Source organism: Nicotiana tomentosiformis, chromosome 7, assembly GCF_000390325.3.
Source record: "Nicotiana tomentosiformis chromosome 7, ASM39032v3, whole genome shotgun sequence".
NCBI lineage: Eukaryota > Viridiplantae > Streptophyta > Magnoliopsida > Solanales > Solanaceae > Nicotiana > Nicotiana tomentosiformis.
This window is the reverse complement of record NC_090818.1, coordinates 7,263,937-7,336,025: the sequence shown is the minus strand read 5'-3', so window position 1 is coordinate 7,336,025 and position 72,089 is coordinate 7,263,937. Positions and strand designations below refer to the sequence as shown.

At 38.7% G+C, this 72,089-nt stretch overlaps 4 protein-coding genes, 1 long non-coding RNA gene and 1 pseudogene across 5 annotated transcripts; 1 reads left to right on the top strand and 5 right to left on the bottom strand.

The window, feature by feature from the left end:
* The first annotated feature begins 26,410 nt into the window (after nucleotides 1-26,410).
* On the top strand, nucleotides 26,411-31,323 carry LOC104097359 (uncharacterized). The gene is made up of 7 exons (XM_009603917.4): nucleotides 26,411-26,830; nucleotides 28,192-28,339; nucleotides 28,840-29,031; nucleotides 29,510-29,638; nucleotides 30,092-30,261; nucleotides 30,537-30,667; nucleotides 30,966-31,323. Exons 1-7 carry the CDS (start codon nucleotides 26,599-26,601, stop codon nucleotides 31,059-31,061), a joined length of 1,098 nt encoding a protein of 365 aa, XP_009602212.1. The 5' UTR covers nucleotides 26,411-26,598; the 3' UTR covers nucleotides 31,062-31,323.
* Nucleotides 31,324-31,456: 133 nt separating this feature from the next.
* LOC108945351 (3-hydroxyisobutyryl-CoA hydrolase-like protein 5) lies at nucleotides 31,457-34,276 on the bottom strand (annotated as a pseudogene).
* A 46-nt stretch (nucleotides 34,277-34,322) lies between these two features.
* On the bottom strand, nucleotides 34,323-36,842 carry LOC117277023 (uncharacterized). The gene is made up of 4 exons (XR_011409477.1): nucleotides 36,702-36,842; nucleotides 36,163-36,570; nucleotides 35,666-36,067; nucleotides 34,323-35,262 (listed from the first exon to the last, which is right to left on the bottom strand). It is a non-coding gene; the product is annotated as an uncharacterized lncRNA (long non-coding RNA).
* An 8,421-nt stretch (nucleotides 36,843-45,263) lies between these two features.
* On the bottom strand, nucleotides 45,264-46,225 carry LOC138895215 (uncharacterized). Its single transcript, XM_070179881.1, has 2 exons — nucleotides 46,166-46,225; nucleotides 45,264-45,701 (listed from the first exon to the last, which is right to left on the bottom strand). The coding sequence occupies exons 1-2, from the start codon at nucleotides 46,223-46,225 to the stop codon at nucleotides 45,264-45,266; spliced, it is 498 nt and encodes a 165-aa protein (XP_070035982.1).
* A 3,002-nt stretch (nucleotides 46,226-49,227) lies between these two features.
* LOC104097360 (isovalerate--CoA ligase AAE2-like) lies at nucleotides 49,228-50,558 on the bottom strand. The gene has a single exon (XM_070181271.1). The coding sequence runs from the start codon at nucleotides 50,556-50,558 to the stop codon at nucleotides 49,851-49,853; it is 708 nt and encodes a 235-aa protein (XP_070037372.1). The 3' UTR covers nucleotides 49,228-49,850.
* LOC138891417 (isovalerate--CoA ligase AAE2-like) lies at nucleotides 49,647-52,469 on the bottom strand. Its single transcript, XM_070181270.1, has 3 exons — nucleotides 52,023-52,469; nucleotides 50,723-51,386; nucleotides 49,647-50,628 (listed from the first exon to the last, which is right to left on the bottom strand). Exons 1-3 carry the CDS (start codon nucleotides 52,389-52,391, stop codon nucleotides 50,606-50,608), a joined length of 1,056 nt encoding a protein of 351 aa, XP_070037371.1. The 5' UTR covers nucleotides 52,392-52,469; the 3' UTR covers nucleotides 49,647-50,605.
* Nucleotides 52,470-72,089: the final 19,620 nt, after the last annotated feature.

Here is a 72,089-nt window from a genome sequence, read left to right as displayed (position 1 = left end):
GAAGTTATGCGGTGCATTATGCGACCGCATAACAAGTCTGCAGTGCAATTTGCGATTGCATAATGGGTCTGCGGGCCACATAACTACTGCAGACCCAGGCATGCGACCCTCAGTTTTGGGCACCAATTTTTGTGGCTGATATACGGACCGCATATCAATTCTGCAATCACATATGCGACCGCAGAGTGTATTTCGGAGCTTTATTTTTGTGGTTTTATAAACTCGACCCCATTCTTATAAAATACTATTGGGGGTTATTTTGAAGGGTTTCATCTGATATTTTAGAGAGTGGTGAGAGCATCTTAGAGAGAGAAAGTGTCACGCCCCAAACCCGAAGAGGCGTGGCCGGCACCCGGTGCCATACTCGGCCCGAGCGTACCACTATGTAATTGTGAACTCTAGAGGGTAACCCTCAACTTAGGCCGATGAGGCCATATTCTGAATCATCTAAAAATAACGTCTACAACCAACAATACCAAACTAAACATTTACATAGGGCTAGTAAAGCCACAATACTGATATAAAAAATATACAGAACCCGTCTACAAGCCTCTAGGAATAACTGAATTGTATCATGGGCGGGATAGGGCCTCTACTTACCCATCAAACCTGTATATATAAAATAGACTCAAAGGTATCGACCTGGTAACTCCGAGGAAGTGGAGCTTACCAACCAAGCTGATGTTTGACTTTGTCTACTGGGAAGGTCTATCTAGCTGTCTATTAGTACCTGCAGGCATGAAATGCAGCGTCCCAGCAAAAGGGACATCAGTACAAAATAATGTACCGAGTATGTAAGGCAACAAGATAACTGAAATCAGAAACTGAACTGATAATATAATAACCGAATGTACCTGGGGAGTCAAATATAATTTGAAGATATGTCTACCTGCTGATACTGACTCATCTCTCTTAATATAGTAAGTAAAATAGTTGTCCGACCCTATAAGGCTCGGTATGTGTAACTGCTCTGCCGTAGTAGGCTCGCTCATAGGCGCTCGACCATACTAGGCTCTGTATCTCGGCCATTCTGGGCTCGCTCATAGGTGCTCGGCCATAGTAGGCTCGGTATATAACTTACCATCTGATCAGAGGTTGCCCAATAGGGGCATGCCCACCGATTATAGCTCGATGGTGGTGAAAATACTGTAATACTGTATATATATAGACCTTCTTCTCTCTTGACTGGAAGAAGATAATACTCAATTGAATATAAAGTCCCGATAAGAGAGAATACTGTAACTTATGAGACTAGGATAATATATATAAATTCGGGAGTATGAACTTCTCTTTATGCTTCGTTATCAAATACATGTAGTTACGGGATCATGCCAAAATGAAGAAAGGTTTAGCCTTAACATACCTTAACTCCGTTGAGTCCTTAGTACCTTCCAAGAAATTCTTCAAACAACTCAACTCCATCTACCACAACATAAGGAGATTCAAAATCAGTGCTGAGTAAAGGCTAAGTCCGTAACTTAAACTAGTAGCTCGTTTACGTAAATTTGGGCAGCATCTCCCCTGTAACTAGGCCCTCCTCCAATACCATATACCAAAAACAACAAGAACACAACAATAAAAACATGTAATTATCATTTTCCAACCTTATCTCCATCACAATATACCACAAAACATCCCATACACCCTAATCACTTCATACATAAAACGACAACCAAAGTAGTGTCAAACAACCTAAAATAATGTAACGACGAACGACCAGCCCACCATTCTGTCATTATGTGATGTTTCTCCATACCATTTGTCCTCCATAACCCCATTAAATAGTAGCAAAATAGTCAGCCCAAAGGCAACACGAAACAGCCCACAAAACAGTTCACTACAAGTCAAATAACTCGAACTCACGGCTTTCGATCACCGTCCCGTGATTCTAACTATTAGGAAACAAATTTATCAACCTTTCTTGATATTTAAAAGCATAAATACACAAATTAGGCATATTATTAACCATTCAATACATTCTAAAACTCAAACTACAAAGAAAAAGAGAGGCGATATAGCGATACTTACGTCATAGGGATTATTTTAATGTTATCGCTACTTGATTTCGTGTCGGGGATGATAATCTTGTTTGAAGCACTTGTAGAGAGCTTAAGGGTAAGGTTAGGGGTGTTATTTGGTCGTGATCTCTCGAAAAATGGAGAAATAGACGAGCTAAGGGATCTAATATCCCATTTGTTTAAAAAGTTAAAAAGGTGCTACTTGGCACTCTATGATTGGCCCTTCTTCAGACGCTTATATCTTTTTATCCGAATATCGTATGAACGAACGGTTAAGAGCGTTAGAAACTAAATTCTAAGACCTTCAATTTGGTATATAATATGTCCCAAAAATACCCCATATAGCACACGAAATATATTGCTCAAAAATATCCATTACAAGGCAAATCCTTAGTCGGTTTTTCCGTAACTTAAATCCGATTTTTTCCAAACTTTATATTTTGTATTCAAACATCATATATAGTCATGTCATGACTTTAAACTCATTTAAATCATTATTAAAAAGTTTCATATTCATCTTAACTTACTTAAGACTTCGGTAAACCTTTCTTATCCTTGTAGAAGGATTTCGTCCTTTTTGAGCTCACATTAGATAATCCTACGATGATAGTGACGTCTGAAGTATGGGGTATAACAACATGTCCACTTAGAAACATTTGTCCCCGAATGATAACTCTTAAAGGCTTGTAAAAACGGGACGTAACATCGTTAAATCACCTTATATACTTTCAAAGAGGATCTCATTTTCAAGCTTACATCAATTGACTTACGATGTACTTTCACGTACAAAAACATGAGGTGTAACAGAAAGTGAAGACTTAGTCAATTTTTCATCAATTCTTGTTCAAGGCTTGAAGATTTTACAAGGATCTTGCTAGGGCTTCAAAGAGGTAAGAATCTCTTCCCCCAATTCTTCAATTTCGATTTTTGGGGTAAAAGATGGGAGATTAAGAGTATGATTCTTGGGTGTAAGAGTATCATGTATACATATACATACCAACAAGGTTGTGGAAAGATTGTTGAGTTCAAATGGGTAATGATTGGGTAGAAAATGGTAGAAATCTTCATAGATTTTAATTAAAGATTTGAGGGTCGAGTTGATGTCGGAATTTGGTAAAATTTGCATGGTTGGACTCGTGGTTAGATAATTATTCATATTTTGTAACTTTTGTCGCGTTATGAGATGTGGGTCCCACGGGCGATTTTTGAGTTAAATTTTAGATTTTATTGGAAAAATTGGTATTTTCTTATGGAATTAATTACAATAATTGGTATTGACCGAATCGAATTAATTGTGGCTAGATACGAGGCTTTCAGAGACCAATTATCGTGGCAAGGGCATTGATGTGTGTCTATAATTCCATAGTTTCATACATTATTTGCCTTGCATTTTATATGCTTTAATGATAAACTATACTTTAATTGTACGTAACAGAGTCTATTTTATGTGTAGGTGAATTGGAGATGAAAGTAGAGCAAAAAGAATACTTAAAGTCTAAAGTGTGCTCGAAAACAACTGAAAAGAAGAAAGAAAGAAGTGAGCAGCCTACGAACGAGGACACTGGCGAAGCCAGGCCTAAAGTGGGCATTAGAGTAGGCGACGATAGGCCTTTAGCACGCGTTAGAGCAGGCCAAGCGAAGGGTAACGCGAGGTCCACCAGGTTTTGGAGCTGGCAACGCCAGGCCTAGGGCGAGCTCAAGCTGGCGGTAGACCTCGCGAGGCCAGGTCTAGGCATGCACATTCCGAGTTTTAAAGACTTATTTCGTCTCCTGGTTTGACTAGGACTTGGCCTACACGTTTAGGTCTTTTCCTACACATATAAATAGACCTAAAAACACCACTTTTGAGAACTTTTGCAACCGGAGGCAAGGATAGCTCGTGGAACAATCGTTGGGAGTTAGACTCATCGATTTCTACATACCTTTATCCTTACTTTGTAATTTAATTCTGCAAAATACTTTAGATATGGTGACTATGAGTATGAGTAGCTAAACTTCTAATTTAGGGTTTTGATGGAACCTATTGGAGGATGATTTTCATGTTATGTTAATATAGTTGTTGATTGAAGGGCCCTCAATCGACTGTGCCTATTTAGTGTGTATTACTCGGGAGAGAGTGCATATTTAGGTAGTTGTTGAACAACATCACTACTAACGTATATGAGGGATCAATACGAAGGGTTTAAAGGTGGGATTAGGGATAATGAAACCTTGGTGCGATCCGAGTGAGTCGTAATTAATGCCAGCTAGCGTAATTTGGGAGAATATGTCTACTAAATTGTGGTAATTACTCGGGAGAGAGTTACGACAGTCAGAGTGATCATGATCGATAGAGAAGACTTAGGCAAATTTATAGAAGACGCAGCGAAAAGGATTCCGACAATAGGGGAAATCATAACCTTAGATCATTCCAATTCTTGTCTACAAACCGTAGTAGTTAGTTATTAATTGTTGCACTTTCATTACGTAATATTTAGTTAGTAAACATCCAAATTGTCACTTAAATATTTCTGAAGATTGATTGCGTGAGTTCGTGCGAGTCTAATAGTTATGTTTGATAGGTTAATTCCCTACGGGATTCGACTCCGGACTTATTAGCCAGAATATATTTGCAACGACTGCTTAGTCCTCTTTATAAGGCATAGTTGGGCGTGATCAAATTTTGGCGCCATTGCCGGGGAGTTAACGGTGTATTAATTGCAGCTAAAAGAATTGCTAGAATTCTTAGTGTAGTCAATTTTCTTTATTTTTTAAACCAAATACATTGAAATTTTAACGTTTGTAGTCTTGGGTGTTACAGGTGCATGCCTAGGAACTCCTCGAGAACTGGTGAATTGCTCAAAGCATTATCAGATCATGAGTTCAAGGCATTGAATCGTGCAAACAAGAAGGACAGATAGTAACAGAACTCAATAGAATGAATCGAACTAGACATGGATGACGTAATAGAAAATTCAAATAACAAAAATAATGACCCGAACAATCAGGGTGTGGCGCCTCTTGCTCCAGAAGCAACCTCGTGTGCCAGAAGCAACCTCCAGCACCATTCCTGTAGAGATTGGCAAAATATCATAAGGACGAGCAATATAAAAAATTCATGGAGATGCTGAAACAAATACAGGTGAACATTCCACTAATTAATGCGTTGCGAGATGTGCCTGGGTATGCCAAAATGATGAAAGATTAAATATCTCAGAAATTCGAGTTCCAAGACCTGTCCACTATTACATTGACACAGATATGTAGTGCAGTCGTGACGAGACCCATAACTGAGAAGTTATCAGACCTAGGGAGTTTTACAATCCCATGCACGATAGGCAGCTATGCTTTTGCTAAACCATTGTGTGATTTAGGGGCAAGCATAAACTTGATGCCCTTAGCTATCTACAAAAGGCTAGGCATAGGAAGAGCTAGACCCACGTCCATGTTACTATAACTAGTCGACCGGACAGTGAAGAGGCCCTCTGGTATCCTTGATGATGTATTAGTCCAGGTTGGGAAGTTTGTGTTCCCAGCAGATTTTGTCATTCTAGACTGCCGGGTTGACGAGGAGATTCCCATAATTTTGGGAGGACCATTCTTGGCCACTGGGAGAGCTTTAATTGACTGTGAAACTGGAGAGCTCAAAATGAGACTAAATGATGAAGAGATAACATTCAACGTGCAGAAATCTATGCGGTGACCAAGTGAATTTGCTAACTACTCTATAAAAGAAGTCGTGGATGTAATTTTGGAGGAGGAAGACGAGACCTTGAACGCTAAAGACCCTCTAGCAGCCTGTCTCTTGAACTTAGATAAAGTAAATGGAGAGGACTTGGCAGAGTGGGTGCTGGCTCTTGAAGGCCAAGGGTTTTGGAAAAGAGAGCTCGAATTTGAGCCTTTGCACTTAGAAGAAAGAAAAATTCCTCCAGCTAAGCCATCGATAGAAGAGCCACCAAAGTTGGAATTGAAACCGCTACCACCTCACCTCAGGTATGCTTTCTTGGGACCTAACTCAACTTTACATGTTATTATCTCATATGGTTTGTTAGATGTGCATAAAGAACAGCTTTTGCAGGTATTGAGTGAGTGCAAAACTGTAATTGGTTGGACCATTACAGACATTAAAGGGATCAGCTCAACCTTCTGTATGCATAAGATTCTACTGGAAGATGGCCACAAACCTTCCAGAGAACATCAAAGAAGGCTGAACCCCAACATGAAGGAATTTGTGAAAAAGGAAGTGATAAAGTGGTTAGATGCGGGGATCATTTTCCCCATCTCCGACAGCAACTGGATCAGCCCAGTCCAATGTGTGCCTAAGAAAGGTGGGATGACTGTAGTGCAAAACGAGAACAATGAGTTGATATCAACAAGAACAGTCACGGGATGGCGAATTTGTATGCACTACAGAAGATTGAACAAGGCCACCCGAAAATACCACTTTCCCTTACCGTTCATTGATCAAATACTAGATAGATTGGCCGGCAAGTCCCACTTTTGCTTTATGGATGGATGTCAGAACGAGTAAGAAGGTCGATCGAATGCCATTTGCTAATTTTCTAACTCAGTTCTTAATATACGAGGAGGTTGCGGAGGAGCCAGAGTTTGACCACACCATCAATCAGCCCCTACGACAAACAGACATCTTTAGTCTCCGGCTGAAAGAAGAGACTGCCATGACATCTTTGACAGGTGCCGAGCGCAATTCTCGTGATGATAGTTTTATGGCCCATATCTATGGGATGATGGATTTGCAGCTGAGGATAGGGGGTCGGCCGGCCACATCTTAGGAGAGGACCTTATTGGAGCAGCGGTAACCGCTCAATGCTCATGCCCAACACCTAGTTGGGATATGTGATGGCTACAGACTCCATGATGATGAGGATATCAATACACCTGAGCAGTCTGAGGCAGAGCCGGAGCAGTCAGATGATGAGGACGATGATGATGATGAGGAGGAAAAACAGGATGAAGAGTGGAGAGCCTCAGAGGATGAGGGCGCAGTTTGATCAGGGCCCTACTCATTTTTCTTGTTTTGTAAATTTGTGCATGCACTGAGGACAATGCATGATCTAAATATGGGGTGGAGACTTATAGAAATTACTTGTAGTTGCTTGTTTTTGTTATTTTAGTAAGTGTCATTTTCGTTAGATAATTATTTTAGTTATTTGTTTTAGTGATTTGTTTTTGTTATTTGTTTAGTTAGAATATATATATATATATATATATATATATATATATATATATATATATATATATATATATATATATATATATATATATATGAGAAACTGGACACTTCCCGATGATGGATCTCCTAGACAGTTTTCTTGAGGGAAGTAAGTCTAGAGAAAAATACCAAAAAGTTTTTTTTGTGTGTAGATAATGTAGTAATTTCTCCTTGGTTTTTCTCTGGGCCGCGGTTCTTTTCCAAGGGCTTTTAGTTGAACCGGGTGTAGTTAGTTTTAATTTTTAGGAGTAGGAACCACGGGGCTATGCATTTAATTGCACCAATATCTCTTAGCTTTGTTATGCCTTGAGAATAGTTAGTACTATGGTTGTGGCGCTTAGGCTCGATTTTTGACTCTAGTATAAGTACCTTAAATCATAGATTCTTAATTTTGCTTAACTGCTTGGACTGGAGTGTCGCGATGAAACCAATCCTGAGTGAGTTATGTGCCATGTCTGTGTGAGTTTTTGTATGTATTCTGTGCATTACATTTGATGTCTAGGACTTGCCCCGTGTGTGCGCAAAGCGAAAAAGTAGTCTTGTTCAGTCTATGAAGTGATATAGGCATTTCTTTGTTAAGCCAGATATATATATAGTTTACACACCTAAAAGTTATGTATCGTAGTTAACACCTTTGAGCCTATAATCCTGTTTCTTTGGTAATCACATTACAAGCCATACCCATTTGTTTGAATCGACTATATATTTGAACTTTATCAACTCTCATGAGCACTTGAATTGTGATGAATTATGAAAAAGTTAAAGTGTGGGGGTGGTGGGTTGGCTTTTGAGTGGAACAATTGAAATAAGGAGAAAGGTGCACCGTTTGAAAAAACAAATGTCAATAAAGCCACTTGGATTAAGATAAAAGAAAAAAAATAGTTGTATTGTAAGAAAAATAATTATTGATGGTGGTGGCTAGTGATATACTGGTGCTTAAAGAAGTAGGGGCTAATATAAAGTGAAGTTAATGTGGAGTTTTGGTTTGACATAAGTATGGGCTTGAATGTTAAAGTGTATGTATTAAAGTACTTAAGGGAGGTGTAGTCACTTATATCCAAATGTATCCTACCCGACCCGCAGCCTACATTACAACCAATCAAAGTCCTACTTGATCTTAGACTGAATGAGCTCGATTAGTAGAGTATTACACTACCGGCAAGCCTATGGTGCATCATTTGTGGCATATGAATGTTTTTTCTGAGAGCGATTGAATTTTTCCTATCTTGAGTTCCTACGTTCTTAAAATTCATTTTGTGTGGAACTAAGCTCTTTGTTGGGTGAGGGCACGTGATTCATAAATGAAAGGTAATGCCGTTGACCTCCATGTTAGAGTAAGTAAGTGAATTGTGAATAAGTCATGGTATTTGTGATTCAAATCTTGAGGCGAGGATGTTACACCTTGGTGCTTAGACTATTTTAAATATTCTTGGTGTAATGAGTTAAGGGAATTGCTTAGTGAGGTTGTGTCTGTAAGTGTGGTTTGATTGTGCGAGGACGCACAATGTTTATGTCACGACCCAAAATCTAACTAGTCGTGATGGCACCTAACCCAACCCGCTAGGTAAGCCAACTTTCAATTATCCAATTCCAATAACAATTATTAAAATAATTTAAGTAAATAATTATCTTAACCTTATAATGCCCCAAGAACTGGTAGTACAAATCATGAGTTTCTAAGAATAGAGTGTACAAAGCGGAGATGAAATAAATACATAGTTTGTTTGAATAATACATAACAGAGCTTTTATAAATCTAAGGCTACCCTGAACAAGAGGCAGCTACAACAGGAACGCAGGTACATCTTCAGATCTCGCAACCATCGAGCACAGCAACAACGGCAACCAGTATCAGCACGCAATATGCAGCAGTGTAGTATCAGTACAACCGACCCCATGTACTGAGTAAGTAACAAACCTAGCCGTAGGTTGAAAGGAGTGACGAGCTTCTACCAAGGTCGGGTCTAAAACCACTAGTCCACAACAGTCCATAACAATATAAAGCAAATAGTACCAGAAGAAACACAGAGATAAAAATGCTCAGCCGAAACATGATTTCAAAAATAATAGTTCTTCCTTTCAAATGCATCAGTAAAAACGCAAATCGTTTGCCGAAGTTGCCAAAAATATGAATAATTTGAGAACAGGAACGAGGACATAATTTCTCCCCAAGTTTACATAATCCATAATTCGAGTGGTAAACTTCAATTTTCCTTTATGTTATAATGTTTATTTTTATGTATTGTATTTGTATTAACACTCATATATTCCACAGGGGATACCGGCCAGATATGAATTTTACAAGTTATGAACCAACGAACAGTTGGAATATGCCTAGTTTTGGTGTGTTGGATCATGGTGGTCCATCCGTAAGTCATCGGCAACATGATAATGTGCATCATGGGATATCAACAGATTATGATTTGTAAGTTAAGTAATAGAGTTTATATGTAATGTTTGGATGAATTTGAGAAACTCATTATTTTATTGGTTGTGCAGTGAAAACGAGCAACTTGAAGGTCATGTCCTTACTCAATTACCTGAAGGCGACATATTTAATCGGGATCTAGCAGATGCGCAGAGTCAGGAAGATGATAGTGATTATGACAATAACGCTGATGAGACTGGAGATGACACACCCTTCCCTGATGAGGGTGATGATGATGAGGACGAGAATGATGAACCTGATTTGACGAGGGAGCATTCTCCACCTCCCGTTAGACCAAGAGTGTACGAGTCCCATATGTCGTTTCATTCAAGGGAGATTCCCTACCTTGATCAATTGCCAAGTATGTCGAATGTGGATTCCCTGACAAGGGATCTTGACGAAATTCGGACAACAATATGGGACGAATCTAGAGTAACAGTGTTGTCAAAGAATATGCTTTTTGCTAACAAAGCGCGCCTAAGTAGCACGGTGTGAATGTACAGCATAAAAGAGTGTCGCGGGATCGTAGTTCATGAGTCATCTTCGGAAGTATACAAGGTTTTTTGTTGTAGATGTTTTCAAGGTTGTAATTGGATGCTGCGAGCGAGAAAGTTGAAAACAAATATATGGATTGTGGAGAAATACATTGGCACCCACACTTATGAAATGGACATATTCAGTGGGGATCATTTTAATTTGAATGTTGACTTGATTTCTCTTGTCTTGATTCCACACATTGAAGCGTCCGTAAGGTACAAGATCAAAGAGTGTATAATATTTGTCCACCAAGTATATAGATGTACCATTACCAAAAGAAAGGCATTTATCAGGCGTAAATGTGCGTTTGAAATTGTTTATGGTAACTAGGATAAGTCCTTTGCCGCTCTACCCAGGTACATGGCTGCAGTGCAACACTTTTACCCCGGGACTGTTGTTGAATGTAAGCTTGAGCGAGTCCGAAAATACCAGAATACATATTCAGATATGTGTTATGGGCATTTAAACCAACCATTTATGGTTTTGTACATTGTCGGCCGGTAATATCCATAGACGTCACTCATGTCTATGGAAAGTATGATATTAAGTTATTGATCGTCATTGCAGTAGATGCTAACGGAAGTATATTTCCTCTAGCATTTGCTATTTGTGCCAATGAAAGCCAAGAGACGTGGATATTGTTTTTGAACCACTTGAAGGAGCACGTTGTCAGACAGCGTTAAGGTATTTGTCTAATATCTTATCGGCATGGCGGTATTTTAAGTTCTGTACAGAATTTGTGTGCATGGCAAGAACTGTATGCCTACCACCGTTACTATGTTAGGAACTTGAAGGCCAATTTTCAGAGGGCTTATCCGAACAAGGACTTACATGATTTAATATGGATGGCTGCAATAGATCACCAAGAGTGTAAATTTAGTATGGTGGTAGAAGATGGAGAATTTTGACTATAAATGTGTTAGAGTCGTTCAACAGATTATTTAATGTAACGACCCGACCGGTCCTTTTGCTTTCTATATCCTCGTTTCCCTAAATAAGACTCCTCATATGTGCTTTTATAATTTTATGACTTGCGGAGATGGTTAGTTTGGAATTTGGAAGGGTTCGAGTTGAAATCGGAACACTTAGTTCCTTAATATTGGCTTTAAAGGGGTAGGTTTGACTTTGGTCAATATTTCTAGTAAACAACCTCGGAACCGGGATTTTTCGGTCCCAATAGGTTCGTATGATAATTTTGGACTTGGAAGTATGTTCGGATCGGGTTTTGGATGACCCGAGAGCATTTCGGTGCATAAAGTTGAAAGTTGGCGCATTGGAAGTTTTAAAGTTCTTTAAATTTGGTTTGGAGTAGGTTTTGGTGTTATCGTGGTCCGTTTGGGATTCCGAGCTTGGAAATAGTTCCGTATGGTGATTTAAGACTTGCACGCAAAATTTGGTGTCATTCCGAGTAGTTTAAGTATGAATTGGCGCGTTCGGAGTAAGTTGGAAGAATTTGAAGTACATAAGTTGATTCTATTGGTTTTGGATTACGATTCTTAGTTTTAATGTTGTTTTCCGCGTTCCGAGGGTTCGAGCAAGTCCGTCTCGTGATTCCAAACTTGTTGGTATGTTTGGACGGGGCCTCGGGGGCCGCGGATGCCATTCAGACGAGGCACGAAACTCATTTGACTTGGATTGAATAGCTGAAGCATCAAGTTTCTGGTACAATCGCACCTGCAGAGGACCAGCCGTAGGTGCGAGCTCGTAGAAGTAAGCCAATAACTGCAGAAGTGAGAAGGAGTGGGCTGCCCAGTGGTCGCAGAAGCGAGGAGACAGGCCACATCTGCGAAGGCGCAGATGAGAGGAAGGGAACCCAAAAGCGGACCGGTGCTCGTGCTGCAGAAGCGAGCTCACAGATGCGATTCTTCGCCCGCCGAAGCGGGAAAGGAAGACTCGGGCATGGTCCGCATCTGCGAGGCTTTGTCCGCAGAAGCGGAAGTGCTGAGGGCAGTGAGCTTCATTTAAGTCGGGACTTAGACCATTTTTGGTTCATTTATTGCATTCCTTGGGCGATTTTGGAGCTCTTAGAGAGGGTTTTTCACCTAGCTATTGGAGGTAAGTAATTTCTATCAAATGTAAGTTAAATACATAGACTATGGGTAGATTTTAATATGTAAAATTGTGAAAGTTATGAGTTTAGATGAAAAAACCTAGGTTTGGATAAAAATGAGATTTAACCACGAAAATGGTTATGGGATTGAGTGAAAATTATATATTTGAGTACGTGAGGTTATGGGTAACATTTATCTTTGAAACTTTTCGGAATCCGGGCACGTGGGCCCGGGGTGAATTTTTGGAATCTTCCAATTTTGGTTGGGTAATTACTCTAATAGTTAAATTATGAACTTTTGAACACATATTGATTAATTTATATAACATTTGACTAGTTTCGGGCTGTTTGGCACCGAGTTAAGGATATAAAGCATATTTATGGACCGGAAGTGAGCTTGAGAACAAGGTAAGTCTCTTGCCTAACCTTGTAAGAGGGAACTCATCCACTTAGGTGTATTTGTTATGAATTACTTGTGTGGGGAGCTACGTACGCACTAGATGATGAGAGTCCATGCGTAGCTAAATTTCATGTGATGTCCGGGTAGTCTTAGATTTACATCATGCTTTGTTTGCACTGTTATGTTGATTATTCATATTAATTGTCTTAAATAGAGCTGAGATTAAGGATTTTAAGATTTAAAGTCTCCAGTTTGGATTTCTTATATTTGGAAAAAATTGAAAATTTTTATAATAACTCTGATAAATCCATGTTCACTCGTGTCACAAGTATTTCGGCGAGCGAGGTAAATTCCTCTACTCTCATGGGAGCGGGCCGTTCACCTCGATAGGTTAATAGATGCATCTATAGTTTGTGTCGTTTGATCCTCGACAGTGCACACCTTATATTTTTGGATCGGGTCGTACGACCTCGACATAAATCATGCGTGATAATACTCGGAGCCTAATTATACTTGATATTATTTTATTGCTTGAGCGGTTAGAATTATTTAAATGACAGAAATTGACTTGGAATTTATTATTAGTGATCACTGCTTGTTACTGAGTTGTATTTATTATTTACATAATCCATGCTTATTTAGAATTCAAGTATTTTATTGTTAGCCCATACTAAGTGTTTATGTCAACCCCTCGTCACTACTTCTTTGAGGTTAGACTAGATACTTACTGGGTACATGCTGTTTATGTACTCACGCTACACTTCTGCACTAATCGTGCAGGTTTTGAGGCATGTGCATGATGACATCCAAATCCACTACTAAAAAGTAAATAGACACGGTCGCATGCAATATAAATTGCCCAACTATGAGTCGGGGTCGAATCCCACAGAGAACAATATGTAGGCGATTAGAAATGTAAGAGAATTATCACTTGTTATGCAATGCCAAACACTTAGAATTTGGTTGCGAAAATATTATAGCTAAATGCGAAAATGTAAACTAACCTAGAAAGCAAGTAAAATGATCAATGGCTACAAGCATGGATGCATCGGGATTTACACTCAAGTAACAATCCAATGTATTTCACGATTTTATAAATATGAACGAGTTTATGTTAATTAGCCTCGAGTAATATATATATATGTGTGTGTGTGTGTGTGTGTGTGTGTGTGTGTGTATTAAGATGTATATATAGTATAGTATAGTATATATATAAGCTTATATATATATATATCGAATGTAGCTTATATAATACTATACTATATATATATATATATATATATATAGGTGACAATTCTATAATATAATTTATAAATTGCCTTCCATATTTTTATTACCATTTTTTTTCTCTAACTTGTATAAAAAAAATTAAAAAATAGAAAGTATCTGTTGGGCCCACTTAGGCCCGCTTGGGCCCGGGACCGGCCCACTTAACCCGGGACCATTAGTTCATGATCCCGGTCCCGGGCCGGTTCTAACAAGAAGCCCGCGAAGCCCGGGACCGCTTAGGACCGGCCCGCCTAGGACCGACCCACTTAGGACCGGGCCCGCAAAGCCCACTTAGGACCGGGCCTGGCCCACATGCCACCCCTAGTTGTTACTAAAGAAGTTTTTTCGAAAAAGGCCTAAAAATACCACCGCTATAAGCACAGACAACTCACGTGCGGCACGGACAACTCACGTGCCATAATATAAATATCTGGATCCGCACGGCCAACTCATGTGCTATAATAATATCTGGATCCGCACGGCCAACTCACGTGCTATAACAATATCTGGATCCGCACTGCCAACTCACGTGCTATAATAATATCTGGATCCGCACGACCAACTCACGTTCTATAATAATATCTGGATCCGCACGGCCAACTCACGTACTGCATGGCCAACTCATGTGCAATAGTATAATATCTGGATCCGCACGGCCAACTCATGTGCAATAGTATAATATATAGATCTGTACGGCCAACTCACGTGCAATAGTATAATATATATATAAAGCCAACATGGCATGCTGCAGTGTGCAGCCCGATCCCAAAAATATCCTTACAATCAGGCCCTCGGCCTCCCTCAGTCATTAATCTCTTCAGTCTCTCTTTCATGGGCTCACAATGTCATGAGAATAGCCCAAAATGATGTATCAATAAATAACAACAAAGACTGAGATATGATATGCAATGAAATGAATATGAGTGAGTATAAATTTTCGTTTTAAAATAAATATTTCACAATAATATGACCTCTGTGGGTCCCAATAATACTGGCACATAGCCTCAACATGATTTTTAATATGCTTTTCAGCTCAATTTCTTTAACTCATAAAACCGCATGGAAAATGCCAAGATCATTTAACTACAAAATTCCACAGAAACAATTATGTCATAATTTCTATAGTGCACGCCCACACACCCGTCACCTAACATGTGCGTCACCTCCCAATAATTCACGAAATACATATATTCAGGGTTCATACCCTCAACTCCAACATTAGAAGAGTTACTTACCTCGAACAAGCCAAATCCAATGTCGAGCAAGCTAAGCAATGCTCCAGAAATTCCATTCTGCGCATATCAACTTCCAAACAGCTCGAATCTAGTCACAATTAATTTGATTCAGCTCATAAAAATTATAGGAATTAATTCCGTATCAAAATATTAATATTTTCCAAAAATCTGAAATTAGGCCCCAAAAATCATCCGTGGGGCCCACGTCTCGGAATCTGATAAAACTCACAAAATCCGAACCCCTATTCAACTACGAGTCCAACCACACCAAAATTACTCAAATCCGACCATAACTCGGCCTTCAAATCCTCAATTTAAACTAAGAGGGTTTTCAAACGTTTCCAACTTAATTCACCAATTAAATGATAAAAACAACCATGGATTCGGGTAATTTAACCAATATTGAGTTAAGAACACTTACCCCGTTGTTTCCTTTGAAAAACTCCCAAAAATCGCCTCTTCCCGAGCTCAAATCCGTCAAAAATCCCATTTTCAGAACTGTCCAGACCTCTCTTCTTCGCGAACGCGACAGGTCCCTCGCGTTCGCGAAGCACAACTCGACTGCCAACAAATTTAACCTTTCACGAACGCGACCGTGGCTTCGCGAACGCGAAGCTTTGCAAACCTTACCCTTCATGAAAGCTACCACGACTTCGTGAACGTGAAGTTTTACCAGCTCAGGCCTTCGCGAACGCGACCGCCACCTCGCGAACGCGTAGAACAAGGACCCGGGGGTCCCCAGTAGCCTCACTCCTCCAACACCTCTCAGCGTTCGTGATGCATGCACAAACCATACCTTTGCGTTCGCGTCCTCCCCTTCGCGGACGCGAAGAACAAAACCTCACACTCAGAAAACACTCTTCGCGAACGCGAGGGCCCACTCACGAACGCGAAGGAGAAAATCAGAAAAAATGCAGCAGGAGATATCAGCAATCTCACCAAGGCCAAAAATGATCTGTTAACCATCCAAAACTCACCTGAGCCCCTCGAGACCTCAACTAAATATACCAACAAGTCCTAAAATATCATACAGACTTAGTCGAACCCTCAAATCACCTCAAACAATGCTAAAACCATGAATTACACCCAATTCAAGCATAATGAACTTTGAAATTTCTAGTTTCTACAAACGACTCCGGAACCTATCAATTCACATCCGATTGACCTCAAATTTTGCACACAAGTCATAATTGACATAACAGAGGTATTCAAATTTTCAGAATCGGATTCCGACCCCGACATCAAAAAGTCAACCCCCGGTCAAACTTCCCAAAAATTCAACTTTCGGCACTTCAAGCCTAATTCTACTACGGGCCTCCAAATAATTTTTCGAACACGCTCCTAAGTCCAAAATCACCATACAGAGCTATTTGAATCATCAGAATTAAATTCCGAGGCCATTTACACATAAGTCGACATCCGGTCACTATTTTAACTTAAGCTTTAAACCTTGAAACTAAATGTTCCAATTCATTCCAAAACCTCACCGGACCCGAACCAATTGCCCCGGCAAGTCACACAATAACTGTAAAGTACAATTTGAGTAGTAAATGGGGAAACGGGATTGTAATACTCAAAATGACCGGTCGGGTCGTTACATTTTAAGTGTGGGGTATTGATGTGTGGCTATAATTCCATAGTTTCGTACATTATTTGCCTTGCATTTTATATGCTTTAATGATAAACTACACTTTAATTGTGCGTTATAGAGTCTATTTTATGTGTAGGTGAATTGAAGATGAAAGTAGAGCAAAAGGAATACTTAAAGTCTAAAGTGTGCTCGAAAACAGCTGAAAAGAAGAAAGAAAGAAGTGAGCAGCCTACAAACGAGGAAGCTGGCGAAGCCAGGCCTAAAGTGGGAGTTAGAGCAGGCGATGCCAGGACTTTAGCACGCGTTAGAGCAGGCCAGGTGAAGGGTAAAACGAGGTCTACCAGGCTTTGGGGATGGCGACGCCAGGCCTGGGGCGAGCTCAAGCTAGCGGTAGGCCTCGCGAGGCCAGGTCTGGGCGTGCACATTCCGAGTTTTAAAGACTTATTTCGTCTCCTGGTTTGACTAGGACTTGGCCTACACATTTAGTTCTTTTCCTACACATATAAATAGACCTGAAAATGCCACTTTTGAGGACTTTTGCAACCGGAGGCAAGGATAGCTCGTGGAACAACCGTTGGGAGTTAGACTCATCGATTTCTACATCCCTTTATCCTTACTTTGTAATTTAATTACGCAAAATACTTTGGATATTGTGACTATGAGTATGAGTAGCTAAACTTCTAATCTAGGATTTTGATGGAACCTATTGGAAGATGATTTTCATGTTATGTTAATATAGATTTGTCGTAGTATTTTCTATATTTGTTCAACTATATTATTATTGTTGTTGATTGAAGGGACCTCAATTGACTGTGCCTATTTAGTGTGTATTACTTGGGAGAGAGTGCATATTTAGGTAGTTATTGAACAACATCACTCCTAACGTATACGAGGGATCAATATGAAGGGTTTAAAGGTGGGATTAGGGATAACGAAACCTTGATGCGATCCGAGTGAGCCGTAATTAATGCCAGCTAGCATAATTCGAGATAATATATCTAGTAAATTGTGGTAATTACTCAGGAGAGAGTTAAGACAGTCAGAGTGCTCTTGATCGATAGAGAAGACTTAGGCAAATTTATAGAAGGCGCAGCGAAAAGGATTCCGACAATAGGGGAAATCATAACCTTAGATCATTCCAATTCTTGTCTACAAACCGTAGTAGTTAGTTATTAATTGTTGCACTTGCATTACGTAATATTTAGTTAGTAAACATCCAGATTGTCACTTAAATATTTCTGAAGATTGATTGCGTGAGTTCGTGCGAGTCTAGTAGCTGTGTTTGATAGGTTAATTCCCTGTGGGATTCGACTCCGGACTTATTAGCCAGAATATATTTGCAATGACCGCTTAGTCCTTTTTATAAGGCATAGTTGGGCGTGATCAGGTATCGCGGAATAAATAATTACACGGTTTGAGGTAAGTAACACTTCTAAACTTGGTTCTGAGGGTATGAATCCATGAATTACATGTTGTATGAATTGTTTGGAGATGACACACACGCTAGGTGACGGGCGTGTAAGCGTATATCATAGGGATTGTGACTTAATTGATTCCGTGGAGTTGCATAACTAAATAAATGTCATTATCCGCACATCCTCCATGTGTTAGAGAAATTGAGGTGAGACTCATATTAAAGATCATGATTTGGCTAAGATCCTGAACCTGTGGGTAATACCAATACTGGCGCCGTAGGCAAAGCAGTCTTGAGCTTCTAAAAGCTCAACTCACACTCGTCTTACCATATGAATGTGGAACCCTTCTAGGTCAATTTGGTCAATAGAGATGCTATAGATGAAAACCCCTCCATAAACCGACGATAGTAACCTGCCAAACCCAGAAAACTCCGGATCTCTGTAGCTGAAGTAGGTCTAGGACAATTCTGAACTGCCTTAATCTTCTTAGGATCCACTTTTATGCCTTTTGTCGTTACAACATGCCCAAAAAGGGTAACTGAGTCTAATCAAAATTCGCATTTTGAGCATATAACTGATTATTCTTCAAAGTCTGAAGCACAGTCGGAAGATGTTGCTCATGCTTCTCTCGACTGCTGGAGTAAATCAAGATGTCGTCAATGAATACAACCACAAAGTAATCCAGATAGGGCTTGAACACCTGGTTCATCAAATCCATAAATGATGTTGGGGCATTTGTCAGCCCAAATGACATCACTAGAAATTCATAATGTCCATACCGAGTCCGAAAAGCTGTCCTAGGGACATCATATGCCCTAATCTTCAACTGATGATAGCCAGACCTCAAGTCAATCTTCGAAAATACCTTGGCACCCTGAACCTGATCGAATAAGTCATCAATTCTTGGTAACATATACTTTTTCTCGATAGTAGCCTTAATCAACTGCCGATAATCTATACATATCCGCGTTGAACAATCTTTCTTCTTTATAAACAACACTGGTGCACTCCAGGGCGAGATGCTAGGTCTAATGGATCCCTGATCAAGCAAGTCTTGTAACTGCTCCTTCAATTCTTGAACTCCGGCGGGGCCATATGGTATGGTGGAATTGAAATGGGCTGAATGCCCGGAGCCAAATCAATACAGAAGTCAATATCTCTGTAAGGTGGCATCCCTGGAAAATCTATAGGAAATACTTTCGAAAATTCGCGAACAACTTGTACTGAGTCCATAGAAGGAACATCCGCACTGGGATTGCGAATATAAGCCAAATAGGCTAGACACCCCTTCTCGACCATATGCCGAGCCTTCATATAAGAAATAACCCTGCTGGTAGAATGACTAGGAATCCCTTTTCACTCTAATCGAGGCAACCCCGGCATGGCAAAGGTCACCGTTTTGGCGTGACAATCCAATATAACATGATAAGGCGACAACCAATCCATACCCAAGATGGCATCAAAATCTACCATATCAAGAAGTATCAGATCCACGCTAGTCTCAAGACTCCCAATAGTAACCACATACGAACGATAGACATGATCTACAATGATAGAATACCTCACCAGTGTGGACACGTGCACAGAAGCTCTCAAAGAATCAAGAGGTATAACCAAATATGAAGCAAAGTAGGAGGACATATAGGAATAAGTAGATCATGGATCAAATAAAACTGAAGCATCTCTATGGCAAACTGGAACAATACCTGTGATCACGTCATCAGATGACTCGACTTCAGACCTAGCTGGAAAAGCATAAAATTAGGACTGGGCCCCACAACTCGGAGCTACATCTATGTGACGGCCTCTAACTGGTTGTCTTCTACCTCTAACAACCTGACCTCTACCTCTAACTATCTGACCCCTACCCCTAGCTGGTCGGGCGGGTGGTGGAGCAACCGATGCCGGAATGATGGCACGAGAATCCTGCTGAGATCTGCTGCTCGACAACCTAAGGCAATGCCTCCTGATGTGACCAATGTTTCCACACTCATAACACCCATCCTACTATCGTGGTTGATGAAACTGAAGCTGACCCGGCCGTGTCGGATAACTGCCATAGTGACTCTGGAGTGGTGGTGCACTAATAGGAGCTGAATGTGCACTAAATGCTAGCTGTCCAAGGTAAGGAACATAAGGACCTTGACTCCGTGAAGCACCGTGAGAAGTCTGAAGTGCTGAATAAAATGGCCTGAGAGGATGACCCTTACCATAAGTACTCCTGCCTCTAGACGAGGCACCTCTGAAATTACCGGAATGATGGGGCCTCTTATCTGACACTGGCCCTCTCTCCTGTGAAAGAACCATCTCGATCCGCCTGGTGACATTAGCAGCCATCTGAAAAGAAATCTCACTCCCGGTCTCCTTGGCCATCTGTAGCTTGATAGGTTGAACGAGTCCATCAATGAACCTCCTCACCCTCTCTCTCTTTCTCGGTAGGAAGCAGAAGAAGAGCATGACGGTCTAGATCCACAAAACGGGTCACATATTGAGTGACTGACATATTGCCCTACTGGAGACGCTCAAACTGCTTGCGGTAATCCTCTCTCATTGTGATAGGGAGGAACTTCTCTAGAAATAGCCGTGAGAACTGCTCCCAAGTAAGTGCAGGCGAACCAACTGGTCTAGTAAATACATAATCTTTCCACCACCTTTTGGTGGAATCAGTCATCTGAAATATAGCAAAATCAACCCCATTGCTTTCGACTATCCCCATGTTCTGCAATACTTCATAGCAGCAGTCAAGAAAATCCTGTGGGTCCTTAGAAGGTGTACCACTGAAATGGATTGGAAATAGCTTGGTAAACTTTTCCAACCTCAACAAAGTCTCAGAAGACAAAGCAAGCCTATCACCGGCCTATGGTGCAACAACTGGTTGAACTACCCCAACTGGATGGGCTACTGCAGCCTGATACTGGGGAGTTGTCTGTGAGCTGAAATGGCTAAAATAAATTTTGTCTAGTCAAGGAGTGACTTGCAATTCTCCTATTCGTCTTCATTATGACGGTCAAGCAACATTCCACAAAATCAAAAATCCAGTCTTTCATGAAATAACCAAACATATTTAACTGGATTCATGACAAGATAGTAAATGAGAACATTCGTACCAGCTTTGTGTCTTCACATTAGCAATTGGCAATTCTTTACGAAGGCATTGGGAAAATCTCAATATGTTTCTCTCTTATGCAAGTTGGGCATTTGTAATCCGCATGCAATAATTGAGGGAAGGTATTAGGCGTATATATGTTATATATATTTTATGATGGTGAAGCATCGGTGTGGTCCATGGTGTAACTAGAGGTGAAGCATCGGTGGTCCATAGTATAACTAGTTGTTCTCCATATATGTTTAGGACTATTTTTTTTATATTTGTTAGGACTAGGGTTTACTATTTGTATAAAAAAATCACCCGATGATTGAGGGATATCCATATTTTGCAGAACCTCAATATTGCGAATGTCTTCAGCCTTGACGTACATTTCTAATATTTTTATCATAAGAAGTTCCCAGTGTTCATCCGGAGTCCTCAAAAAATCTGCCAGAGTTATATCGTCTTCGATGTTAAACTCAACATAACAAGAAACCCCTTGCGGAGTAACAGAATGCAGATATCTTCCGGTTACTTTAATATTAATCGAACGTTTGTTCACACTCTTTTTTTAACATAACAACTATACCAATCTATCATACTCAATTGTAAGTGGCAACTTAACATGACACTGTGGAGAACAACTATAGCGTACTGAGTTATTCTCCACCACAACCCCCCTCCAAATATAATGAAACCCTAATTTTTCGATCATCGGACATTATGACAAAATGCAAAATAACTTAACGAACAAATATTTCGTAAGACCTGAATGGACAAACGTGTCGTTAAGGTATAGCGCGGCGAATAACCGTAACCGCATTATATATAAAATGGTAGTCTATTTTTTTTTACCTATTTTTGTCATTTGAGTCCAAAAAGACCATACTTTGGTTCCGGACTCATCCAAATTTTATATGGATTAAACTTAATAAATTTTATATGTCTACAATTTGTTATAAAATTATGACACATTTTGTACTGAACTCCTAGTGATTCGTTGGGATTTGTGTCAAGCCCATCCATTAGAAACTTTTTGCGATCTGCCAAGACATATGTACTAAATTTTTGATGATTCGGTAGGACTTAAGGCAAGCTCATCTGTCAGGAACTTTAGTGGTTTTTATACTAAATTCCCGGTGCTCCGCAATGAGTTGTGACAAGACAAGTCTTTTGGCATCCGTTAGGAATTGAACTCTAACTTTAGACTATGGGTGTCAAGGGGTGGGCCGGGTTATTAGAAAAGGAGACCGATCGGTTATCGATTTCCAAATACCGATTTTATCAGTTCCGTGCCTGGCCGGTGAAAATTTAAACCGGAATGGTTCCGGGTCTAAGGGGCTGGGCCGGGCCATTTTTTTTGTAGTGTATTTTAATTTTTGTATAACTATCGTAATTTAAATTAAGATAAAGTAAAAATGTAAAATATAAAAAAAATCTTATAAAAAGAGTGTTTGCATAAATTTTAAATTCTTTAAAATTCTTATATTTGAATATTTCATTAAGAATTTAAGATAATACACTGAAGATGGAAAAAACTTTAACTTATAATTTGCAAGTTCTTTTTTTAATTCAAACTTGCAAATTAAAGTTTACATTTTACAACAACTAAATTAAAGAAAAAATAGTAAATTCAAATTTGAATTATTAAATATAAATCAAGAACTTCAAAGGTTTTGCATTGCCTTAGTAAGTTCTTCATAATCAATATGAACTTCTTGGCCATCTTCTGGAGTGTTAAATTCAGATGTGCCACTGTGTGTTAATATATCTCCAAGTTTATCGTCTTCTGGTTTATCAACATCTTCACGTTCCTGATTTCTTCGTTCCAATCTAATCCAATCTTTGAAACATACTAAAACTTCCAAAGCATTGTTTCACAATGAGTGACGAGTGTCTCATAGTTGTTGTCTTGCTTGACTAAATGCACTCTCTGATGCAACAGTTGAAATTGGCACATTTAGCACATCCCGATCCATAGCCGAAAGAGCAAGAAATTACTTTTTATTCTCATGCCACCATCCCAACGGTAAAAATTCCTTTGTGCGCGGCTCTGTTTGCTTTTGCAAGTAGAATTGAAGTTCATCAATATTCCTGCTACTGGTTTGAGTGAAAGGAAATGTAGACCAAATATTATAACCATCAAGGCCTTCATTTTTATCCATAGTAGCAGATGCAGTAGAAGTAGTACAATGCATAATAAAATTAACATTGACTACGTTAATAGCGGCATCATCAATTATATTTACATAATAATTATATAATTATTGTAAATAATCATTTAGCTTGTTCATACAACAATATATATCTGGGGTTTCAGTTTGTCTGATCTCCATATAAGTATATAAAATATTAATTAATTGGTGACAATTAGACATCTTAATAGAAGTATTTAAAACAATACCAATTAAGTAAATAAGAGGAATTGGAAAGAAATATTTTTTGAATTTTGCTTGCATTTTTCCAACAACGTCCTTGTATTTTTCTTTCATCTTAAATTCAGAGAATAAAAAAGAAATTTCAGCTATATGTACTAAAGTCATAGTAACAATAGGGTAATATGCTCCAGAAAACTCAATAGTAGATGTATAAAATTTATGTAAAAATTTAACAACATCATTAATGGCCTCCCAAGTATTAGTTGTTAACATACGGTTTGGATCAGTACAATGAGTATTAGCAACTTCAGTTATCGACAATCTATATTTGTAGCAACATTTTAAAAATAAGTATGTATAATTCCATCTAGTAATAATTTCATCGGACATGAATCTGGTGTTAAGGTTATGTTCGGTATACTTAGTCTTAAATTTCCTAATTCTAGATTATCTATTTTTTCCTTGAATAACATCAGTTGCTCTTCTAACATGAGTAATCTCAGTCGAAAATAAATCAAAACCACTTTTAACAATTAAATTACAAACATGACATGTACACCTAACATGAAAAATTTCGTCAAGTGGTGGTTTCAAATATAGTCTTAATATTGAAATAGTGGTATTATTGTTAGAAGCACTATCAAAAGACATACACAATACTTTTTTTATTAAAATTGTAAAATGCAACAATTTCGCAAATAGTAGTACTTATAAAAATACCAGTATGACTTTGATTTTTATCATATTTAAAAGTGATAATACGTTTTTGCATACAATAATTACCATCTATTCAATGACATGTAAAATAATCATTTCTATTAACATCATGTCCAATATCAGAAGTTAAAGAAACTCTACAAAGAAGATGGTTAAACAAATAACGTATGTATGTCTGATATTGTTCATGAAGTCTAAAGATATCAGATCTACAAATACTTCTAGGGATACTTTTAAATAAAGGATTATAAATCCTTTGAATATACATAATAAGATATGATGAAGAAACAAAAGAAAAAGGTAGACAACACAAAGCAATCATTTTTGCTAACTCCTCACGATCCTTCATTTTATCATATTTCATAAGTCTTTCAATACTAGGGTTTAGAGTTCCTTGATTTTCATCTAAATCAGAGCCCCATTCTATAGGATGAGTAATTCTCATATGTCTATTAAGTGTCCCAACCCCCCAAACTTCCTCCAATCTTATGTTTAAAATCATCTTTAGAAATTTTGTATCTAACTCTATCAGAATTCTCTATTTCCTCAAAATATTTTCAAACTTTACTTCTCCTTCTCCGATTACTAGTCGGGGCTACAAGTGGTCTACTACTAGTGCCACGATTACCACCCCTGCTACAAACTCCAACACTACTAGGTATACGTGGTGTCTCATCTTCAATTTCTAATTCATTATCTTCTATACCGAAATCTTCATGTAATTATTCATAATCTATATTATTATCAGGTGATATTTCAGACGTGTAAAATCATTTAAATTACTATTAGAAGTTGATATAGTACCTCTTTTTCTATTTTTCCGATTACCCCGATTAGCATCCTTATTACAAACTCTTTTTGCAATATTAAACATATTGTAAAAATTTAACTACTAATAAAAATGAAATATGCAAATAAAATATTAAATAAGAGAACGAGTTGGAAGGAGTGCACCAAATTCTGCAATAAATAGAACAATTGATAATTTTTGAAGTTTTGAAATTGAATTTCGCAACTTTGACGTTACCACGAAGAAACGTCAATTGTTCAAAGTTCAAACTTCAAATAATACCATAAATAAAATTACAAAAAAAAATGAGAGCCAAATAGTTGATTGCAATTTAGATGAAGAATGAGAGAATGACAATTGAGAATTTGGATTTGAGAATTGAGAGATGAGTGAAGAAATGAAGAATATTTGGGGGGGGGGGGGGGGGGTTATATTTATAGTTTTTTAAAGAGCTAAATTAGTAAATACTAAAAGTGTTATTTTTGAAAATAAATGCCCAAAAAGGCTATTCTTGTAAAATAGCCGTTGGGCAACGGTTAAAATGACAGCTGACCGTTGCCAACTATATTAAAAAAAAATTGATTTACAATCATTGAACCGGTCCGGTTAACCAGTTCGAATTTGATTTGACAGTACTGGTTCTGACCGATCCGATTAACCGGTACCTCTATTCTACCCAGCACAATTCGTTCTCCGTCCCAACCCAGCCCTGCCCGGCCCCCTACCTACCGGTCCTGTACGGGCTAAAACCAGTATGGACCGATCCGAAACCGGGTCAACCCAACCCGTTTGACACCTATACGTTAGACCCGAAAGCTATTTTTGTACAACTTATTTTAAATAGAGTTAAAATTTAAACGGTGGCTCTAGAATAAACTATTTGTGCAAATCTCCCAATGAGATTCCTAAATATTTAACCAAAAGTCTCCAGTTCAAGTTTTGGTCCAAAATTTGAATTAATTGGATTAGTAAATCTCAACACCATGTTAAAAAAACAAGAAAATTAGTGTTAGTGTAATAAAAATATAGAGAGTTGCCTTAAACAAAAACAGGCATAAGAAGCGCATTGCATCATCAAAAGATTGTAAAAGGGAGTATGACTATGATGAGAGGAACTATGAAACAACAGAAAGATACAAAGAGAAAAGGGAAAATGGAGAAATGGCCAATAAACAAAGTTGCGTTTAGATTTCTTTACTCTGCAGTCCTTGTATGGAAAACCAAAACTTACAAAACAGTTAAATTAATTAATTAACGTATGATTTTGTTGGATAAAATACGAAAACATCCGTCAATTTGACACACTCTAGCTTCTGGCTTTTTGTTGCCGTCCCAATATTCTATTATTCTGCTGTTTCTACTTTATCAAATTAAAAATGGGTTCTTTCCCTCTTCTTATTATCCACATTCAAGAACTCCCATTTCACCTACCAATTTCACTGGAAATTCTTGATATTCTTAATATTGGAAAATGAAGAGGTATAGGAATGGAGAAATATGGGATTTTGAGCAAGAAATGCAGCAGCAGCTTTTAGGAGATGGGTTTTGTGAAGAGAGAGAAGTGATATTAGGATTGGATGGGGATACAACTTGTACTGTCTGTGTTTGTATGCCTCTCCTCCCTTTTGCTGATTCACTACCTGATCCTCCTCCTATCCTCTCACGTGCAGTTGCTGGCTGCTCCAACCACAACTGTGTGGGAGGTATTTACACTTTTTGCCTTTCCTTTTTCTTTTAACATAACCTGAAATATTTTGATATAGACGAAGCATGCGTCGGCTACTTGCATGTTTGGGATTGAGGCGTAGTAGTAGTTGTTGTTGTTGTTATGTGTTGCAGCACTGGTAGTGATAATAATACAAAATGACATGTTTCAAAAATAACAAAAATCAGAACTTTCTTTCATTGGGATTTAGAGATGTACTATATATTTATCCGAAAGACATGAATTAGATAAAATCAATGACGAAGCCAGAAAATTCAATAAGGGTGTTCAAAACTTGAACACTCTTTGCCAGTGGACTATGCAAGGGGGTTCAACGTCTACTTTTTTATCAGTAACAAGTTAATAGTTTACCCAGTTCAGTTGACCACCCTTGGCGACACATAGCTTCGCCCCAGGATAAAATATAGGACAAGGTAGCAAAACCCAAACTGGAAAACCCAAAAAAGGAAAGAAAGCTAAATGCTTTAACTTAGTAGTATTGATATAGGTGAAGCATGCGTCCCAACTTAATTTGGGATTGAGGCGTAGTTGTTGTTGCTGTTACGTGTTACAGCACTGCTAGTGTTACTAATTAAAAAGGAGCTGTATCATAAGTAGCAAAAATCAGAACTTCATTTCATTGGGACTTGGAGATGTATATATATTTCTCTGAAAGACATGAACTAGCTAATAAAGATAGGGTAAGGTAGCAACACCAGAACTGGAAAAACCAAAAAAAAGGAAAGAAAACTGAATACTTTAAAATTTAGTAGTATTTCAAGTTACTGTGACCCAGGAAAAAAAAAAGGCAACTTCGCAATGCTATGAATTATTCCTTTCATTATACAGAGTTTAAGATGTGAACCTGGGTCGTGCATTATATTACTGAAATAGTTTGATAGAGAGAAAAAAAAATCATAGTATCAAAGTTTAAAATTTAAATGATTGGACAAAATTGAATTCTTGAATATTCTGAAATTATTTAGAATAAATTATTATTCGATGACTGTCAAACATTTTGGGACGTTAAATTGGAAAGGAGTAAGTATTACTTAATAGTAGTTAATACTACTATTCTTTCCATCTTGTGATTCGATTGTTCCTCTCCGTTTTGACTTAACTCTAGTCTAGTAGTCACTAGACTCACTATAGTAGATGGAACCTCTGCATTCACTGAGGAATGAAGTGTCACTACTATTGTTTCACATGTACTTCTCTCTTGGTTTATCTTTATCAAGGAGATGCACCATATATATCTGACAGGCAAATGTTATTCGTTTTCATTCCATTTTCATCTACCTTATTTAAGGATCAGTACTCTGCTGCCCATAGTTGTCACTAATAGATATCTGTTTACAGAAACCGCCGCGAGGGATGCTCTAGAGCTAGTCATGGCTGATGCTCTTTCAAAAGCAGGCTCAACACGTTTCTGTGTACAAGCTGTTTGTTTGGCTGTCTCTGGTGTCAACCATCCAACAGATGAGGAACGAATACTTAACTGGCTTAGGTATGCTCTAGGAAATCCATACTTTCTTATCGTCTTTCCTTTCTATATGCGTTCAGCACTAGTGGCTAGTTTCTAAATGATGTGTTCATAGTGTGCCCTCTGCTGCTACAAGGTGAAATAAAGTGCAATTAGAGATGAGAATTGAGATACTGCTTTCGGTGAATACCTAAATCTATTAAGTCTGTCTGAAAGGGTTGGAAGTTTAGAAAATGATTATATAATCTTAAATGAAAACTTTTTTCTAGCCATTGAAGATGCATTGCGTCGTTCATTGTTCTTCTGGTAATGGGAGATTTGACTTTATAAATCACCATTTGGCACAAGATCTTGTGAGTCGTGACTGGAGATTCTCTTACATTTTTCTCTCTGTCTTATGTACCTGTCCTTGATCTTTATTTGGATTCATCATGCTCACGATTTTCTTTTCCTTGACTTCGTATTTACTTACACACACTTTTTATTTTATTTTTCTAAACTTTTTTCCATTATTTTTTTTCTAGAGAGATATTTCCCAGCCATGTCCAATTCTTTGTTCAGAATGATGCTGTGGCAGCTCTTGCAAGTGGAACAATGGGAAAGCTTCATGGGTGTGTCCTTATTGCTGGTACTGGAACAATTGCTTATGGTTTTACTGAAGATGGGAGAGATGCTCGAGCTGCTGGTGCGGGGCCTGTATTAGGAGATTGGGGAAGGTATACATGTCACGGCATCACTACATTTGTCGTCTTATTATCATGAGTTAAAGTGCTATTTCATTCTTTTGGCTTCTTCTCCCACACCTTGCAAGTCCATTTTCTACTGTGAAATGAGAGCCAATAGAAGGTATTGCTAATGATGCTTCATTTGGGATATTTGGCTGACAACTAGATAACGATATGGGCACTTTCATCTGAATTTTTTTCCCTTAGTTTGCTGTCTCATATTTAAGCTTAAAGCATTATTACTGGAAGTTACTGTCTTTGGTTACATTTTCCAAACCTCATACCAGATTCCATTAACAATTGTCGTTTTAAGTTTCCAGTTGTTTATGCTGTCTCAAACTACCTGGCTCTGTAGCCCACATTTTATTTTGAGATATTTTGTTTTCTAAATTTGTCCTATCGATTTACCTTGGCAGCAACGGCTTTATAAACTTTTTTTGGTTGTTGTACTTTTCTTGTTCACATGCAGTGGATATGGTATAGCTGCACAGGCATTGACTGCTGCAGTCAGAGCCTATGACGGTCGTGGTCCATACACTGCTCTTACGTCAAATATTCTACGGAAGCTGGATCTTTCTTCTCCTGATGAGCTTATCGGGTACTTGGTCAAAATTTGAATTAGTAATCTCATAAACTTTTCTTATGAGTCGGTTGTCCTTTTAAGTAAATTATTGCCTCAGACATGAAAAATAGTACCTCATACAGTCAAAATTTGTTATTGAAAAGATGCATGCTCATTTGTGGACTAGCATTCGTTACTCATATTGTTAAGAGTTTTTCTTTCTGGTTTTTGTTTTTAGATGCGGAGGGAACACATTTGAACTTGATACCTTAGATGTCAAAGGAACAATATTTGAAGTATTCACCAGTTGCTGTAGTAAACATGCATAATGATGTTACTTTACAAGCTTATGTTCATGTTGAATTATGAGTTATCCTCATCTAGAATATTATCCTTTTTTTTAATTAATCAGTCTATCATTTCTCATCTCTAAAATCGTGTATTCAGAAGAACTCTTTGGGTCAGAACAATTTTTCATTTGATTCTCAGGTGGACCTATTCAGATCCATCTTGGGCTCGGATTGCTGCTCTTGTTCCAGTTGTAGTGTCTTGTGCAGAGGGAGGTGATGAAGTAGCAAATAAGATATTGAGAGATGCGGTTCAAGAATTAGCTTCGAGTGTTAAAGCGGTTGTTAGAAGACTACGCTTGTGTGGTGAAGGTATGCTGTCAATCGTTAAGCCATTGCAATAGGACTATATCACATGAAAATGTTCGATATCTTTCATATCTAAATGACTGTATGTATTTGTGGTAAACTCTCTCTGTATATATTACCTCCAACCACTGATTAGCCTTGAAAAAATTGACTTCATTATCAGAAGCTCTTTTTAGATGTTCTTTTTATGTATTGTCAAACTTGTCTTACCTAAGTATTTGTGCAACATTGTCCCCAGGTGTGACTAACAAGTTGATTTTGAATTGAATTCTCTGTAGACGGAAATGATCCGTTTCCTCTTGTTATGGTTGGGGGTGTTCTTGAAGCCAACAAGAAATGGGATATAGGAAGAGAAGTGATTAACTGCATACACAAGGACTTCTCGGGTGTTCATCCCATTTGTCCGAAGGTAAGTGTAATCTCCCCGAACAGTTTAACTTCTACACGCTGACAGGGTACAAATATTTTTACGCTATCATGTTACGTAAAATAAGATAGGTAACTTGCTACAACTGGTGAAAATACACCGATAGTGTAAAAGTTTTTTACATTATCGATGCCTATAAGTCGAATCCTTCCTAAAAGCTTTCGTGGAACGTGCAAAATGTTAACTGGTTCTGTGAGGATTGCATCACTGTGCTACCGCTTAGCCTAGTACTGTTTCTCAACCAATTAGTCATCTCATTTACTAACTCTTTGGTAATTAGGTGGAACCTGCCATTGGAGCTGCTTTGCTTGCTTGGAACTTTTTGGCTAGATATAGTCGACGAGAGACTCTGAGAAGTGAGACATATTCTTCTTAAAAGAGTTCAATCAATTGTACAGCAGCAAGGATGAATGGAAGGTCATTTTCAACATATAATCCACAAAGGAAGAAAAGTGAATTTTGTTTTGTCCATTTTTTGTTATATAGATTCTTCTTACTCTTGCTTAGGTTCACATCCCCTCTTTTCATTTTCCCTGTTATTTGGTAGTAGTTAGTAAATGTAACTTGCTTATCAAGATTAGTTGTATTCTACCCCTATTGACAAGGGGTATGTTACCTCCTCCCTGTTTTTGTTTTCACACTCTCTACCTGATTGAGAAGTATCGCTAAAACATGTCACACTTGAAATTTGAACCTACGACAGGGGAATTTTTGTCACTTTACTAGAAATTTTCATTATGTCAAGGGGATTCGGAAATGTCACACTTGGAATTTGAACCTATCTGCACAGTATAATTTTTTCATTCGTTCAAGCTAGCTCCGCCCCTATGAGTACACGAGAATCAAGACTATATACTTGGCTGTTTATCACACAAGAACACTTCCAATAGCTGTTGATGGACGACAATAACCTGAATTTCTTAACTTCCTTCCCACCTGTTAATCAAATCAAATGCAAGATTAAAGTTTTAACAATCTTCTTCAAAAATGCAAAATATGTTGTTGGATAAAGTGCAACAACACGAATTAATTAATTTGAACCTACATTCATCGTCTTCTAGAATTTGAAGATCAAGTCGAGCTGATCATCGTGCACATTGTTAAGAGTTGAAGGGTTCCACTGGAATGGAAGGGAGTGAAGCGTTTTATCAGTAATTTTTCTAATAAACACATTAACTGCTTATTATCATTTTCAGTACTGAAAAAAAATTCATTGGCTATTTTCAGTCGGATAAGCCTAATGGTTATATATACACACTTGTATGGTCAATGAAGCTACCAACATTGGAGTGGAGAGTATATGACAAATTAATTGTGTGTTTAGATTAAACATATTGAAGGAGGAAAAGAGAATACCTTTGGAGACTTATCCTTGTCAATGATGACAGCCCTTATGTCCTTTATAAATAAATCAATAAACTCTATTTAGTTTTAAAATTAAATGAAAAATAAAAAATCAAGTTTGATTAAAAAAAATGAAAAAATTACCTCATAGAAATCACTGGATATTATGGTTCGTTGTATATTCATCGTAATCCTGAATTCTCTCCTCAAGCATTCACACAGTGTTTGTGTCCTTCCTTCTCATATCTGGCAAAGAAATTTGAGAAAAAGGCAAGATCTTTTCTTTTCGTTTATATGCGCTTGGTGAATGACATATAAAAGAATCACAGTCAAAAAAGTATTTGTTTGACTCTCGAAATTCGAATACTTTTACATAAATCGAGACAGAAGAAATAGCATATATGCATATAAAGGACTAATTACTGATCTCAATGTTATTTTTAATCCCGTTGGAGATGCTTTCTTTAGGTTTTTAAGCGCTATAATAATCCAATCATTTCCTTCTTTTTTTTCTTGCCTCGTCTTCCTGAAAATTAAAGTTAACAAGAAATTATGCTATGCGCCATGGTTAGCCTAGCCCATACTAACAGCTTGTTTGGATGATTGTTACTCATTGTATCGTATTGTATTGTTATCTCAAAATGATGTTTGTTTTGATTGTTTCATTAAAATTGATTGTATTGTATTGTTAAATTCATTGTTCCGGAACAATTAAAAGTCCCATTTTTGAAACAACCGATTTGGTGTGGTGGGGATTGTTTCCTATTTTTCTTTCCAATTATGCCCTAACTTATTACTCTATAATTCTATTTTACCGTTTACCTTTTTTTAAAAAAAATATTTAACTTCAAATCTCCCGCCTATAACCTACTTTATCTTCGTCCATTTTTTTTTCAGAACTTCTGCCGCTTCCAACTTCAACCTAAAATTGCTAATTTTGTTAGAATTTGCATGGATTTAATTGTTTAATCTATTTTTAAGACATATTTGGTGATAAATTAGTAGAAAGGGGTTTTCTTAAATTATTTTTATGCGTAATTATTGATAAATTTAATATTTAAACAATTGAGGGTATTTTAGTAAACTTATCAGTTATAGTACAGTATCATACAGTCAAACCAAACAGCAAAATATTATTTAACTGCAAACAATACAATCTATCCAAACATTGTATTTATAAAACGATACAATACAATACAATACAACATAATACAATACATTATAAAACGATGGGTAACAACCATCCAAACAAACTGTAAGAGACACATCACTACACGTTTCAATTTATGTGACATTATTTAACTGGACATAAAGTTTGAGATGTAAATTTAAAATAAATAGCTCAGAATCTCCTCCACGGAATAAAATTTTTTACCAAATAAATAAATTAGAGAAAATTAGGAGTTAGCTCTTATTAGAAGAATCAATTCTTACAAGTGACTCCACAATCTCCTCCACAGAATCCTTGGAAAAACACTCGTTGATTATGGACAACCTACACGAGTATTAACAAAATAAATGTCATTCATAATATCATCAAGAAGAATTAACCTAAATAGCCGCTTATCCAACTATTTAAACAAAAAATAGTCATGTATAATTCATGTATAATATGTTTATAATCGTATATTATTAATGTATAATTTATATATATCGGCTAGAAAAAGTAAACAGTGAATTTGTCCAGCTATTTGTGTAAAAGTTCAGAATCATAATTTAGATACATTATATTAATTACTTGTTCAAGATACTTCTTTCATCTATGTGGATATTTGTGGAAAATCCATTGATGACAAATCTAATAGCATCCTCTTCACCACTGTTTATGCTCACCAAGCGTTTCTCTAGCTGGAATAATTTCTGACATTTGAAGAAAAAAAATGTATAGTATGTAAGAATTACTGGTAAACTTGTACTCAATCAAAAAACAGAAATTACAATCCTCAAACATTGCTGAATTCAAGGCAAACTATGACTAATAATAATAATAATAATAATAATAATAATAATAATAAACTTGGCGAGTCCATAAAGGGCAGTCTGGTGTACAAGGCATCCATCATGCACGCAGGGTCCGGTGAATAACCGTACCCCAAGGGTTGTGATATTGACAGTCTACCCTAATGCAAGCATTAGTGACTGCTACCTATAGGTCATACTAGTGGCGTGCAGGAATTTATGTAAGTGGTGTCAATATTTGAAGAAGTGAACAAATAAATAAATCACTATAACAACAAGCAGTGTCATTTTTTATATTTTACTAAATAATTTTATTTTTATTATTATCTATACATATATTGACAAAATATTTTTGACGAAATGGTGTCACTTGACACAACTTGACATAAGGTACGTATTTACGCCCCTGGGTCATACAGAGACAACTTTACTGTTGTTCCAATACTCCCCTTCACTTGGTGAGATTCATGCCTCCCACAATTGATCGTAGATGGTTCAAACCCTATCAGTAGCGCAACATCCCTTTCTCCTGTCCTCCTCACCCACGCCTGATGTAATATATATATTTTTTTTTAATGTTTGAAAGAAATTGTGAAGTTGCTTACCATGTTTTGGAGGGTCTATTGGTGAATCTCTGAAGAAAAGGAAAAGCTTAGAGAAAATTGAAGATTGAACTGATCACCTCAGAAGGAACAAGATGAGTGGCAAGTGTTAGTCCTGCCAATATTGCTGTATTTGTAAATAATAATTCTGCAAAATATAAGTTAGCGTAATGAAACAGTAATTAATTCGAGCCCACTGAATTCACAGTGTATCCTTAAGGAATTTAATCTCCTCCTAACCTAAGGTAATGGATTATCTCCTCCCAGGATAGAACGAATCACACACTGGTGTAGCGGTACTTCAAACCCCAGTGTTTCAGCGAACACAAAGTTCGGTAGCAAATCACACTTACAGTTGCTTTGTTTGAAGTTAAAATAATGCAGAACAAAGGAGTAGAAACTCAGAAAATCGTATGGAAATGCTGAGAGGAAGGAGTGCAATGTATAGCCAAAGTTGAGCGTTTTCAGTTTTTGTTGGTGTTTTTGTTTTTCGTTTTGTGTCTTTCTTCAACAGCTGCTGCACATATATATAGCAGCCAGCTTTGAAGATGAATGACCGTCCACGGTGGAGCATGCACTAGCTTGTTTGTGGAGCAAGCACTTGGCCATGGTGAGAAGAACATTATGCGGCTGCTATTGCAGCTGGTGGTCAATACACGGATTGGAACATATCTGTTACAAATGCGGATAATCTTACGTTAATATTTACTATTAACAAATAAATTTGGTCCAAAAAATTAATCAATCAATCATTTGACCGAAGCCGTAGCCGAGCCGAGCGAACGACGACGACGACGGCGCGAGGCTTACTTTCTTCTTAACTCTTTAAGAGCTACAAGAAGAGCAATTATATATATACCCATCAAAAATCTTTTCCTCTTCCAATATGGGACAATGTCTCATTGTCAAGAGAGGAAAACTTAAAATTTTACTCAAAAATTTTATTTTCCCTCCATTTCCCATTCAACAAAACGTTAGAGTTGATACAGTTTAAGAACTATTTATACAATCAGATCACTCTTGTTAAGGTAATTACAGATAAATATCTTTATAATAAGCATTAATTGGTACTAACCGCCTTCTCAATGACGACGGAGAACTTCATTGGCACCATCAAAGAAGCACCTCCACCCATTGCCATTCTTGTGGACAAGAGCAATATGTGGTTTCTTGTATGTATGAATATGGTAGCAAAGCCAATACATTCTATATGTACCTTCAAGGCCAGAATTCCGTTGAAAAAAAAAAAACGTGTAGTCATTATTCAGCAACAATAATATAATAACTACGCCTCAGTTCTAAATAAATTGAGGCTATATGAATACTCATTTCCTTTTTCCAGCTCAGATTTTATACCATCATCATATCAAATAAACAAAAGAAAACGTAAAAAAGAGTAAACTTAAGAACTAATTACTTGTGTTTCGACCATCATAGAATGTTTTCAAGTCTCCACCAACAGAGAAAGTACGACTAGCTCCCTATTTGTATTTAAAAAAATGAACGATAATTTTAAGAAATAATCAAATTTAACATCAAGAGAAATAAGCAAATATTAAGTAAAATAGATACTTGCCTTGATGATTACAAATTCAGCTTCATCATCTTTCTCGTATTTCTCAAATTTCTGCCCCAGCATTAATATCTAACAAAGGAATGATATTTCCTTACAAGCATGTTATAAAAGAATGATGTCGTTCTATACTAGAAAATTATTTATCTTTAATGACATGTTTTTATAGTCACATAAATCTCCATAAATTTTTAGAAAGATTTTCTATCTTTCTTAAACTCTAATTAACTTTGTGTCTAGTGATCAAACTACGCCACACGAATTGAACAGAGAGAGTAATATATTCTTAACTCGAATAAATAATTCTAGTTGTTCATCAATGTACCTCTCTCTGCTAAAATTTTTAAATGGTTAGGCCGATTTAAGGTGAGCACTCTGGCATGACCAAGTTCCTCAACAATAACAACCTGACAAGAACAAAAACAAAAAATTTTAAAAAAATATTTGAGCTGCATTTTAATTTTTAAACAGTAGTGCACAGATCGATAAAAGAATATAATTCTGAAGAAAATTTCTAAATGTTGAAGCTTGAAATTACCTCTCTATTTGGTTTCAATACTTGTTTAGGCATTGAAATATTAGTACTGAGGATAGATATTATTGCCATAGCAGCTAACTGATCGACCCAAAGAAGAATTATGAGTGCAGAAATTGGAAACTGGACAACGAAAGGGAAATGCAAAGATATATAATAGAAAAGAGATGCAATATGTCAAAGGTATCAAATTAATCTAAGTACACAAGTAATAGTTACTATTAATTTGCAAAAGCAACAATCGAATATTCATAAGTTAAATTAAATAATTAAAAATATTGTTTACCCTTAAAATTGGATAACAATTAAACTTATAATGTGGTTTTAAGGACACATGGTTTCACTTAATACCAATTGATGAATACGAAGGTTAATAACATAAATAAACTATAAAGTAAAGCAAACCCGTTTTAGAATGGAACTCATCCCTCGAGTTTGGATACCCTCAAACTAGTTGATGCAAGAACAATTAAAATATAACAAGCTGATGAACAATAGTAAAAACGAGAAAGAGAATTATATTACTTTGATATCTGTGAACAATGTGTGTTACAAATGATTAGAACCCCCCTTTAAATAGTAGAGGAATTTCACTTATGGTATAATTCTAATTACACAAGAAAATCACATGACTAGCTAATTAACTGTTTCTGATTTGATCCGTTCCGAGATTTACGCCATGATTCTCGACCAGTCACGGATATCTTGCCTTTCTGTTATTGTGCTATCTTCGATCTTGCTTGATGTCTGTCTCATTTGGCTTCGATCGCTACTAGTCTCGATCTCGATAGGCACCTCGATTCTGAACTCGGTACCTTATCCTCGTGATTTAGTCTGTTCCGTTACGAGGCCGTCCTTCGATGCAACCTCCCGGTCTCGGTCAAATAGTAAAATCGGGTGGGCCCGATTTTAACCGTATACAGATAGTCCCCTCGTTTTTTGGAGTGAAATGACAAGAAACGAATTAAGCCTTCGATTTTCTACCTCGGCCTGTCATGAGGTCATCCTCGTGACGTAAGCGACGAGAGTGACCGAAACGTCCCGTCGGTACAGTTCCCCAAGTCATTAATGAGTGTCAGTTGGTGGTCGGCCACTAGTACCTTTGAACCGTCACCGTGAATCCAATAAATAGACTCCTTTCTCATTGATTCAAACTTTACTTTCACTTCCTTCTAATCTCCAAAGCTTTTATATCTCTTAAGTTCTTCCCTTCTATAAATCTTCAGGTTTTGCTGTTAATCCTTTCTCAAACGTCAAGTTCTATTATCTTCCTCTTCTTCAAACTTACACAAAAATGGCAAAAATATCGAAAACGGTACCACAAAAAGAAGCTGTTTCATCTTCTCAACCGCCCGGGGGAAAAACGCTGGTGGAACCCCGTCTTGAGGAATGCATTCCTGGGGGGTGCGCGCTAAACTACGATTTCAAGACCGATAAAGCCTCGTCGATTCCTGGTCGATGCGAGCCAATGTCGAGGTATATATGCTCGATAGCTGAGCGATACCTTAAGTAGGTAAAGAAAGACTGCAACTGGGAGGGTAAAGAGGTGGTGATCCCGACCCCCGAAGAAGACATCACCACCCATGTGGAAGGGTTTCTAAGTGTTTACATTTACCCTTTCACGTTGGGCCCTCTCGATCCCGTCATCGTTGATTTTTGCCGTCAATATCAAATAACCCTAGGCCAAATCCATCATTCCTTTTGGCGAATTGTTATTTTGCTCTGATTCTTCGTGAGCAAAGTCGAGGGGCTCCTTTTCACCCTCGATCACCTTATCAGATTGTATAGCCCCCGCCTCTATCGAGGCAGGTTAATAAAACTCCAACATCGGGCTACCAAAGTGATGTTCTTGAGCATAGACGAAGACAAGGATCGAGGCTGGATGGGCCGGTTCGTTCGAGTGAGGACTTCCGACCTAATCCCAGTCGAGAATATACCATTTTCTGAGAAATGGAACATAAATCGTAAGTACCGTCTCACTGTTAGCTTCCATGTATTATTTGTTCCTTTGTATTTTCTCATTGATGTTTTTTCCATGATGTAGCGGTTGCTTGGTTGCCCAGTGCTATTCCCGACCTCGAGAGTTGGGTTCGGAACCTAGCCTTGACCTCTACATACGCCGAGCGCTCATGGCGCAATTTAACAAAGGTCCGATGGGAGGCCAAGAATCATGGTAAGCCCACTTTTTGTGTATTTAATGATTTGATTAAGATGCCCTTCTTCTACTTATTCAATTTTTTCATGTACAGGCCTGGGCAAGGATGCGGTCATGAGGCCCCCGTCTAGTGAGGAGGAGACTTCGACCCCGATTACGAAGCCGGCGAAGGATAAGAAGAGGAAAAGGACCTCAACCTCCGAGGATCCAATGCCTAAGAAGAATCCGGTTCGTAAGCTGAAGAAAGACACTGTTGCCCTTCCTGCGGATGTGATTCAACTGCTAAGGAAAGAAGAAGAAGAAGATGAAGACGATGGCTCGGAACTGGTGGCCAGAGTGAAGAAAACCATCGAGGCCCCAAAGGCCGCTGAGTTGGTGGTGGTTGAGGAGATTCCGCCTCGAGCCGAGGGGGTCTTGGAAAAGGACTCGGGCAAAGTCCCCGAGTCGTCGAAGATTGAAGATGCCTCCCGCCTAGATGAGAAAAAGGCGGGTATGTCTAAAGGGGCTAGCTCCAAGGCCCTTCGCAGCGAGGAGAGCGCCCCAAGTGGCTCACTTGGGGCAATAGATATTGGATACTCGCCGATTCTCCCTGTATTTTTCGAGGAGGCAATTCGGGAGGCCCAAGCTACGAGGACTCCCCGAAGTAGACGGGGCCCATGGAGGGGAGGACCCCTTCCGTGGTTACTTTATCGGGGTCGAGGATGCTACCGACCTGAGTGAAGCATCGAGCCTCCTTGATGAGGCTCAACAAGCCTTGAATCGGGTGAGTCTCAACTCCCTTTGTCGATATCATACTTAGTTGATTTCTTCTCTTCATGTCTAATTTCCGTTCTTTTTTCCGTATAGGCTTTGGCACTCCATCAGGAGGCGTTTGCAAAGTCCCGAGTAGAGCTGAGCCGATGTGAGGCCGACCTCCGAGGGCTCACGGAAGAGAGAAATGCCCTTAAACTTCCCAGTGGGCAAAAAGAAGAGGATATCAAGGACCTATGAGCCGAGTTGGCCAAGGCTTACCAAGATCAGACCGACCTGATAGAGCAAGTAATGAAAATCTTAAAAGCTCATGGGCTCGATTCGGGAACGGTGGCTAACATTTCAATCTCATAGCTACAGCAGAAGGTCGAGAGGATCGAGCAGTTCTGCGAGGAGGTTAACATGATGAAGGCGGAGACCTTGGGGTGGAAAGAAAGTATGGACCGCTTTGCCGCTGAAAAAGAGGCTGCTCGAGCCCAATTGTCATCGGTCGAAAGTCATCTTCGAGGCATGAAGGAGAAAAGCTCAGCTCAGACAAAGAAAATAGAGGAGCTCGAGGCTCGGTTGGCTTCCGAACTTGCAAAGGCCAAATTTGAAGCCGAAATGGCAGAGGCGATCGTGACCGTCTACCGGGCCGATGCAGAAGCCGCTCAAGTCCAAGCGAGATTGGCAGCCGAGACCGCTCAAACTCGAGCACATTGGATTGCTGAACTCGCCAAATGCCAATCTCGGAGGGAAACTCTCGAGGAGATCCATGCTCGAGGTTTCGATCTTACCGATGAGATAATAAAAGCTAAAGAGCATGAAGCTGATGCTAGAGCACTGGCCTCTTCCGATGATGATGATAATGGCAGCAAGAGCGGGTCCGAGAATGGGGAGGACCTCGATGGAGAAGAATCTTCCCCTGAGGAAAATTAGGAATCTTAGGCTTTTTCTTTTTGATGTTTTTGTGCGGGACCCAGATCGGTCCTTGTAAATATTTTCGTATATATAAAAGATCTTTTTTCACTTTGACTTGTCTTTATTCTATTTCCTGCCTCGTGAAAATTCTATTCTATTCATGCCTTCATGCCTTATGGAGATTTTGCTCACAAGTTTGGGACTTTAGGCAACTAGACTGAAGTCAGACCAGTGTAGTCTTTAAAATCGATTGAGTACTTGCTCGAACTCAAAGTAGAGTGATCCCTTAGGTTTTAGTTGAGTAAGGACGATTTCTCAAACTCAAAAAATAAAATGGCCCTTAGGTTTTTGAATTAGGCCGATATGGCCTCAAAAGAATGGCTTTTCCCCTTTTTCGGCTTGAAAAATTAATCATAAAAATTTGTCATGCCTTAGCACGAGATAAATTTGTACCCATTAGGTTTTTCGAGGATTAGTGTTATCGAAATCCTTTGCTTTGTTATGCCTTAGCACAAAATTGTCTGGGAGTTCGGACAATTCGATACCCCTTAGGATTTTTCGAGGGTCGATATTATCGAGACCCTTAGTAATTCAGCCGAGGGTTACCTTTTTTAACCGGCTTATGAGAATATTTGAAGGCCTGTTTTATAACGAAATTCGTACGTCTCCGAACCGTGTTAATTTGGCCGTAGCTTTTAGTTTGGAATTTCCCCCTTAGGCTTGTTTCCCTGATATACTTCAAACTCATTCGAAGTGTCAGTCCCCGAGTGGGGTGGTCGTGGCCGTGGCCTATAAAATCGAGGATTGCCTTTTTAAGGTCTTACGATTTCGAGGTTTAGTAATTCGATCATGTTGACTTTTTAGATAGCAGTCCCCGAGTATAGGGTAAATTGTTTGGACTTTAGTTGTGATCGGCCCTTAAGCCAGTTTTCACAATAGATCATAAGTATGAAATTGTAAAGTATAAATTTCTCTAAGGCATGGAACATCTGGTAAGGAAAAATACTTCTTTCAATAGATTATACATGCATACATGTTTTTCCATTAGGGCTCGAGTAATCTACATGGACACGGTTCATTTGATTGTTTGGTCATTTGCCTATCGAGACATGTCGACACGGAGTATTTTCCTTGTAACTATCAGAGGGTGATGCCCCCTGTATTCGAGGTTGATTGTAAAGGAGCCTCGGATACTGTTGAATTACTCTAAGTTAGCACGCACCATGGTTGCCTCGTTAAAAACCTCGCCGGAAAACCCCATTTGGGACAAAAACCAGTCTAAGAAAAAAGAGTGCAACTCTTGCTTTCAGACCTAAGAACTTTGTGTTTGAAGAATCCTTTGGTGTCTCCGATTAAACACCTGTAAATGGTTAGTATAAAATATAAACGAAAATAGAGAAGGTCGTACCTTAGCAGTAATATCGTTTGAGGAGTGATATATTCCAATTGTTTGGTAATTGTTCGCCGTTCATCGTGCCAAGTGTGTAGGATCCCTTTCCAATGATATCGAGAACCTGATACGGTCCCTCCCAGTTCGGGCCAAGTTTTCCTTTATTTGGGTCTCGAGTATTAAGGGTGACATTCCTTAGAATCAAGTTCCCAATTTTAAAGTGTCGAAGATTGGCTCTTCGATTATAGTACCTTTCGATCCGCTGTTTCTGTGCGACCATTCGAACGAGGGCGGTTTCTCGTTTTTCACCTAGCAATTCGAGGCTTGTATTCATAGCCTCGTGATTTGACTCTTTCGTTGTATATCGAAACCTGATGCTAGGTTCTCCGACTTCAACCGGGATCAGAACTTTGGTGCCATATACTAAAGAGAACGGTGTTTCCCTCGTATTGGATTTTGACGTTGTTCGATACGACCAAAGGACTTCGGAAAATATTTCTCTCTATTTTCCCTTAGCGTCGTTCAATCTTTTCTTTAGATTTTGAATGATGGTCTTGTTTGTCGATTCAGCCTGCCCGTTCCCACTAGGATGATATGGCATCGACATGATCCTTTTTATTTTGTGATCTTCGAGAAACTTTATCACTTTGCTGCCGACAAATTGCTTCCATTGTCGCATACGATCTGGGTAGGCATCCCGAATCGGCATATAATGTGGTCCCGGATGAAGTCTATGACTTCTTTCTCTCTAATTTTCTCGAAAGCATGTGCTTCGACCTACTTAGAAAAATAGTCAGTCATAAACAAGATAAATTTAGCTTTACCTGGGGCCGATGGTAGATGGCCGACGATATCCATTTCCCATTTTATGAATACCATAGGGATAAGACTGAGTGGAGTTGCTCTCCGGGTTGGTGAATCATCAGCACTTACCTTTGACATTTGTCGCACTTTCGAACAAACTCTTTTGTATCATTTTCTATATCGGCCCAATAGTATCCTGCTCTGATGACTTTGTGAACCAATGATTCGACACCAGAATTATTTTTACATGTGCCCTTGTGGATTTCTCGTAGGACGTAGTCGGTATCTCCTGGTCCCAAACATATTGCCAATGGTCCATCGAACATCCTTCTATATAGTGTTCCATCTCCGGCCAATGTGAATCGTGCGGCCTTCGTACGTAGAGTCCTCGATTCCTTAGGATCCGATGGAAGCTTCCCGTTCTTTAGGTACTCGATATATTTGTTCCTCCAATCCCAGGTCACACTTGTGTAGTTGATTTCGGCATGGCCTTCTTCGATTACTGACCTTGAAAGTTTTACGACAGTCCCCGAGCTAATCTCGTTGTCTTCGACTGATGTCCCCAAATTTGCAAGGACATCGGCCTCGCTGTTTTGTTCTCAAGGCACATGTTGTAGGGTCCATTCTTTAAACCGATATAGAGTCACCTGTAGTTTGTCCAAGTACCTATGCATTCGATCTTCTCGAACCTCGAAGGTTCTTTTAACTTGGTTTACCATAAGCAGGGAGTCACATTTGGCCTCGATGACCTCTGCTCCCAAACCTTTAGCTAGCTCGAGACCTGCAATCATGCTTCATACTCGGCCTCATTGTTAGTTAACTTGGAAGTTTTGTTAGCTTGTATAATTGTATTACCCATGGGTGGCTTCAATGCCTAGCCCGGACCCCTTCACGTTCGAAGCGCCGTTTGTGAAGAGGGTCCACACCCCCGATGATGTACCTGACTTTAATAATAGTTCCTCTTCGACCTCGGGTACGAGGGCTGGCGTAAAGTCGGTCACAAAATCCACTAAGATTTGAGACTTGATGGCCGTTTGGGGTCGATACTTGATATCGTACCCACTGATCTCGATGGCCTATTTGGCCAATCGGCCCGAAAATTCGGGCTTATGCAAAATATTGCGAAGGGGATAAGTAGTCACCACACAGATCGGGTGACACTGAAAATATGGTTTTAATTTCCTATAGGCGCTTATTAGGGCAAACGCTAATTTTTATAAGTGTGGGTACCGGGTCTCGGCCTCACCTAAAGTTCGATTAACATAGTAAATAGGAAATTGCGTACCTTGCTCTTCTCGAACTAGGACCCCACTTACCCCGATTTTTGAGACTGCTAAGTACAAGTAGAGTTGCTCATCCGCTTTCGGAGTATGAAGCAGTTGCGGGCTCGAGAGGTACCGCTTTAATTCTTCCAATGCTTGTTGGCATTCCGGGGTCCATGCAAAATTGTTCTTCTTTTTGAGCAGTGAGAAGAACCTATGACTTCTATCTGAAGATCTCGAGATGAATCGGCCTAGGGCGGCTGTGTGCCCTGTTAATCTTTGTACGACCTTAAAAGTTGTCCACGACTGTGATGTCTTCGATTGCCTTGATCTTATCGGGGTTGATTTTGATCCCCCGATTTGATACCATAAAGCCGAGGAACTTACCTGAACTGACCCCGGATGCACATTTCTCCGGGTTGAGTTTCATGTAGTATTTCCTTAGTATATTGAAGGTCTCCTGCAAATGTGTCAAATGGTCCTCTGCTCGCAGGGACTTAATTAGCATATCATCAATATAAACCTCCATTGGTTTACCTATTTGTTCTTCGAACATTCTATTTATGAAGCGTTGATAAGTGGCACCAGCATTTTTTAGTCCAAACGACATTACATTATAACAATAGGTGTCATACTTAGTGATGAACGAAGTCTTTTCCTGATCCTCCGGGTTCATTTATATTTGATTGTACCCGGAGTAGGCATCGAGAAAACTAAGGATCTCGTGACCGACTGTGGCATCGATCATGAGATCGATATTCGGCAGAGGAAAAGAGTCTTTAGGACATGATTTGTTTAAATCTTTATAGTCTACGCACATTCTAAGTTTATTTCCCTTTTTAGGGACTACGACTACGTTTGCTAACCATTCGGGATATTTTACTTCCTGAATGGATCCTATTTTGAGAAGTTTGGCTACCTTGTCCTTGATGAATGCATGTTTTACCTCGGACTGGGGCCTTCTCTTTTGTTTTATCGGGCAGAACTTCGGGTTCAAGCTCAGTCGATGTGTAGTGATTTTCGGTGGGATCCCTGTCATATCTAGGTGGGACCAAGCAAAATAATCCATATTATTGATAAAAAAATTTAATAAGGTTTTCCCTGAGCTCGGGGGTTAACCCCGTACCCAGGTATACCTTTCGATCGGGTAGATGCTCGATCAGTATGACTTGCTCCAGCTCTTCGACTGTCGATTTGGTGGCGTCAGAATCCTCGGGGATTATGAAGGATCGAGGGGTCCAGTAGTCATCGTCCTCGTATGTTCCCCAATTCTCCGACTGAGTCGAGGCTGGTGGTTGTGGTTGCTATTTAGATTTCTGTTTTCCTTTGGACTCCAATCCCTTTGTTGACGAAAGTGCTGATACAGGTAATTCTTTATCGACCGCGAACATTTCTTTGGCAGCATGTTGTTCCCCATACATCTTTTTTACTCCATCTAGTGTTGGGAACTTCAGCATTTGGTGAAGGGTTGAGGGTACCGCCCTCATGTTGTGAATCCATGGTCTTCCGAGCAGTGCGTTGTATCTCATATCGCCCTCGATTACATGGAACTTTATTTCTTGAATAGTCCCGACTACATTTACTGGTAGGATGATTTCACCTTTAGTTGTTTCACTCGCCATGTTGAAGCCATTGAGAATCCGAGTTGCGGGTATGATCTGATCTTGTAGGCCAAGCTGCTCCACGACCCTCGATCGAATAATATTGGCTGAGCTTCCTAGATCAATTAAAACACGTTTAATCTGAATTTTATTCATAAGGATAGAGATTACCAAAGCATCATTATGGGGTTGTGAGATCCCTTCTGCTTCCTTATCATTGAATGATAAAGTGCCTTCTGGCACATAGTCTCGAGTTCGTTTTTCCCTGGTGATTGATACTTTAGTGCGTTTGAACACGGGCCCTTGTGGAATATCGACCCCACCAACGATCATGTGAATCACGTGTTGTGGTTCTTCCTGCTCGTTTTTCCTGTTTGCATCCCTGTCTCTGAAATGGTTTTTAGCTCGGTCGTTCAAGAATTCTCGAAGGTGACCCTCGTTGAATAGACGGGCCACCTCATCCCTTAGTTTTCTGCAGTCTTCGGTTCTATGACCATGTATACCATGGTATTTGCATATTTGATTAGGGTTTCTTTAGGGTGGATCGGTTAATAGGGGTTTGGGCCATCTAGTATCTTTGATTCTCCCAATGGCTGACACAATACCTGATGCGTCGATGCTGAAGTTGTATTCTGATAATCATGGTACTTCTGTGGGATCTGCATGTTTATCGAAGCCACTTTTGCTCATGAGCCCTCAAGAGCTCTGTCCTCGATCGTTCCTTCGATCATTTTGGATGGGATTGCATCTTGGGCCGCTGTTTATACGATCTGTGTTGTATGGTTGTTACCGATCTCTGTTCGACCGGGGTTCTCTGTCGATATCCCTTTGAGGTCTGCCAACGTGCCTGTTTGGATAAATGGAACCGGAAGGGGTCCCTAATTGATCATCCTCGACCCTGATCTTTGACTGGTACCGATTATATACATCGGCCCAGGTTACCGCTAGTTATTCAATTAAATTCTACTTTAGCTGTTGTGATGCCACCGAACTTCGTTCGTTCAAACCTTGAGTAAAGGCTTGAACAACCCAATCGTCTGTGACCAGTGGTAGTTTCATGCGTTCCATCTGGAACCGAGATACAAATTCCCTCAACATTTCGCTGTCTTTTTGTTTCACCTTGAAGAGTTCCGACTTCCTAGTCGCTACCTTTATTGCTCCGGCATGTGCCTTTACGAAGGAGTCTGCAAGCATTGCGAAAGAATCGATGGAATTAGACGGCAAATTGTGGTACCATATCATTGCTCCTTTCGACAAGGTTTCTCCAAATTTCTTCAGTAGAGCAGATTCAATCTCATTGTCTTCCAAGTCATTCCATTTTATTGCGCATGTATAAGAAGTAACATGGTTATTAGGTTCGGTGGTCCCATTGTACTTAGGAATTTCTGGCATTCGAAATTTCTTCGGAATGGGTTTCGGAGCCGCACTTGGAGGGAAAGGCTTCTATACGAATTTCTTTGAATCTATACCCTTTAGAATCGGCGGTGCCCCCGGTATTTGGTCAACCCGGGAGTTGTATGTCTCTACTTTCTTGTCATTTGTCTCGATTTTTTTCTTCTCCCGATTCAATCCATTTAGTGAGCTCCTCGAGCATTTTCATAATGGCTGGGTCAGTCCCCGATTCGTTGGCGTTCGACCTTTCCGACACAGGCTCGGTCCTATGGACGACTTCTGGTTCGATCCTACTTGGTGTTCGGTGCTGATTTTGTAGTTATGTTATAGCGGCTTGTTGATCCTGTAACATTTCGAATATCAATTGGAGGCTAACTCCACCATCTTCTCCGCCCTGCGTACGCTACCTTCGGATCAACGCCCAAATTTGCATTTAGGGCGACATGTGAACTGGCATCAACGGGATTTGCAATTAGTGCTCCCTCGAGGTCATCCTGAGGCGCCTCGATCCCTGGGGCGACTATATTGTCATTTTAACGTGAAATCCGAGGTCGTTGTCACCATGTGTAGCCGCTGCTTGTGAGTTTGACATGTTTATCCTAAAAATAAAGATTCTTACGAGAACAAGTGTAAAACAATGTGTGTTATCAGAATCAGTATTAAGTAATCACTATTATGCTTGGCCCCACGGTGGGCACCAAACTGTTTACCCTTAAAATTGGATAACAATTAAACTTATAATGTGGTTCTAAGGACACGTGATTTCACTTAATACCAATTGATAAATATGAAAATTAATAACAGAAATGAACTATAAAGTAAAGCAAACCAGTGTTAGAATGGAACTCAGCCCTCGAGTTTGGATACCCTCGAACTGGTTGATGCAAGAACAATTAAAATATAACAAGCTGATGAACAATAGTATAAACAAGAAAGAGAATTATATTACTTTGATATCTGTGTACAATGTGTATTACAAATGATTAGAACCCTCCTTTAAATAGTAGAAGAATTTCACTTATGGAATAATTCTAATTATAGAAGGAAATCCCATGATTAGCTAATTAACCGTTTCTGATTTGATCAGTTCCGAGATTTACGCCATGATCCTCGACCAGTCACGGATATCTCGCCTTTCTGTTATTGTGCTATCTTCGATCTTGCTCGATGTCTGTCTCATTTGGTTTCGATTGCTACTAGCCTCGATCTCGACAGGTACCTCGATTCTAAACTCGGTACCTTATCCTCGTTATTTAGTCTGTTCCGTTACGAGACCATCCTTCGATGCAACCTCCCGGTCTCGGTCAAATAGTAAAAACCGCATACAAATGTGTCAAATAAAGGACGTGCAGAATGAAAGATGGGCACTCTTTCTGTAGTTGGTACTTAGTAGGAGTTTTTTTACTTAATTATAAAGTCAAACAAAATAATGATAAAAGTTGGCGCCGTGCTGGCTTAAGTCGGAGTAAAAATGTGCATTCGCCTAAATTTTGCTTCTTTTTCCCCTCGATTGCAAATTGACATTGTTTTGATATTTAATTATTTACGGATAAAAATTCTATGCTTTTTAAATTGTTTATGTTTAAAATATGGGTATGAAAGGGTGAATCTTTGTGATAAAGTTTTTCTTATGTGGCATATAAAAGTGGCAAAATGATGATGTGGCGATGGCATGTTATTTTTCTGGCGCGAAAATATTGATTTTTAGGTAACTTGCATTTTTTGGGTAACTAACACATAGTTCGGTGACATTACTGTTACGAATGGAATACTATTTGGCTCCATTGGATGCATCAGTTCCCATATAATTGTGGCTTTAGTGTTACAAAGAGTAAGTTTAGTGATTGTTTGACCCAAAATTTAGATGCAGATTTAAACACTTAGATTTTTTAATAAAATAGAGTTAATTTTAGTCAATGTTAATATCCAAAAGATGTATTAACCAATTTTATGACGAGATAGTACAAGTATAATCCAAGTAGCAATAAATGGTGACAACACTATAATATTCAATGATCCAAAAATGAAGGAGATAGCATTAAATAACAATAAATAGCAATAAATGACATTAAATAAATAAAAGCATGTGAGTCACCCGAAAAGGGTGAGATTCTTTGGTATTCTTTCTAACAATGATAAATGATTGATGAGTCTTTGAATATTCGGATTCTCTTTGGCTCGTGGGAGAAAAGTTAGACAAGAATCTCGAGAAAAAAGTATATTTTGTATGTGTATAATAAAGCAAGGATCTTCAGAGAATGTCAACAGATGAGTATTTCGTGTCCCCTATAATTATGTCTCTTTCTATTTATAAGGGAACATGTGCCAAAAATCCATAATAGTACATATATAGAGAATGTTCACTCGAATATTCTCTTTAGAGTCTTATCCTAAAACTAGCCGTTATTACTCTGTTTAAGAAAAGTGCTCGTCCTCGTCCTTGATCTCTTTGACTCCTCGACTCCGCCCTTCATCTCCTGTAAGATCACTTCGACCTTGAACATGGCTTTTTGTCGAAGCCATACGGGTGACACGTGACCGTCCTTGAATATGGTTTAAACATAACTGAGATAACTTTTGTCCCATATAGGACAATAAGTGAAATTAACCCTCCAATCAAATGTCACAAAATGATAAAAGAACAGAAAATGAATGTACACACACTTCCATGCTAATAATTAACTTGAGAACATATAGTCGGAATCGGGATTTAAAATTTGTGGGTTCGAGATTCTAATCATTTTAAGTTACTAGGTTCTAATTTAATAATTTATAGATATCCAATGGGTTTTTAAAACAAAAACAAGGTTCAAATCAAAGCTATTGGGTTCAGCCGAACTCGCCGAACTCGCTCCCGATACTCTAGCTCCGCCCCTGCTTAAGAATATCCTTCTTTCTTTAGACTTCAGTGTAGAAAAGACTGCCCAAAGCTTTTGATTTCTCCCTCAAGATGAATTTCTGTACCTTTCCAGTTGAAGTTTTCGGTAAATCTTCAAAAATTACTGTCCGAGGTGCCATGTAATGAGGCAAATGATCCCTACAAAAATTAATTATTTCCTGTGAAGTAATTTTTTCCTCAAATCCTTCCTTCAGTTTAACAAATGCACAAGGTGTTTGTCCCCAGTGATTATCTGGTCGTGCTACTACTGCTGCTTCAACTACTGCTGGATGTCTATACAAAACTCTTTCAACCTCAAACGAGCTTATGTTTTCACCTCCTGAAATTATTATGTCTTTTAACCTGTCCTTAATTTCTATGTAACCATCTTGATGTTTTACAGCAAGATCACCACTGTGAAACCATCCGCCTCTAAAAGCTTCTTCGGTTGCTTTAACATCTTTCAAATATTCACTCATTACGGTGTTTCCTCTTAACATAACTTCGCCAATAGTCTTTCCATCAAGTGGCACTTTTTCCATTGTCTCACAGTGTCTAACGTCAACATCTTCAATACAAAGATGTCGCACCCCTTGTCTTGCTTTAAGCGCGAGTTGTTCCTCAAGAGGCAAAGAATCCCACTCAGGCTTCCACAAGCAAGATGTTGCTACACCATGAGTTTCTGTTATTCCATATGCATGAGTTACTCCGAACCCGAGCTCCTCCATTTTGGAAAAGATCTGCGGAGGCGGTGGTGATCCACCTGTTAATATTTTCACCTTATGTGGAAGCGGCTTCCTGAGACAGACATAATATAATTAAATAATTAGCGGCATGCGCTCTTTTAATCAAACTTTTAGATTAAATGGTCAACAATAGAGTACTTTTACACCTGTCACGGTTGGTACTGCGCCCATATGTGTGACTTTGTAGAGAGAAATACTTTCAAATATATTTTTAGCAGAGATATGCCTAAGGCAAACATTTGTGCCACCAATTGCAGCCATTCCCCAAGTCAAACACCATCCATTGCAGTGAAACATGGGAACTGTCCAAAGGTATGTAGGCATCGGACCCATTCCACAAACTAGAAACATAGCAATAGTGTTGAGATACGCGCCTCTGTGATTGTACACAACTCCCTTGGATCCTGAAGTTGTGCCGGAAGTATAATTTATACTGATTGGATCAAATTCAGTTTTTGGCCATTTTATTGTAAAATTGCTACTCCCACTTGCCAAAAGATTTTCGTATTCATGAATGTTATTAGACGACAATGTCTCAGGTATAGGAGGCGAGGGATTCTCGGATTCAGGAATAAGAACAAGAATTGGTGGTTTAATTGTTTTGTCTTTTGAAAGAAGACTGAGTGCTTCTTGAGCAATTTGGAGCAAATGTTGATCAACGAATATGATTTTGGCTTCTGAATGTTTTAGTAAGTCAGCTATTGTTGACGAATCAAGACGCATATTTAATGTACAAATAACTGCTCCAGCCATTGGTACTGCAAAATGCAATTCCTGCATCGCTGGTACATTAGGAGCCAGAGTTGCAACCTGCAAAAATATAACAAGTTGAATCATTAAAACAATTTCAAGCAAAAGTAAAAAATTTAAAAGCAAATGCTTGAAAAATAATATTATTAGGTGTGCGAACAAAGTCTACGTTGATTGGTAGGAGAGTTACAGATCTCTTAATTGTGTGAGCTTATTGTGGATAATCGCTTTGGCCCAAAATTGATAATATCATACCAAGTTAATAGTATTTAAGCTGGTTAAGCGCAACAAATAGAAATTACTTCCTCCGGTCTACTTTAATTGATTTTTTTAGCTATTTTTACATATATCAAGGAATCCACCTTTTAGCATTAATTAACAATAAAATTGATCATATTAACCTTAATTTGTTCATTGAAAATACAACAAATACTCCTAGATTCTTTACTTCAAGGGCAACTTTAGAAAAAAAAAGTTAATTCCTTTTTTTATATCTGAAAAGATCAAATATTACAACAACAACAACGACCCAGTAAAATCTCACTAGTGGGGTTTGGGGAAGGTAGTGTGTTCGCAGACATTACCCCTACCCTAAGGGAACAGAGAAGCTGTTTTCGAAAAAAAATCAAATATTGTGGACTGCAAAAAAAAAAAAAAAAAATCGGTTAAAGTAGACCGTAGGGAGTAATATTTTACCACATCTCCACGAGAAATTCCTAACTGAACCAAAGCCGAAGCAAGTTTTAGACACCTAGAATGTGTATTTTCCCAAGTGTATTTCACAGAAGAACCAAACACAACTGAAGTTCTATCTCTTAAAACATCTGCTGCTCTCTCTAAAAAACTTATTGGTGTCAATGGAACATAATTTGCTGAACTTTTACGTAATTCGGTTTCAATATTTCCAGTAAGTTGGGACAGGTGGCGAACACTCTGAGATTTCTTGAGTTGGACTTGATTGAGGCCATAGAAGAACTTTTGAGCCAATTTAGAGCTTTTGAAGAAATAATTCATGGCATGGAGCAGTGGCGGGTTTAATTGAATCCCCTTCGTTGAAAAAAACATAAGTATACAAGTAAAAAGATTATGTATATATAAAGAAATTTTTTTCTGAATCCTCTTATTAGAATTTCTTACTGCTAGTTTCAAGGAATAGCAGATTGGGATTTACTACTTTTTAAGTGGAAACCAATTAAGTTAACTGAGTAATTAAAAGCCATTTAATTAACTATTGCATTAATAATTGGAACTGGTCCACCCCGAAGGTAGCTGTAAGCATAGCCAGCAAAAATTGAAATGCTAAGCAGTTTAAATTTCATCAACTTAAACAATAATTGTAACTTTTCTGTTTTTGGTTCTTTTGAAAAATAATATATACCACCAGCATTCCACAAATATACACTTTCACATTTTTTTCTCATCAATAATGAATGAAAATTTGAAATATGGCCTTAGTTATAGCATGTTTGGACAAGTATCTTCTTGGCCACAAGTATTTTGTTTTGGTCAAAATTATTTTTTTAAAGTTAATTGTGTTTGGCCAAGCTTTTAGAAGGTTAAAAAAAAGTGTTTTTGAGTAGAAGCAAAAACAGTTTTTGAAAAACACAAAAAAGTAATTTTTCTCCAAAAATATTTTTTCGAAAAATACACTTAAAAATATTTTTTAAAAGCTTAGTCAAACACTAATTATTGTTCAAAAGTAACCAAACACAAATTGTTTTTCATCAAAAATATTATTCTTTTTGTGAAAAATACTTTTATTAAAAACACTTTTCAAAATAAACTAATTATAGAAACTTGGCCAAACAGGCTACTAGTCTCGTATAAGCCATGATATTGACATGTTCAATTTAAATAATGTAAAGTTTAAATTAATCTGTTTACAAAATTAGGTTTTTCAAAATTAAAGTACATTTGAGAATACATTAACTCAACTAATTTTTTTAAACTTATTCTCTGTTTTTCATTTGTACTGTTTTGATTTACCATTATTAGCCACTAGGGAAATGGCATATCGAATAGCGTCTGGACATTCATTAGCTTTATTGCCCAACTTATTCTGGCTGCCTAAACAATAAATTTTTATCTTGCTTTATGGGCTATATTTAACTTAAACTTTCATTGACTTCTTTTAGCCATTAATGTCACGACCTAATTTCACCTATAGGTCGTGATGACGCCCAACACTACAGCTAGGCAAACCAACTAATAAGTCAAATATACATTGGTTAAACTTTTATTCCAAGAAGATAATAAAATACCAATTTCAACTAATGTGTATGCCAAGACCCGGTGTCACAAGTGCATGAGCATCTAGTAGATTATACAAAACTCCAAATACTATCTGAAATAAAATAGACAGAATAGAAATATCAGAAGAGATACTGATAGCTGCAGAACGGCTCAGAAAGGCAGCTCACTACTATGCCTCGGGATGACGTGGGTATGTGATGATAGGTCCTCCACTAGTACCTGTCTCAGATCCTGCACAAAAAGTGCAGCAAGTGTAGTATGAGTACGTAAACAACGTGTACCCAATAAGTATCAAGCTTAATCTCAAAGTGGTAGAGACGAGATGGCCGACTTTGACACTCACTATGGGTCAATAATAATTGAAATAAAATTAGAATATTCAAATCAGCATGATTTACAGAATTTATAAATAATTTATTTAATCAGCGGAAATAATCAAATTCCTTCAAATGTAACAATTCTTAATATATTAATTAAATTCCTTCAACTCAAATAATTTCTAATTTATCAATTAAATCTCATTTACAGGAGTAACAATTAATTCCTTAACAAGAAAGAATAATAATTTATTAAATTCTAAAGATTTTTTAATTTATTAATTAGCTTCACAAGCTGAAATAATTTATTAAAGTATCGTGTAATTATTATTATTAAGCACGATTTCTGCCGAGGACGTACGACCCAATCCAGAGTGTTGTGTACACTACCGAGGGACGTGCGGCGCAATCCATAGATGCATCTATCCTGCCAAGGCGTTCGGCCCGCTCCACAAGAAAGGAGGACATTTTCTTATGTGCCTCTAGAAGGAGAGTATATTAATTATGAGATGAATTTGGGAGGAGAACAATTTCTTTTAACAATTAATTGATTTAAACAGACAATAAAGCCTATGAGATTTTCATCATTTAATGTCTTTATCTAACAATTCACAATATATTCATATAGATATCAATTAATATAAATAAAGCAAAGAATACAATTTACACAAGTAAGGCATGCTTTGAGTCCTAAACTACCCAGACTTTAGCATTAATAGTAGCTACGCACGGACTCTCGTCACCTCGTGCGTACGTAGCCCCCCTCCCCCACAATTAGCAATAATTATTTAATTTTAATCGCTTATGAGGTAATTTTCCCCTCACAAGATTAGACAAGAGACTTACCTCGTCTTGCTCTAATTAAATCCACAATTTTGTCTTTTTTATGATTATCCAACTCTGTCTGGCTCGAATCTAGCCAAAATAATTCAATACAATCACTAAAAATTATAGGAAATAAATTCTATAAGGAAATACTACATTTTAAATAAAAATCCCGAAATTAATTAAAAATTCGCCCGCGGGGCCCACATCTCGGAATCCGGCAAAAGTTATAAAATCCGACAACCCATTCAATTACGAGTCCAACCATACCAGTTTCACTCAAATCCGACTCCGAATCGATACCGAAATCTCAAAATTTCGTTTCTATGAGATTTCTAAACTTTTCCAAATTTCAATCTCAAAACACTAATTTATGGTGAAAACAATGATATACTTGTATATGTAGACCAAATCCAAGTTAGAATCACTTACCCCAATATTCTTTCCTTGAAAATCTGCCAAAAGTCGTCTCTGCTAAAGCTTAAGTTCGTCAAAAATGGCAAATGGGACGAATGCCCTCTTTTTATAAAACTGCCCAGCAGCCTTCGGAACTGGTCCTCGAACTGGTCCTCGATCGGGACTTCGATCACAGGCTCGAGCCTGGACCTCGGTCATTGCCTCGATCAGGGCATCGAGGTTGGGCCTTCGATCATAGCCTCAATCATGGCATCGAGCTTGAGCCTTCGATCAGGGCATCGAGCATGGGTCTCGATCCTAGCCCTTGAGCCTTACCTTCGATCATGCCCTCGAGCCTTGCCTTCGATCGAGGCTTCGATACTGAGCCTCGTCCCTGGCTTCGACTCAGGCCTCGATCGTGGGCTCGATATCTGGGGCTCGATCTGAGGCTCGATCACAGCCCAGAATATGCAGCAGAAGAGAAAATTGCAGCAGCTTTTTAAGTCCAACTTTTGATCCGTTAACTATCCGAAACTCACCCGAGGCCCTCGGAACCTCAACCAAATATACAAACAATTCCTAAAACATCATACGAACTTAGTCGAACCTCTAAATAACATCAAACAATGCTAAAACCATGAATCATACCCCAATTCAAGCTTAATGAAACTAAGAGTTTTCAACTTTTACATTCAATGTCGGAACTTATCAAATCAACTCCGATTGACCTCAAATTTTACACACAAGTCATAAATTATATAACGGAGCTATAAAAATTTTCAAAACTGGATTCCGACTCCGGTATCAAAAAGTCAACTCCCCGGTCAAACTTTCAAACTTTAAATTCCTATTTTAGCCATTTCAAGCCTAATTTCACTACGGACTTCTAAATAAAATTCCGATCATGCTCCTAAGTCCAAAATCACCATACGGAGCTGTTGGAATCATCAAAATTCTATTCCGAGGTCATTTTCTAAAAATGTTGACTGAATTCAAACTTAGCACATTAAGGCCAACTTAAGGAACCAAGTGTTCCGGTTTCACCTTAAACACTTTCAAATCCCGAACCAACCATCCCCGCAAGTCATAAATCATTACAAGCACCTACGGAAAGTTTTATTTTAGGGAACGGGGTTCTAAAAGTTAAAATGACTGGTTGGGTCATTACATTCTCCACCTCTTAAACAAACGTTCGTCCTCGAACGGGTTTAGAATTATACCTGAAGTGCTGAATAAGTCTAGATATCTGCTCCGCATGTTTTCCTCGCTCTCCCAAGTCGCTTCCTCGACTGGTTGGCCCCTCCACTGGACTTTTACTGCAGAAATCCTCTTATACCTCAACTGGCGAACCTGTTTATCAACAATGGCAATTGGTTCCTCTTCATAACCCAAGCTATTATCTAGCTGAACTATGTTGTAGTCTAACACATGTGATAGGTCGGCATGATACTTCCGGAGCATAGATACGTGAAGCACCGGATGAACTCCCGATAGGCTGGGAGGCAAGGCAAGCTCATAAGCAACCTCCCCAACTCGTTTTAACACCTCAAATGGGCCTATAAACCTTGGGCTCAATTTGCCCTTCTTCCCGAATCTCATAATTCCCTTCATCGGCGAAACCTTTAAGAGAACGTTTTCACCTACCATAAATGATATATCACGCACTTTCTGATCTGCGTAACTCTTTTGTTTGGACTGTGTTGTACGAAGTCGCTCCTGAATCAACTTTACCTTTTCCAAGGCATCCCTTACCAAATCAGTACCATATAACTTAGCCTCACCTGGCTCAAACCATCCGATAGGTGAACGACATCGCCGACCATATAAAGCCTCAAATGGAGCCATCTCGATGCTGGATTGGTAACTGTTATTATAAGCAAACTCGACCAAAGGCAGGAAACGATCCCACTGACCTCCAAAGTCAATCACACATGCCCTGAGCATATCCTCCAAAATCTGAATTGTCCTCTCTGACTGCCCATCGGTCTGCGGATGAAAGGCTGTGCTGAGCTCTACACGGGTCCCCAACTCACTCTGTACTGCTCTCCAGAAATGCAAAGTAAACTGAGGACCTCTATCTGATATGATGGAAATTGGCACACCGTGCAACCGAACTATCTCCTAAATATAAATCTGGGCCAACCTCTCTGAAGTATACGTAGTCACAACAGGAATAAAATGTGCCGACTTAGTCAACCTGTCAACAATCACCCAAACTGCATCAAATTTCCTCAAGGTCCGCAGCAACCCAACTACAAAATCCATAGTAATTCATTCCCATTTTCACTCTGGTATGGTCATCTGCTGAAGTAGGCCACTGGCCTCTGGTGCTCATATTTAACTTGCTGACAATTTAGACACCGAGCTACATACTCAACTATGTCCTTTTTCATTCGTCGCCACTAATAATGTTGCCTCAAGTCACGATACATCTTAGTAGCACCTGGAGGAATAGAATATCGAGAACTGTGTGCCTCTTCCAGGATCTTTTTCCTCAGTCCATCCACATTAGGAACACACAGACGATCCTGGAGTCGTAGAACACCATCCGCTCTAATAGTAACTTCCTTGGCATCACCTCGTAGTACCGTTTCACGAAGAACCACCAGGTGTGGGTCATCATACTGGCGAGCCTTGATCTGCTCAAATAGTGAAGATTGGGCCACAACACATGCAAGAACTCGGCTGGGCTCTGAAATATCCAGCCTCACAAGTCTGTTAGCCAAGAATTGAATATCTGAGGCTAATAGCCTTTCCTCTGCTAAAATGAAAGCCAAACTACCCATACTCTCCGCCTTTCTGCTCAAGGCATCTGCAACCACATTTGCTTTGCCCGGATGATACAAGATAGTAATATCATAATCTTTTAGTAACTCCAGCCATCTGCGCTGCCTCAAATTTAGATCTCTCTGCTTGAACAAATGCTGCAAACTGCGATGATCAGTGTAAACTTCACAAGACACCCCATAAAGATAATGCCTCCAAATCTTAAGAGCGTGAACAATCGCAGCTAACTCCAAATCATGTATCGGATCATTCTTTTTGTGGGGCTTCAGCCGATGTGAAGCATATGCAATAACTTGCCCTTCCTGCATCAATACACAACCCAAGCCAACGCGCGAAGCATCGCAATACACTGTATACATCCCCGAACCAGAAGGCAACACTAACACTGGTGCTGTAGTCAATGATGTCTTGAGCTTCTGAAAGCTCACCTCATAATCATCGGACCATCGGAATGGAGCACCCTTCTGGGTTAATTTGGTCAAAGGTGCTGCAATAGATGAAAAACCTTCCACGAACCGGCGATAATAACCTGCCAAACCCAGAAAACTCCTGATTTCCGTCGCCGAAGTGGGACGATGCCAATTCTGAACTGCCTCAATCTTTTTGGGATCAACTTTAATACCTTCGCCCGATACGATATGTCCCAAAAATGCTACAGACTCTAACCAAAACTCACATTTAGAGAACTTGGCATATAACTTTTGTTCCCGCAATGTCTGAAGCACTACTCTCATATGCTGCTCATGTTCCTCCTTACTACGTGAGTAGATCAAAATGTCATCAATGAAGACAATGACAAATGAGTCAATATATGGCCTGAATACCCTGTTCATCAGATCCATAAATGCTGCCGGGGCATTAGTTAAACCAAAAGACATTACCAGAAACTCATAATGACCATATCTAGTACGGAAAGCAGTCTTCGGAACATCCGAATCCTGAATCTTCAACTGATGGTACCCCGACCTCAAGTCGATCTTAGAGAATACCATAGCACCCTGCAACTGGTCAAATAGATCATCAATACGCGATAACGGGTACTTGTTCTTAATAGTGACTTTGTTCAATTGGCGATAATCAATACACATCCGCATTGTTCCATCCTTCTTTTTCACAAACAATACTGGTGCACCCCAAGGCGATACACTCGGTCTGACAAACCCTTTGGCTAGTAACTCTTCAAGCTGTTCTTTCAATTCTTTCAATTCTTTCGGAGCCATGCGATACGGTGGGATAGATATAGGATGGGTATCTGAAGCCAAGTCAATACAGAAATCAATATCACAATCAGGTGGCATACCTGGAAGATCTGACGGAAACACATCGGGGAACTCCCGAACTACAAGCACTAAATCAATAGCTGGAGTCTCTGCAGTAGTATCCCGAACATAGGCTAGATAAGCCAAACAACCCTTCTCAACCATGTGTTGAGCCTTTATAAAAGAAATAACTCGATTAAATGAACTAATAGGCGAACCCTTCCACTCCATCTTAGGCAATGCTGGAATAGCCAAGGTAACAGTCTTGGCATGACAATCTAGAATAACATGATATGGAGATAACCAGTCCATACCCAGAATAATTTCAAAATCGGTCATCTTAAGCAATAAGAGATCTGCTCTAGTTTCATAACCACAGAATATAATAATACAAGACCGGTAGATCCAGTTCACAACAACAAAATCGCCCACAGGAGTGGACACATAAACAGGAGTACTCAAGGACTCACGAGAAACACCCAGGAATAGAGCAAATAGAGATGACACATATGAATACGTAGATCCTGGATCAAATAATACTGAGGCATCTTTGCCACAAATAGAAATAATACCTGTAATCACGGCATCTGAGGCCTCTGCATCTGGTCTAGCCGAAAAAGCATAGAACCGAGCTGGAGTGCCAACTGGCTGGCCTCCGCATGGCTGACCTCCACCTCTAGGATGACCCCTACCCACCTGTCCTCCACCTCTGGGTGGTCGGACTACTGGTGGAGCAACTGGTCTGGTAAGCATAGGCTGCTGACCCTGCTGTACTGGTCTAACCCGAAGCCTGGGGCAAAACCTCCATATGTGACTGGGATCCCCGCACTCATAACAACTCTTCAGTGCGATGGGCTGCTGACTAAGTGTCTGGCCCTGGGGACCTGAACACCCACTGGGAGGACCCTGAATAGCTAGTGGGCGGTAAGAACTCTCTGGGATAGCATTGAGATAAGGTCGCACTGGATCACCTCGAGGAGGTGGTGGTGCTGGATATGGGGGTCTGCTGGACTGTCCCCTCACGAACTGACCTCTACCCCCGGACGGAGCATCTCTGAACTCTCCAGAGTACCTGAATCGCTTATCTCTCATAATCTGCTCTCAGCTCCGTTGACGTATACCCTCAATCCTCCGGGCTATCTCCACAACTCGCTCATAAGAAGTACCCATCTCAACCTCTCGAGCCATAGTAGCCTGAATACAAGTATGTAAACCGGCTACAAACCTTCGCACTCTCTCCGCCTCGGTAGGGAGTATCATTAGTGCATGGCGAGATAATTCAGAAAACCTTGCCTCATAATCAGTCACTAACATCTGACCCTGCTGGAGCTGCTCAAACTGAAATCGCAACTCTTCCCTCTAGGAGGGTGGAATATACCTGTCCAAGAAGATACGGGTGAACCTGTCCCAAGTCATGGGAGGAGAATCTGCTGGTCTGCCAAGAGCATAAGACTGCCACCATCTACGGGCTCTACCCTCTAGCTGAAAAGTAGCGAAATTAACCCCATGGGATTCCAATATCCTCATGTTGTACAGTCTATCCTTGCAACGATCAATGAAATCCTGTGGATTCTCATGTCGCTCACCCCTGAAGACAGGAGGATGTAGCCTAGTCCATCTGTCCAATAGTTTCTGAGGATCGGCGGCTACAGCTGGCCTGGGCTCAGGTGTAGCTGCTGCCACTGGCTGGACTCTACCCATGGGTAGTGCACCCTGGGTCTGATATACAGCAGCTGCTTGTCCATGAGCCTGCGCAGTAGGGGTCTGTGCTCCCCCGCCCGCCTGAGATGTGATTGGGTCTGCCGGAAATAAACCGGCTTGAGTCATATTATCCATGAATCGCAGCATACGACCCAAGACATCCTGAAACCCCGGTGTAGATGTGAAGTCCACCGGAGCTGGCTCTGCCACAGGCACCTCACCCTGCTCCTCAATAATGGGATTTTCTGCTGGATTCACTGGCGGCATAACCGGAATAGTCCTGGGACGTCCTCGCCCTCTACCACGGGCTAGAGACCTCCCTCGGCCTCTACCTCGGCCTCTAGCAACTGGGGAGTAGCTCTTCCCTGGTCTGGAATCTCATTAGAGCGTGTTCTCACCATCTGTGAGAGAATAAGAGAAGGATATTTAGTACTACATCAATTGCACGATGGAATATGAAGAAAGGTAGTTTCCTAACACCATATAGCCTCTCGAAGATAAGTACAGATATCTCCGTACCGATCCGCAAGACTCTATTAGGTCTGCTCATAACTTATGAGACCTACGTGAACCTGGCTCTGATACCATGTTGTCACGACCCAATTTCACCTATAGGTCGTGATGGCGCCCAACACTACAGCTAGGCAAGCCAACTAATAAGTCAAACACATTGGTTAAACTTTTATTCCAAGAAGATAATAAAATACCAATTTCTACTAATGTGTGTGCCAAGACCCGGTGTCACAAGTGCATGAGCATCTAGTAGATTATACAAAACTCCAAATACTGTCTGAAATAAAATAGACAGAATAGAAATATCAGAAGAGATACTGGTAGCTGCAGAACGGCTCAGAAAGGCAGCTCACCACTATGCCTCGGGATGGCGTGGGTATGTGATGATAGGTCCTCTACTAGTACCTGTCTCAGATCCTGCACAAAAAGTGCAGCAAGTGTAGTATGAGTACGTAAACAACGTGTACCCAGTAAGTATCAAGCCTAATCTCAAAGTGGTAGAGACGAGATGGCCGACTTTGACACTCACTATGGGTCAATAATAATTGAAATAAAATTAGGATATTCAAATCAGCATGATTTACAGAATTTATAAATAATTTATTTAATCAGCGGAAATAATCAAATTCCTTCAAATGTAATAATTCTCAATATATTAATTAAATTTCTTCAACTCAAATAATTTCCAATTTATCAATTAAATCTCATTTATAAGAGTAACAGTTAATTCCTTAACAAGCAAGAATAATAATTTATTAAATTCCAAGGATTTTTCAATTTATTAATTAGCTTCACAAGCTGAAATAATTTATTAAAGTATCGTGTAATTATTATTATTAAGCACGATTTCTGCCGAGGACGTACGTCCCGATCCAGAGTGTCGTGTACACTGCCGAGGGACGTGCGGCACGATCCATAGATGCATCTATCCTGCCGAGGCGTTCGGCCCGCTCCACAAAAAAGGAGGACATTTTCTTATGTGCCTCCGGAAGGAGAGTATATTAATTATTAGATGAATTTGGGAGGAGAACAATTTCTTTTAACAATTAATTAATTTAAACAGACAATAAAGCCTATGAGATTTCCATCCTTTAATATCTTTATCTAACAATTCACAATATATTCATATAGATATCAATTAATATAAATAAATCAAAGAATACAATTTACACAAGTAAGGCATGCTTTGAGTCCTAAACTACTCGGACTTTAGCATTAATAGTAGCTACGCACGGACTCTCATCACCTCGTACGTACGTAGCCCCCCCACAATTAGCAATAATTATTTAATTTTAATCACTTATGAGGTAATTTCTCCCTCATAAGATTAGACAAGAGACTTACCTCGTCTTGCTCCAATTAAATCCACAATTTTGCCTTTTCCACGATTATCCAATTCTGTCTGGCTCGAATCTAGCCAAAATAATTCAATACAATCACTAAAAATTATAGGAAATAAATTCTATAAGGAAATACTACATTTTTAATAAAAATTCCGAAATTAATTAAAAATTCGCCCGCGGGGCCCACATCTCGGAATCCGGCAAAAGTTATGAAATCCGATAACCCATTCAATTACGAGTCCAACCATACCAGTTTCACTCAAACCCGACTCCGAATCGATACCGGAATTTCAAAATTTCGTTTCTATGAGATTTCTAAACTTTTTCAAATTTCAATCTCAAAACACTAATTTATGGTGAAAATAATGATATACTTGTATATGTAGACCAAATCCGAGTTAGAATCACTTACCCCAATATTTTCCCCTTGAAAATCTGCCAAAGGTTGTCTCTGCTAAAGCTTTAGTTCGTCAAAAATGGCAAATGGAACGAATGCCCTCTTTTTATAAAACTGCCCAGCAGCCTTCGGAACTGGTCCTCGAACTGGGCCTCGATCGGGACTTCGATCACAGGCTCGAGCCTGGACCTCGGTCATGGCCTCGATCAGGGCATCGAGGTTGGGCCTTCGATCATAGCCTCAATCATGGCATCGAGCTTGAGCCTTCGATCAGGGCATCGAGCATTGGTCTCGATCCTAGCCCTCGAGCCTTACCTTCGATCATTCCCTCGAGCCTTGCCTTCGATCGAGGCTTCGATACTGAGCCTCGTCCCTAGCTTCGACTCAGGCCTCGATCGTGGGCTCGATATCTGGGGCTCGATCTAAGGCTCGATATCTGGGGCTCGATCTGAGGCTCGATCACAGCCCAGAATATGCAGCGGAAGAGAAAATTGCAGCAGCTTTTTAAGTTCAACTTTTGATCCGTTAACCATCCGAAACTCACCCAAGGCCCTCGGGATCTCAACCAAATATACAAACAGGTCCTAAAATATCATACGAATTTAGTCGAACCTCTAAATCACATCAAACAATGCTAAAACCATGAATCATCCCCCATTTCAAGCTTAATGAAACTAAGAGTTTTCAACTTCTACATTCAATGTCGGAACTTATCAAATCAACTCCGATTGACCTCAAATTTTACACACAAGTCATAAATTACATAACAGAGCTATGAAAATTTTCAAAATTGGATTCCGACTCCGGTATCAAAAAGTCAACTTCCCGGTCAAACTTTTAAACTTTAAATTCATATTTTAGCCATTTCAAACCTAATTTCACTACGGACTTCCAAATAAAATTTCGATCATGCTCCTAAGTCCAAAATTACCATACGGAGCTGTTGGAATCATCAAAATTTTATTCCGGGGTCGTTTTCTAAAAATATTGACCGAAGTCAAACTTAGCACATTAAGGCCAACTTAAGGAACCAAGTGTTCCGGTTTCACCTCAAACACTTCCAAATCCCGAACCAACCATCCCCGCAAGTCATAAATCATTACAAGCACCTACAAAAAATTTTATTTTAGGGAACGGGGTTCTAAAAGTTAAAATGACTGGTTGGGTCATTACAGTTAAATTAGTCATCACTAATTAATAATCATGTATATTACATTTAACTAATTATTTGTATATTTTGTATCTTAGAGCTCCTTCCTAATTAGATATATTTTAATTAAGAAAAAGAGAGACAAAAACAAGAAGGCAGAAAAAGTTAATTGAGATAAAAACTTATAAAGCTTAAATTTTTTATCCGTCTCTGCTGATGCTTGCCTAGTGTCTTAAAGATAAACAAAGTACAACCAAGCCTATTTGACTTTAGCATTGATTGAATGCGTTTTGGTGAATTTATTATTTATTTTTTCTATAATGAAACACGCAAAAATCTTATATTTAATTAAAGTGCTTATATACATGTACTAAGAAATAGTTAAGGAACAACAACCATCCAGTGAGTTTTTATAAGTGGGATCTGGGGAGGATAGAATATACGCACATCTTACGCCTATCCGGCTACCCGGAGAGTAGGGAGGCAAGTTAAGGAGCATTCTAATGAAACAAAATTTTAACATATAAGAAGCATGTAGTCCAGCCTCAAGTTTCATCAGTTCTGCGCTCCTTACAAGTAACGGCAAAATTTAGAGGCTAAGGATGTGTTTGGTATAACGAAAAATGTTTTCCGTAGAAGAAAATAAGTAGTAATCTTATTTATTTTTCGGTGTTTGGTACGCAAATTAAGGAAAATAATTTCTCAAGAGTATTCATAAATAATTTAGATACAATAAACATGAAGCCATAAACTTTCAAACCAACAACCTTCCGAACCCACAAATTTCATAAATTCCGAACCGCGAAACTTTCGAACTCGTAAACTCTATAATTTCTAAACGCGCAAACTTCCAACCACATAAACTTTCGAACTCATAACTTTGTAACTCGTAAAATTTTGAACCAGTAAACTGAAAAATAAAAAAACCAGAACTGAAAATATAAAAAATACATAGTATATTTTTTGCCGCGGGGGTAGGGGGAGGGGGTGTGGGTGGTGCAGAAAAAATAAAAAAACTAGAAAATTAAAAATACAAAAAAATAATAATAATCTTTTTTGCGGGGGAGGGGGTGTTGTAGAAAAAAATTACCGAAAATTGAAAATACAAAAACAAAAATTAAAAACAAATTCAGGTGGGAGGGTGGGGGAGGGTTTAGCAGGGTGGGTGGTGACGGAAAAGGAAAAAAAGCTGAAATCTAGAAAAAATCTTTTTGGAGAGAGGGGGTTAGATGTAAGGGTAGGTGGAGTTTTTAGAAACTGTTTTCCTAACTTTTTTTTAGGGAAGTCATTTTCCTCCAATTTCAAAAAAATGTGATATCTAGAAAAATATTTTTCAAACTATTTTGTGCAATCAAAAGTGAAAAATGAGAAAATATTTTTCGTCATACCAAACACACCCTAACCGTCAAAGTTGACAAAAAAATTACTCCTAATTAATAGCATTTAATAAATATTCCACCAGTTAGAATTAAATTGAAAAGTGTCCCTAAGGAGGTATACTTAAATTCCACAATGAGTACGAAGGTTACTCGCATTAGAAACACACAACATAATCTATATATACCATCTAACGAAAATAGTCATATACCCAACCATTTAAATTAAAAATAGCTAATGAATATATAATATATGTATAATCATACATAATCTATATATATCAGTTAGAAAAAATAAATAATGAATCCAGCTAGCTGTTGGTCTATGGATCCCAAAAGAAAGAGCCAAGGCTCAATGTCCTAGCACCCTAGGCCCCAACTCGGTGCACAACGTTCCTAGCCCATGTCCAATTAACCCCCGCTCTCTTCTGGTCCGCCGACCCTAACCCTCTACCTTGCAGCCAAGCCCAATCCCAAGAGGCCCGTTTTCTTTTTATCCTCGCATAAGTATTAACAATCAAGCAATTATTTTAGAGGAGTTTTTATAAACCACTATAGTTTAGAGCCTAGTATCTATAGTTTGTCTAGTCATCGCGCGTAGCTACTATTCAATTGTTACTAACTTATATCACTTGTATTCAAACGTGTAATGAATATTGCATATGTTAACTGTATTAATTCGCGCTACGAATACAACAGTGTATCAACACGTATCCGTTCGCGCAATTGTATTCATTCGTGCAACGAATACAATATGTATATATGTTCACACAACGAATACAACTAAAGCGAAATAAATTTTCTTATTGTGAGTCGAACTCAAGACCTCTGCTAACTAAGCGGCGTGCTCTAACCAACTGAACTTCGAGAGCATGTTGCTCTCTTGTTTCAGTTCAAAATAATTAATCTCTTATTTCATGAATTTGCTATAAAATTCAAATATAACTAATGAATGATAAATTTGCTGAAAGTATAACAACGAATGGTAAATATTTGATGTGTTACGTAATTTTTCCATATTTTTTTATCAACTACATATTTCCTTAATAGAGCATAAATATTACTACTTCTTTATTTGCAAAACTTTATTCCTATAAATATTTACAAGTAGTATTCCATTATTGAACTTCAAGTTAAATATTGAAGTGATAAATTTAAAAAATATATTTTAAGAAATAATATGAGTATTCGCTCACCAATCTTTATTGTTCACAGACTTTTTTATTAAGTGAAGTTTATTTCAAACACAATTTTAATGTCTACAATTTTTTATTATTGTGGACAATAAATTTGTATCAAGAAATAAATTCGAGACTGAAAGATATTACAATAATCAAGTGATTTGAGTGTACAATCTCTATGATTCCTTTGATTCTACTTTTCCAATATAAATTCAAGGGCCTTTGAGTTTAATCTTGAATTTGAATTTGATTTATCCGTCGCGAACATTTTCATTGTTGCCACGAATTTTATCACGAACAAGTAGCCTTGATCTTTAACGCCTTATATTTGATTTGACTTCGTTCTTGATCTTGAATACCTGAAATTTGTGTTAAGTGCTTGAATGCTTGAGCACTTGCGGTTTGTAGAGAATTGTGGCCTTTGATCCACGAGCTCATTCGTGTCTTCTTGTTATAACTTCTCATGTCTTTTCTTGGTTATGAAGACCCCTATTTATAGTTGTGGGAGAGAAGAGTTATGATGGGGACAAACTCTTTCGGGCCAATCAGATTGCAAAGTAACGAGACCGCATTTGATTGGCTAAGACATGTCACTTGAACATGTGTCGCGGTTTTATTGGCCTTTTAATCTTGGCATGCCTTGTCATTTTGACACGTGGCATGATCTCATTGGCTTTTCTGTTTGACTTGGCGTGCCTTGTCATTTTGACACGTAGTACCAAACTGGGCCTCTAGGAAGATGACATCTTGAGCTTAATGAAGTGAGCTCATCACTTTAGCCCAATTAAATAGGTTAACCCAATAGATTAAGACTTATTTATTTAATCTATATATATATTGGACTTATATAATTAATTCAATTATATTAACCCATAGTATTTATTTGACTAATATATTTTGCATTTAAAATATAGTCTAAGTTATTTTATTGGATTTAAAATTCAATAAATTTTGTATGCCTACAAATACCCCTTACTTCAAGACTTGTCAATATTTTTCAACTTTTGAAGACTAGGCTCGAAGTATTCATGTAACAAATATCTTTATTTTACTTTACTCATTTCTTATAAACAGGCCAGTTGGTCTTCACGTAAAAACATGTTTTAGGATTCAACTTGATAAGAATCAAAAAATTGAGATTCTCAATGAAAACTCACGTGAGCCAACTAAGATCTGCTGGAATTAGCTTTCTTTGATCACTTGATCAAACATTTTATCTAGTACACTTTAATACCATCTTGTAAAAAAAAAGATCCCTCCAAATAAATGCACCAGATATAAGTAGAAACATATTAGTCTTGTGGAGCATACTTATATGTTTCTGTACTGGACATGGGAGTTGGGAATCTACTAGGACAAATCGAGTTACGTTAACTTTTGAAATCCTTCTTTGAGTTTTATTCGGATAAGGACAATGGGAAATAGCGACCACCTTGCCAACTCTATCTTTCTGTCCCACATCGACAAACTTTCTGGGTGGCTCTCATTCGCTAGCTATATATATGGCATCGCATTCTTCAAGTGTACAAGACACATTTTCCTTAATGTGTAAAGGAACTTAAACGTCTACTTACATCAAAGTTCACTTTAAGAATGAAAAATTATAATTTTTTTTTAAGAACAAATTCGTAAAGAGATCAATTTAAGGTGCAAATAGATTAATATGTTCACGTTAAGATTGAAAAATTATAATTATTTTTACGGATAAACCTGCGAAAAGACCAACTTAAGATGCAAATGGACTAACATGTCCACCTTAAGATTGGAAAACTAGAAAACTTCAACTTGAAGACTTGGCGGACTTTGCAGATTTCAACTACTATATTCCTTCATTCTTCCTTCGAATAACGATCGGGGGTAATATGTATATTTTGAACTCATGCGCCTGAACTTAGAATGAAATTCTAAGATGCCTACGTACATCGGTGAACATGATCAAGTCATACCGTAGTTTAGAATGTGTGAGTTTTTTTATATGTCCTAACTTTAACCTAGCAGACCTTTTTTTTTTGGGTCGTACAATGTTTATACTCTTGTGGGTTAGGAGTAACATGCAGTTTATGCTCTTGCGTTAAGGAGCGTAGCGACTTGCATTTTAAGCTCGTATTTTGAGAAACTTTACAACTTAAAGATTTTGCTCAAATTTGAAGAGCTTAATGATATGCAGCTTAGGCTCGTGCGTCCACGAGCGTTGCAACTTGAAAATTTTGCTCAAATTTGAAGAGATTCAGGACATGCAGTTTAGGCTCGTGCGTCCAGGAGCATTATAACTTGCAGTTTAGGCTCATGCATTGAGAAGCATTATAACTATTAGTTTAGGCTCATGCGTCAAGGAGCATTGCAACATGCATGGACTTTTTAGTTTCATCTTCGGATGAATAGTTGCCCCCATTCTCAGCATCGTTTGTGTCACGACTCAAAATCAACTAAAGGTCGTGATGGTGCCTAACACCGCCGTCAAGCAAGCCAACATTGAATGATTAACTTAATTACTCATTTTAGTATTTTGAAATCATAGTTTTTATCATTCAATAGTGAGAAATAGAACTTAGAGGGTAAATGTTAATAATTTCACAACTACAATAATGAACAACCTGTAAGCACCCCCAAAACCCGATGTCACAAGTGCATGAGCCTCAACTAGGAAATATAATAAAATATAAAATTTGTCTGGAATACAAATTAGACAGGAGAATATAAATAACTCCGATGGAGACTCTGCAGGCTGCGGATCGCAACATGAAATACAGCTCACGGTAAGTCTCCGCAATAGCCGCGCCGCTGCGCCCAAAAGACCACCTGACATATATGTACCTGCACAAAAGTGTGCAGCAAGTGTAGCATGAGTACATAAATCAATGCGTACCCAGTAAGTATCTAGCCTAACCCCAGAGAAGTAGTGACGAGGGGTCGACATCGACACTTACTAGTGGTCCAATAAGACAGTTATAATAAGAAATAAATAGATATGGAGCAGAGTTAACAAACGAAATAAACAAGTGTAAATACGTGATACAATCCTCCTCTCTACAATAGACTCAAGCTCTCTATTAGCAATTACCTCCTCAAACGGAGCATATATATATATATATATATAATGGACCTCACCAGATAGGTCGTCATAATTCAAATAAGGAAGACTCGTAGATACACTGACTTCTTGTCAAATATTATGCATGATTCCATGAGAGTATTTTATAGAAATGCCGAGGCGTACGGCCCGATCCCATCATAATCTGTGCACTGCCGAGGGTCGAACAACTCGAACCATAGATGCATCTATTATACTGCCAAGGCGAACGACCCGCTCCCATAAGAGTGTGGTACATAATCCTTCAGAGGCGAATAACCCGATCCCATTAGAATAAGAAGATTTAACAAGTCCTTGACCCCACTCACTAATAAACGTGTGAGTTATAATTTTAAGGAAAACCTATCGATGAAAACGCATAGCGCAGGAGAAATCCGTAAGAGGCACACAATTATTCCGCGGCTACTCATGAAACTCGTCAAATCTCTACAATAGCAAGTATATCACTCTACGCACGTCTAGTCTCAAGTCGTAATGCGAAATAAAGGAATTAAACGAGCAAAGATAACCCCTATAGTACAAGTATAGCATGGTGTGAACCTAAGTCTACCCGGACAGTGACATGAATCTAGCTACGTACGGACTCCCGTCACTTCGTGCGTACGTAGCTCCCGCAATAAATAACACATATCATATACATCACCTAGGGGTAGGTTTCCCCTCACAAAAAGTTAGACAAGAGACTTACCTCGTCTCAAAGCCCACTTTCCTGTCACAATTTTGCTCTAAAGCCCCAACTTGGAACCGTTCAATCCGAAACTAGTCGAACAACGTGCAAATTAATCAAAATATACTCCAATACTTGAAATTTAACAATTTATAAAAATTTTCAACTCCGCTCGAAAAGTTGGCAGTGGGGACTACATCTCGGAATTCGACGAAACTCATAAAATTTGATAACTCATTCGATTATGAGTCCAACCATACTAGGTTCACTCAAATCCGACTCCGAATCGACATTCAAATCCCAAAAATTTATTTTTATGAAATTTCTACAATTTTTTCCAAATTTCCATTTCAAAATATTAATTAAATGATAAAAATAATGATATATTCATGTATATTAACTAAATCCGAGTTAGAATCACTTACCTGGATGAATTTCTTGAAAATCCCACGAAAAATCATCACAAACCGAGCTCCCAAAGTCCAAAAATGAAAAATGAGATGAAACCCTCGTTCATATAGTACAAAAATCTGATCCCTCATTGTGTTGACCGCACATCCCAGGTTCTGCGGCCGGAATCCAAATAGTGCGGCCGCACTTCAGCAGCTCTGCATTACCAGGCTTCAGTAAATTGATCATAACTTTCTCTATAAATGTCCAAATGATTAATGGTATAATTTCTGAAAGCTAAACTCAAAGGGATACAACTTTCGTTTTTGAATCATCTCCAAATTCCATGTAGATTAAAAGATATAAGCTTCTAAAGTCGGACCATCGAATCTGCAGAAATCTAAATTCTGCGGCAGCGAGAGAAATTCTGCGGTCCGCACTTTTCCTCTGCATCAGCACTCCAAAATGTGGGCACTTCCAAAGTTTTAGAACAACATCAGAGTGCCAAAATGACCAGTCTCGCTCAAAGCTCACCCCGAAACACACCCAAGCCACTCGAGACTCCATCCGAATGTACCAACAAGTCCTAAAACGTCATATGAACTTAGTCAAGCCCTCAAATCACATCAAACAACATCAAAAACACAAATCACACTCCAATTCTAGCCTAATAAAAACTAACAATTTCCAAGTTCTACATTCAATGTCGAAACCTATCAAATCAAGTCTGATTGACCTCAAATTTTGCACACAAGTCATAAATGACATAACGGCCCCATTCCAAATTTCCTGAATCGGAATCCGACCCCGATATAAAAAATTTTACTCCCGATCAAACTCCCCAAAAATCATTCGAATTTTCAACTTTCGCTAATTGATGTCGGAATGACCTAGGACCTCCAAATCAACATCCGCACACGCTTCTAAGATCAAAATCACCATATAGAACCATTCCCAGGCTCAAAATCCCAAATGGACATCGATCACATCAAAATCCACTCTAACCCAAACTTAAGAAATTCTTAAACCTTCAAAATGCCAACCTTCCGTAATAAGTGCCGAGATACTCCCGAGCCACCCGATTCTCAACCCGAACATACGCCCAGGTCCGAAATCA

Bases quoted from the DNA above. Each gene is read 5' to 3' on its own strand.
- LOC138895215 (XM_070179881.1), bottom strand. From the start codon at position 46,225: ATGCAGATCCCACAGAAGTACCATGATTATCAGAATACAACTTCAGCA. The intron at 45,702-46,165 runs GTATTGTGTCAG...AATAAAATTCAG, and splicing joins CTTCAGCATCGACGCATCAG to ATTAAACGTGTTTTAATTGA.
- LOC104097359 (XM_009603917.4), top strand. From the start codon at position 26,599: ATGAAGAGGTATAGGAATGGAGAAATATGGGATTTTGAGCAAGAAATG. The intron at 26,831-28,191 runs GTATTTACACTT...ATCTGTTTACAG, and splicing joins CAACCACAACTGTGTGGGAG to AAACCGCCGCGAGGGATGCT. The intron at 30,262-30,536 runs GTATGCTGTCAA...AATTCTCTGTAG, and splicing joins ACTACGCTTGTGTGGTGAAG to ACGGAAATGATCCGTTTCCT.
- LOC138891417 (XM_070181270.1), bottom strand. From the start codon at position 52,391: ATGTTTTTTTCAACGAAGGGGATTCAATTAAACCCGCCACTGCTCCAT. The intron at 51,387-52,022 runs GTAAAATATTAC...ATATTTTTGCAG, and splicing joins GAATTTCTCGTGGAGATGTG to GTTGCAACTCTGGCTCCTAA. The intron at 50,629-50,722 runs GTGTAAAAGTAC...TGTCTGTCTCAG, and splicing joins CGCAGTACCAACCGTGACAG to GAAGCCGCTTCCACATAAGG.
- LOC104097360 (XM_070181271.1), bottom strand. From the start codon at position 50,558: ATGGAGGAGCTCGGGTTCGGAGTAACTCATGCATATGGAATAACAGAA.